The sequence below is a fragment of the Melospiza melodia genome, chromosome 7, assembly GCF_035770615.1.
Source record: "Melospiza melodia melodia isolate bMelMel2 chromosome 7, bMelMel2.pri, whole genome shotgun sequence".
NCBI classification, from domain to species: Eukaryota; Metazoa; Chordata; class Aves; order Passeriformes; family Passerellidae; genus Melospiza; species Melospiza melodia.
The window spans coordinates 17066818-17138906 of record NC_086200.1 but is presented as its reverse complement, the minus strand read 5'-3'; the positions used below and the strand labels follow the sequence as shown (position 1 = coordinate 17138906).

The 72089-nt window shown below is 48.3% G+C and overlaps 1 pseudogene; it reads right to left on the bottom strand.

Moving 5' to 3' along the window:
- Positions 1–41603: 41603 nt before the first annotated feature.
- Positions 41604–42428, bottom strand: LOC134420886 (olfactory receptor 14A16-like; annotated as a pseudogene).
- Positions 42429–72089: the final 29661 nt, after the last annotated feature.

The window sequence follows — 72089 nt, the reverse complement described above, 5'->3', positions numbered from 1 at the left end:
GCAGAAGCTGACTACCAGCCCACACAGACCTGAATGAGGCCCAGGTGGGCTTGCTGCACGCTGGTCCAAGGGAAAAGCTGGAACAAAGTCCCCTTGTATTGCAGATGGAGCCTGTGCTGGTGTCTCCAGGGCTGTCTGTGGTAAGACACGGCAATCCAGCCAGAAACTGTGGATATGAGAGTTCCAACAGCAACCTGCTTCTCCAGGGTGAGGGACGAGGCCAGCCCAAAAGCCTGGAAGGTGCTCTGGGCACTGGAGAAGGCCAGGCTGTCCTTGTGCAGGGATGGCCTTCAAAGGGGACCTCACACCTTGTGCTGCTGACCAAGGGCAGCTGGTGGCCTTCCACAAAATGCTTCTTTTGTCCAGCTCTTGGAATAGTTCCAGCCAGCAACAATTCCTGCTGCTCACACCAGCCCTTTCCAAGCAGGAGGAATTTCAGCAGCAGCCTGACAGCTTAGTGGCAGGAGAATAAAATACTCAGCTGAGTGTTATCAACTCTCTGTCATAAGCCACATCCTCAGCCCCTCATCTCCTCCAGCTGTCTCAGACGTGGAGGAAGCAGCAGGAAATCTCTGATCCTGGAAGGGAAAGCAGAAGGAGGAGAGGCAGTGGCTGGTCCCTGGGGCCTTGGGAGCAGTGAGAGCCATCCAAAACAGGAACTCTGCTGGGCTGTGGAGATAAGAGTGACCAACCAGCAATGCTCTGTGTCAGACTGGAGCCATCTGTGAAAGTGAGCATGGAAATCTGACCTTGCAAAACAGAGGAAAAGGTGTCCTTGGGTATTTGCCAAAGCTTGCAGGGGCTCTGAGCCACCTGGTCTAGTGGAAGGTGTCCCTGCCCATGGCAGAGGGGTTGGATCTAGATGGTCCTTAAGGCCCCTTCCAACTCAAGCCCTTCTGTGAGTCTGAATTACAAACCCACAATGACAAAGAGAACAGAGCAAACCTGGCCTCCACTGCATTATTGGAGGTTACTGCAGTCACTTGTGTCACCTGGAGACTAGTTTGGATCTGGAGACATTTTCATGGTCTCACAGTATTTCAGTGTGACTTTCCTGGTTCAGGGCCCCAAAAGATGCCAGAACAGATTATCTGCAAGCACCGAATTGGTTAAGCTGCCTGTGAACCTGATGGGAGAAGTGTATTCATGTTATTGCAGCGTTTACCCTGTACAGGTGATATTTGGTTTCCATTTTGAAGATGCAATGTTCTTGCACAATGCTTCTATATGCAGAAATACTGGCTTTAAATCCTAATTCCATCTTCACACAAGGATGTGTAATCCCTCAGAAATGTTTAACACGGAGCCATATTAGCTTTGGGCTGGGTGCTGTGGGTTGTTTAAAGATGAGTAATGGCAGCACTAACAAATACCCCTCTTGTTAATTTGGGTCTGCCCTTTATCAGCCCTGTTGCATAGAAATCACTTCTTTACAGCAGAGACTAAATGAAATTCCTTCATACAGATGAGAATCATGAAATTCAGGCTGATTAAAGGGGAAGTTTTCTGTTATTGTGAAAGGACAATTTAGATAACCTGTTTGCTGTTCATCCTGGAGGGGCTTTGCAGTTAAGAGTGAAAAGGAAAAAGACGTTTCTCTTTAGAAGTGTCTTGAAAGAGCTTTTTGTATTACCAGAAGCAGCCACATTGATAATGACCTCCACAATTAGAAATGCACAACAACCACTTAGGTGACTTAATCTGGCCATGACTTTTAGCTGCAATTCCAAAATCTCATCAAATATGTTGCTATCCTTTAAACAAGGAAGGAGAGCACAAATACCAACAATTCTCATCAGCCTTCTGAGTTGGAAAGACCATTTAATTTACGCTCCCTTAGCTGTCAGCCTAAACTCTGCTGTGCAAACCTTAGGTCTGTGTTGGACCTCATAAACGTCTTGAGCATCAACTTAGGTGAAACCCTGCTACAAAACCCTTCAGGCACCACACTGATTTAGAGTGGCAGGACTTCACTGTTCTAGCAGAGAATTTACTTTACTTGCTCCTGCAAGTCATTTCCAGAGTGGACGTGAAATCAGTGCCTTGCTATCTGGATGTGATAGGATTTTCCTCCTGTCCCAACAGACAACAGGGGAAAAGATTTGTTTGTATTATACCATTACATCTAAATCTTTGGTTTGAGAGCAAAAGGAAAATGCTCCTTTAAGAAGTTCTGCCTGGACTTTTTGGCATGAGGACAAACTGTGGTGTGCTGGCAGGAGCAGCACTGTCCCTGTGGGTGCAAACCCCCTGAAGGATGAACAGGCTGCTGTCACAGGGGCCACACCTGCAGCATGAAAACCCACCGTGCCATTACCTCAATGCAAACTAAACACAAGTGACACAGCTCTGCAGCCTCAGCAAGGACTTGCCTCTGCAGAGATGTTACTGACAAACTCAGCTCTTGTTTGCAAGGGCTGTTAGATTGTCACACAAATCAACCACCTCTCCCTCTCTTGTCCTTCTTGGCGTCCAGCTGCTGAGCTGCTGCTGAGAAAGAAGAGGCAGAGTCCTTCAAGGCAAACAGGGACTTTCCAATGGGCAGAAACTTCCTCCTTTCTTTTGTTTTCAGTGACAACAGAGGGGTTTGTCTTCAGTCCCTGTGTCAGCAGGGAAATTGTGCCTGCCCATCACACCTAGGATCTGAATAGCCTGGATTTTTATTGGTGTAAAACCCACAGTGACCTGACCTTCTGCAGGAATATGGAGAGAAGAGTCAAAAGCGATTCCTGGAATGTTGCAATAAGCAGATAGCGGTATTAAACATATATAGATAAAAAGGCATAAAAGCTCATAAAAGCTCATATGGAATTGATATAAACCTAATAAAAAGAAGCATTTTATTGTAATAAAGTGAGGGTTGCAGACCATAGTGTGAGAAATAGCTACTCGTCATAGTTTAGGAAGGTTTATTAAACCTTATCAAAAATACAACAGAAGACTGAATAAAGAAAAAAGGTTACAGCACCAGGAGCAAAAGATTTTCCTCGCCATGTGCTCAGCCCCCTCACAATGGAGACTTTCCCTTTTTAACCCTTTAACCCCTCCCAAAATTTTGTCCATCAACCCCTTCTTCGCTGTCCAGTGGTGGTGATCTCTTCCTCAAATCCTGATTGGGGGTCAAGTGTGGCCATAGTGACACGCCAGCCCTCCCAGATGTCCCAACCCCAGCTGTCCCTTGATAACCACGGGATGGGGTGCAGCATAACTATAAATCTATAAAACTTTTTTTAACTTATATACATGATATTTTTCTATTAATTGTGAGAGTCAATCATCCCATGACTCATCTATCACAACAGGAAAAGAAGTTTCTGGTGGGAGGAACACTGGTTTTAAAGGTAGGACCAACTCTTGAGGTTTGATTTGTTCCCTCTTTCAGATTACAAGGAAGTCATGGTGTTCCAGAGTAGAAGCTGGTCCCAAAAGTTTGAGAACAGGGTGTGATAAGATCACCAGGGTATTTTATCCGTATCTAGGAAGAAGCCCTGCAGAGCTTCTCTTTAGATTTGACTGAAAGTAGAAGTCCTGTTTTTACCAAGAATTTTGATCTCTTTGTGTTTTGGAGAAAGAAAAAGAAAACCCCAAACCACCTGAAGTTTACATTGAGGTGAGGTGTATCACAGACGGATGAGGGCTCACCAAGGCAAGAGACCCTCCTGTAATTTAAACTGTTCTTTCAATAATACCAATAATTTCTCAGTACATGTTGATTTAAGCAGGCACCAGATTCTCTCTTCTTGTTCTGGCCTTTCACATATCACTAAGGGAAGGTGAGGCTGTGTCATTGTCATTCGGATTTTTAATTCTTCAGAAGTCAAAACTGAATTCAAGTCAAGTTCATTAAACTGCAATTTACATATATGATGAATAGGTATGATTCGTGCTGATAAAATTTGAAACAGCAATCAATATTGATACAGTAATTGATATTTGAGAATAATAAAATAGATAAAAGTTGTAATGCCAAAGAAGAGAGGGAGAGGAGGGGCTCCACCCCCCCTCCCCCCCTTCCCAGCAGATGTTGTCAACGACCACAGGAAAGAAGCTGAAGATACAGTTGCTAAAAATGAGTAAAAACCTGGTTGGGTCACAGAAAGTGCTAACTATAAGGGATTTATTGCCTTGATATGTAGATGCAGTGATACGTTAGTCTTGGCTTACATTGTACTGGCTTGGTGCGCATGTGTAACCCAAAGGTGAATTGAAGGACAATGAAGAAGACTACAGGGCCTTCATCAGTGACGACCCCCAAAGACTTGTGCGACCACCAAACCGAGTGGTGGCGCATGTGTGGTAAAGGTGGTAATGAAGACGGAGATAGAGATATGACGAACCAAAAATGGGAGGAGATGGTATTGACACATGGCATATAAGGGGTGATTTTCACTTGGCAAGCTCGTACGTGATGTTGCAAGGGTCCCAGAACTCTGCCCTCTGTACCCCGTGGTTATCTTCTGCTTATGCACTATTATTAGAACCAAATTATCCCTCTTTTTAATCAAATTATATTGCATCCAATTTTTTTTTTTATTTTAACTATTCAATTAAAATTGTTACTACTTTTAATATTGTTTGGCTTTTTTTATGATGGGATAATTGGGCAAACATAACAATTTTGGTGCCGACATCCGTGACTCTCTCAACTCCAGGGAGGTCGATAGTTTCTGGGAAGGAGCTCCCCACCAGAATTTTAAGTGGTCCCAAGGCTAGACCACTCTCCCTTGGGAAAAGAGAGGTTTTATTACAATAACGCATAAGCAAATTAGTTTTTAAGAGCACGCAAGAGAGGCTCCCATCAGAGTGCCGGCTTATAGGAAAGAGAGTATCCATAGAAAACTGCTTTGTGAACGAAGACCCTCGTGAGAAAAGGAAGCTGTGAGTATCACGGGGTTTTGGGTCGGGGGGGCAGCTGTATGCATGTGTGAGTGTGTGTGGAGTGTCTGAGATGGGGGCAGGGCAGTGCCAGACCCCCGAAGTGAGCGGGACCTCCCAGTACCGTGTTTTCGTGCCCTCCGAGAGGACGCCAGCCGGGAAAGGAGGGAAGTGAAAAGTGACTGAGTAGGGACCCTGGGAGGGTTTGACCCAGGGGGAAGGAGGGGTTCCCTGGTCCAGGCACCTGTGGGAGGGTCCTTGAGCAGGAGGGATTGACTCATTAGGGAGACTGAGAAAGAGAGTGAATGAATAGGTTCAATTTCCTTGGAGGGGTTGGTAGCAGGCAATTTAGTATGTGATTAGATGGTGAGAGGACGGGGCTAATAGACTGAGAAAGAGGGAGTGTGGAACAGTTAGATTGCAGAGGGAGAGATAGGAGTGGAACAGGTAGATTGAAAAGGCAGTGTGACAGAGTAGTAAGTGAGGAAGTTAAGCCACGAGGTGAGTGTGGGAAACTAAGGCTCTCCTGGTACCGGGGATTTCTTAGTTTGCTGCTGCCAGAAATGGGTCAGGGAAAAAGTAAGTTCCTTGACCCAGGGGCTGCGGATTGTAGGAAAATTTGCAGAGGTTTGAGGTATCTGAGAACCGTGAGGGGGGTTCTCAGAGGGGGGAGCATTCCTCAGGACAGCTCACTGGGGATGATAATATAGTTTTGGGATGAACGGGAATCCAGAAGGGGAGAAAATCAAGAAATTCAGAGGACAGTGCCTAAGGGACATAATATAGGAAAAATTTTGAGTGAGCATCAGAAAAAAAAAAAAATATGAGTCGCCGGCAGAATGGTTAAAAAGATTAAAAAGAGACTTGCAATTCTATTCAGGTATAGATACTGATACTGCAGTAGAGCAGGTTCTGGTAAAAATTCAGTTTGTGATCAGATCTTGTTGTGACATCAGGAAGAAGCTGGAAAAATTAGAAGACTGGCAGGACAGGGGACTTCAAGTATTACTGAGAGAAGCACAAAGGGCATTTGTAAAGAGAAATGAGAAAAAGCAGAAAACAGATGCCAGAATTTTGGTTGTGGCAGTTCAAGAAATGCAGGCAGCTTTGAATACAGAAAAATCTGCAGGGAAAAACAAACGGCGAATGTCAGGATCTAATTTTAGGAACACAAGAGCTGTGCATTTTTCCCGCCACAAGAAAAGATACTTAAAAAATTCTTGTCCTACTTTAAAGGATGCGGGACCTACCTGTTTTTATTGTCATAAAAAGGGGCACCTGCAAAAAAATTGCAGAAAGAAACGGCAAGATGAGAAAACTTCTCAGGAGAATCAGAGAGGGCAAGAGTTTTTTGTTTAATGAAGAGGACCGAAATACAACCAGAAGAGGCCTTGATAATAAAACTAAAAGTAGGTCCTCAGAGCCAAGAAGTTATATTTTTAGTCAATACAGGAGTTTCTCAGTCGACAGTGACAAAATGGCGCTGGGAACACAGGGTTTATATGGGGGATAAAAGGGTCTTATATGCAGCAACCCAGGACCAACAGGGGAAAGGCAGGTGAGAACATCTTGGGGGAGTACATATAAGGAAAAAAAGAAGTTCGTGATACCAAGAAACCCTGTTGAATCCCCAAAGGCCTGCAAAAGCCTTTGGGCAAGATCATTGCATTTAGAGGAGTGTCTCACTTTAATTCATTATCTTTGCCCTTAGGTATTGCGGTTCCAGTGGTAGGCCCCTGGACCTCCACAAAACTACTACTTCCTGAGACTTCATTGCTGGGTGAGGAGCTCAGTTGTGCTGAAAGCAGAGGCCTGTCCTGGCAGCTGTCACCCGAGTGGGGCCCAGGGCCAGTGACCGCTGCCAGCAGCAGGAATGCAGGCATGGCGAGGATGCCCTGGCTTGGCTTTTGTCTCTTGAACAAGGCAGGCTCAGGGCAGTGCAGAGCAGGCTGGGAAGCAGAGGCGGAAGCCTTTGGAGGCTGAGAGCCTTAAAGATCAGCCCCTGCAGCAGCCCAGATGCAGGTGGCCCAGTTGTCAAGCCTGTGGGGGCCTTCAGAGCGTGCAGGTGGAATTTGCATTGCTGTGGCCTGCTGGCATCTCTGGGCCCAGGAGTGCCTGTGGCTGCAGCAGGAAGGGTGGCTGAAGGTTTGCTGCCTGCTTAGGTGGCATGGCTGCAGGGGCCAGTGCTGTGAGAGCCCCTTGTGTGAGAGCTGGTGAGAGCTGAGCTCTTGGGGACAGCGCTGTGCCCCAGGCCAGGAAGAGCAGCAGTGCCCAGTGCCAGGAGTGGTGTCAGTGGGAGCCCCTGTGCACAGGGACCCCCAGCCCCGGGGTGGCTGTGCCAGCAACCCCAGGGACCTCCAGCCCTGCGAACCCGGATCAAGAGGAACCCACAAGTGTGCAAACGCTGCCTGCGCCCAAAAGAATGGCAAAAAGTAGAGATGTTTTAAAAAGAAACAGTATTTATTTGCTGAAGATAAGCAAAAGCTCGGATTTACAGAACATGTTTCATTATAACAATCCTTATAACAACAACAACAATGTACAGAACATATTTACATGGGATCTGATGGACTACGAATCTTCAAAACATATTTACAGAAAACTTCTAACGTACTGAACGTATTTACAAGCAACTTCCAAACTTTGAAACGTATTTACAAAGGCATCGGATCTGTGCCATCGTCTGCATCAGTCCTGGAAGAAAGGAAGCAGCAGAGCTGGACTCAACTGCCAGCACTGGGCCCAGCAGGGCTGGGAGCTGGGCCCCAGGGGCTGGGACGGGGCTGGCAGGGCTGGCGTGGCCCCAGGCAAGTGCAGGGCAGGCCGGGACTGGTGCTTCTGCCACCACAATCCAGGCCCCCTGTGGGCACCGTGTCCCTGAGCGGGGCCATCCAGCCCAGCCCCAGCCTGGCGTCAGGGGACCCAGTGTGTCTGTGGGCAGGGCGTGGGAAGCATCTGCCTGTCTTACCTGTGGGGCTCCATCTTCATCCAAGGACCATGGGCTCCTCCTCATCCTTCTCGTCCACTTCCATGTCCTGGATGTTATCCGCCTCATCAACCTCCATGTCTTCGATGTTGTCCCCCTCCTCTACTTCCATCTCCTCAACAGGGTCTTCCTCATCTACCTCCATCATCTCTTCCCTCTCTAGCACCACGTCCACTTCCATCTCCTCCTCAGTGTCTCCTGCAGTCTGCAAGGGGCAGCGCAATTTCCCAGTGGGCTTCCTGTCCCACACCATCCATTCCACATGGCTGCAGCCTGCCCAAGCCGGGTGCCCCCTGCCTGGCATGGCACTGTACCTCCATGGGCACAGCAGAGCACATCCTGCTGGTATTGGCGCTCCAGAACAGGCAGCAGGAAAAGCCCAGGCAGCAGCAACACCTCAGCGCTGAGGGGCAGAACGCAGATCGAGTGGAAACTGACCCTTGGCAGCCAGTTAAGTGCCTGCTCTGCTCATTTCCAGGTCCTGGATGTTCCACCTGGAACCCTCTGGGAGTTGTGATGTCACAGAAAATTCAGGGCCGCTCTTCAGTGGGAGATGGAGATGGCAGAATGATCAAATCCTTTAATGGTTTGGCTTGGAAGGGACCCTAAAGATCATCGGGTTCCAAGCTGACCAACCTCCCAGCACACCTGGTTGCTGTGGCCCCTGTCCCTCTGGCCTTGGATGTTGCTGGGGATGGGGCATCCACAGCCTCTCTGCACTGGTCCCTCTGTCAGCAACAAGCATTCTGAGAGTAAAGAACTTCTTCCCATCATCAAATCTCTTCCAACTCTTGCAGTTTGATCCCATTCCTCCTTGTCCTGTCACTACAGTTCTTGACAAAGAGTCCTCTCCCACTTCCCTGTGGGTCAGGCTGTTCCTGCAGGGTCACACATGTGGCTGAACACGGAGACAGGAGAGAGAGAAGCCATGTACCCTCTCAGAGAAAATGGGGAACGTGACAAGAGAGATGAGAGTAGGAGGAAAAAGTAGAGACATGCAAGGCATTGGTTTGGGTGGGCTGTGGGATTCATGCCTTTTAATAGAGGCCAGGTTCCCTGGTGCACTCAGTTCTTGTGTTGCAGCCTGCCCACTGCCAACCTCTGTGAGGGACCTGCACTCCCAGAGCTGGGAGCACGCTTGCTTAAACTGCTGGTGAATGAGGCTCTAAAGGGATGTTTGTGTGGAACACCAAACACTGTGTATTGCGATGAAGAGGGTGCAGGGAGGGAGACAAAATGGGGCTGGGGACACAGAGTTTTAAATGGGGTGAGAAAGCAGGGAAGCATTGCAGTAAGCCAGGACCAATAGGGGACTAGAGAGGGGAGAACATTCTAGAGGGAGTACATATTAGGAAAATACAGCAGTTGAACTGGGTGATGCCAACAAAAGCTGCTGCATCACCATGGGCCTGCAAATGCCCATGGGTGTCACCATTGCATTCAGACCAGTGTCTCTTACCTTGGTCACTTTGCCCTGAGGTATTACAGTTCCAATCGTAGGCCCCTGGCCCTTCACACCTCCCTTCTTTTTGTTCTCCATAAAGAAGGCTCCTGCCACAGAGTTTTGCAGGCATTTAGCAAAAATGGATACAATAACCAACACAATGAAGACAATAAACAAAGCCCACAAAACAGCCTTAACTAGAGATGAAAGCCAGCCTTTCATCCCCCAGTGTTTGAAAAGTCCACTGAACCAGTCGTTGTTGCCTTCCATCTGGATCTTGTTTCCTTGATCTTTTAGCAGCTGGATGCTCTGATGTAGTGACTCCCTCTGTTACAGCAGGTTGAAAGAACACATGCCTTCAAATGCCTGACAGCCATGGCCATGGACAAGAAATCATGGCTTGTCTATGGAAGCACCCAGCTGAAGGCACATGGCTCAATGAGGAGCATCCAGATTCCTGCTGCAGCGACAACAAATGGCAGCATTCTCTAACTTGAGCTAATTTAGTATCTGGAGGCTTGGGTGGCCTAAAAGTGAACAGATAAAGAGAAGGTGAAACGCAAGTTCTGGTCCCACTAAACTTTCTCTTCTGTAAGCCAAGGGTGTGAACACAGCTTATCAGAAGGATCATATATCAATGCTAAAATATAGTTTTTACAAGCTTTAAGTCATACATCGTGGTCATGGTTTGAGAGGAAGTGAGTTTTTTGGGATGCTGTGGTCAAACCAATGGGTGCTGAGATTTGAATATTGGCACCTGGTGTGGCCACTGGGGACATGGATACGCCTCTGAGAACACAGGGGGTTAAAAGCAGAGAAGTCCCAGGGGAAGCTCTCTTGGGTTACAGGGGAAAAAAGCTGCTGGGCAGGGGAGGGGAAGCCATGCAGCCAGGTGAGGTAGGCGCGGCCCTGAGGATGGAAGCTGGAGAAAAACCAGGAGGAATCGTGCAGCCCACCCTCCATGAAAGAGAGAGCCAGCGTGTGCCTGTGACTGTGCTACCTTGAAACTTGATAACATGTGGCAGCAGCAAGGCCGAGAAGGAGAAGAAGAGGTGGGGCGGCAGTGAGAAGGTGTCCAGCCTCTGTGGGAGTTCTGGGTGGGCAGAGCCCGAGATTTAACCCTCATTTTGGACAATGAAAACTTTGCAAAACAGTAACCTTCCTAGAAGAGAGATAGAGATGAAACAGAGGAAGAAATGGGCAAGTGTGATGAAAGTTCCTGCAAGTGAAAGATGTCAGAAGAGCAGGGAAGAATCTTAGGTGAGAAGAGATGATGGAGTGGCCTTAGCTGGACTTTTCTTGTATAGCCCTGGACAGAACCATGTTTCCTGTGGCACAGAGACTGCATCCAGGGGGAGGCAATGGCTTAAAGCCAAGAGGGTTAAGTGATGAGACACCTCAGCCCCAGGGGGTGAAATTTGGGGGAGACAGGTGTCCTGAAAGTGAGCGATTGTGCTCTTTTTGGAATGGGACAAAGCATCCTTAAAAGGAAAACCCTAGAAGCAGCTCTGGTCTATGTGCAGTGGTGAGAGCACTGGACATGGAAGGAAGAGGTCATGATGGCAGATGTTCTCCAGGTGGTGCCACGAGTGACATGGAAACACGTGTGTGGGAATCCATAAAAATCAGAGAGTTTTAGGAAGGTTGTAAAAAGGACAGGCCGCAGAAACAGCAAGAACTGTGAAGTGCTAAAGCAGCAGAAAAAGATATATAAGCTGTAGCGAAGACAATAGGGCTGTGTAATGTCCCTTCTAAGTTGCAACAAGTTTATTTAGTATATATCTAGAAGGTTATGCTTATGAATACAGCTTTATTCGTTGTCTCTTATAAACGAGCCATTGTGTTGGAGAATTGGCTGCTATTGTTTTAACCAAAGCTACGAGTGTTTAAGATGATTAGATAGAACTACTGTCAGTATGCTTTTACTCTGTGTAATTGGCTGAGACGCATTTATGTTATGTTGTAACATTAAGTTTCTTTGGCCTGCTGCCTGGTCAGCGAGCTGTACGCATCTTTCCATTGTCATAACCATCTAATGAAACTAATGCTAAAAACATAAAAAGCTCTAGGCGCTGATCAAAGCAGCCCCATCCTGTTCGCGTCTGTATATAAATTGGCAGCGTACCAAACACGAGGTTTTGACAGTGTTTCCTGGGAAAGCCTATGGCACAAGAAGGACTCCTCTCCTCTTGATGAACAGAGAATTGATTATCTAAAGGGTCATGATGGACCGAGAGTTGGTGATCTGAGGGATGGATGTATTGGAAATTTGGTGGGGGGAGGAGGAAATGTTTTTGGAAGGTTTTCATTTTCCCTGTGTCTTTCTTTTTACTTGTAGTGTCGTTAATAAAGTTTTCTTTTCTTTATTTCTAAGTGGGGGCCTGCTTTGCTTATTTCTGGTCACATCTCGCAGCAGAAACCAGGGAGAGTGTATTTTCATGGGGGCACTGGCTTTGTGCCAATGTCAAACCATGACATATATATAATAAAAAAATAAATCAAGCCTTCTGAAATATGGAGTCAAATCCTTGTCTCTTCCCACATGGAAAGACCCCTTTGACCATCGTCACATGTGCCCTGGCTGGCTGCAGGCTGGGCACATATCCTGCCCTCCTGCTCTGTTCCAAAGGCAACAGGAATGGGCACCTCTGGGCACCACTCTGAGCACGGCCAGCACGGCCTGGGCACTGCAGGTGACTGGCACAACGGCACAGGAGCCTTCAGCTGACAGGTGGTTTCTGCTTTCTCTCCTTGCAGCCGGGCTCTGCGGGTGCTGAGGCTGCTCTGGGCTCTGCCAGGGCTCTGCTGGAGCTCAGCACCGGGCCGGAATCAGCCAAAGAAGAAATGGTGTGACCTGCTGCGCAGACTTGCTTGAGCATTTTGGCAGCACATCTCAAGTTTGCAGAGTGTACATCTCCAAGGGAAAACAAGACAACCCTCAAAAAATAAACTTGTTCAATAACTTCTGAAATGAAATCAATCTGGGATGACCCCAAATGACATTTCTCAGTTTGCTCAAGCCGTAGCTAAGCCCTTCTCCAAACAGTTCTCTCCCCCACCACCTGCCTTTTACTTCCTAACTGCTCCCTCTTTTCCCCCAGTGAGTTCTCAGCCCATTGCAGTCTCCATCACACTTGATGCCCCTCACCACGAGGAAGAGGAAGCCCCAGGCTTAGGGACTCATCCTGTCACTGGCTGAGGAGCAGAAATGTCTCAGAATTCCAGTGGGATTTTAGTGTCATTCAGAGCTGCTCTCCAGCCCTCAGCTCTCCTTGCTGCTGAGCTCCCACTGCCTTTTCCTCATCCTTGCAGCAGGATGAGCTCTGCAAATCCCCTTGAGCCTCCCCACCCTTCCCAGCCCACACACCCCCCCAGTTAAGCTGCAGCTGAACCTTCTCAGTCTCCTGTGGCACACCAGTCTAGTGCCCTGTGCAGGGAGCCCCAACCCCAGAGCACAGTACACAACAATGCAGTCCGGGCTGGAACAGCTGCCCTGCAGCCCTGGCTTGGCTGTTTGTGGCAAGGCAATGCCCCCTGTTACCAGCTGTCCCTGCAGGATGGCCCCAGGGCAGAGCCCAGCCAGGCTCCCACTGCAGCCCCTGGAGCTTGGGGCAGACAGTGCTCCCAGGGCTGAGGTTCCTGAGGAGCACCCGGAGCTGTGCCTTGCACTCTGTTGCTGTGTGTCACAGTGGAGGGTGGCTCGGGCTGTGTGAATGTACCAGCCCTGATTTGACTGCCAGGGGCCTCGCCCAGGCACATCTCTCCCAGGGCTGCAGCATTTCACTGGCCGGAATCTGACAAGGCATAGAGATCAGAGCAATGAAATAATCCAGACTGTGTTTTTCAAAGGCCCTTTAGAAGGAAGGGCTTGAGAATAAACGCTCCCTGTTTGCCACGTGAACATCAGGGTGAGCTGCAGGGCCTGAGTGCTCTCGGGGCCAGGCACAGCCCTGGGGGTGGCAGTGCCAGGGCTGCAGCAGGTACAGGCCATGGGCACTGCTGGGGCAGCACTGACGCCTCAGCCCAGGCCCTGGGGGCTCCAGGCTCCTTGCCCAGGCTCTCTCAAGAACACGCCAATGCTCAGCACAGAAAACCCCCGTGAGCAGCCCCAGGCTGGCCGAGGGCAGGCTGGGGGCAAACAGCATGGCTGCGACTCTGCAAGGGCCCTGGGGGAAAAGGGAAGGAGCAGCAGAGCAGGGGCTGATCCATCCCCAGTGCACTGGACAGCCCAGGGCAGCGTCCCAGAGCGTCCTGATGGAGCTGCCAACAACATCCCCCCTCTGCAGCCCTGGCCTCTCCCCCAGCTCACACAGGTGCCCCATCCTTGCACGCACAGACACGGTAGCACTGGCTCAGCTGCCCCTGTTTGCATTGCACACAGCAGGGGGAGCACCCCCATGCTGTTGGTGTGGGGACATGAACCTCAGGGAGCACAAATGCCATCAGCCCCTGGGGCCAGCAAGGGCTGGGGGACACCAGGGAAACCACTCAGCTTTGTCCTGGCCTCTGCAGTCAGCCAGAAAATTTGTTCCCATCAGCTGGGAGTTTCCTGTGCCACTGCAGACGCTGTTGCTCAGAGCCAGGGCTGCCTGGCAGCCACCACCAAACTGCCATGAGCATTTCCCTGCGTTCACCTTTGCTTTCTTTCCTCTTTCCTGATCCAGATTTCTTCCTATTGCCCAACCCTGCTCCCTCCCCTGCAAACAGCCCATCCCTGTTTGCCCTTTCCTCTCTGGCCCCACTCCCCATTGCAGTTCCTGACTTGGCCCCATGGGAATGTCCCTTGGGCAGCAGGATCATCCTACAAGTGCTGCAGGAATTGTCTGCAGGCTCCTGCAGTGCCTGGTGGTGCTCCCTTGCAGAAGGCACCTCAGGCCAGGGGGGCACATCTGGGCTGCTGTGTCTGGCTCTGGGACTCCCTGTTCTGGGCAGTGAGGAGAAGCTGCAGAGGCTGTGCAGGACTGACAGGATGGGCTTTGGGGGGAGGCAGGAGAAGCTGAGGGACGTGGGCTGCTGGAGCTTCTGAAGAGGAGGCCCAGGGCTCCTCCTGCAACTGCTCCAAGGGTGGTTCCAGAGAGTCAAAGAATCAGCAAGGTTGGAAAAGACCTTGGAGATCATCAAGTCCAAACTGTGCCTTGACTCTGCCTTGTCTCCCTGAGCCTCCTCTTCTCCAGGATAAACAACCGCAGTTCCCTCAGACACTCATCACAGGACTTTTATTCCAGACCCCTCCCCACCTTTGTTGCCCTTCTCTGGACATGCTCCAGCCCCTCCATGGCCTTCCTAAATTGGGGGCCCAGAACTGGACACAGCACTCAAGGTGTGGCCTCACCAGTGCTGAGTGCAGGAGAAGAATCACTGCCCTGCTCCTGCTGGCCACACCATTCCTGATCCAGGCCAGGAGCCATTGGCCTTCTTGCCCACCTGGGCACATAGCTGGCTCATGTCCAGCCTGCTGTCCATCTGTGCCCCCAGGTGCCTTTCTGCCTGGCTGCTGTCCCGCCACTCTGTCCCCAGCCTGTAGCACTACAGGGGTTGTTGTGGCCAAAGTGCAGGACCTGGCACTTGGACTTGTTCAACCTCACATTGTTGGATTTGGGCCCTGGATCCAGCCTGTCCAGGTCCCTCTGCAGAGCCCTCCTACCCTCCAGCAGATCCACACTCACACCCAGCTTGGTGCCATCTGCAAATTTGCTGATGCTGGACTCAGTCCCCTCATGCAGATCATCAGTGCAGATATTGAAATCCACGCTGGCTGGCTCTGATCCCTCAGCCATCCTGTGGGTGCCCTGATGGCACTCAAGTTGATCTGTTCCATAACCTTGCCAGGCACCCAGGGCAGGTTGACAGGCCTGGAGTTCCCCAGCTCCTCCTTCCAGCCCTTCTTGGGGATGGGCTGACACTGCTGCCTCCAGTCCTCTGGGACCTCCCTGCTGAGCCAGCACTGGTGGTAAATGATGGAGAGCAGCTTGGGGAGCTCATCCACCAGTTCCCTCATCCCTCTGGGATGGATCCCATCTGCTCCCAGAGACACCTGTGAGCATCTGAGTGGCTCAGCAGGTCCCCAGCTTCTTCCTCCTGGATTCCAGGAGGCTGTTCTGCTCCCTGTGCCCATCCACCAGCTCAGGAGAACACTTGTCCTGAGGATGACCTGTCTTATTCTTGAAAAATGAGGCAAAGAAGGGGTTAGGTACCTCAGCATTTCCCTCATATTTTGTAACCCTATCTCCCCCAATAATGAATACAGATTGTCCTTGTACCTCTATTTGCCATTAATGTATTTATAGAAACCTTTTTCTTATCCCTCACAGAAGTGGCCTGGTTAAGTCTTAAGCTTTCACTTCTCTAATTTTCTTTCTGCATCACCTAACAACATCCTTAAACATTTCCTGAGTTACTTGCCTCTCTGTCCGAAGGTGATGCACCTTATTTTTTCCCCAAGTTCCTGCAAAAGGCCCATCACATACAGAACGGCACCTGTTGGCTAAAGTACACCTCAGAGCAGGAAAATACAAGAGTCTATAAATTAAAACAGGGAAAGCAAGCAAGGAAAGTAAAAGAAGAGGCTGGGAAGGCTAACAAAAACTGGGACCCCCTTGATCACTTACTTCCTCCTACCCTTGCAGTACCTCAAATCCTTCCTCCAATTCCTCTTTCTGTGGAGCCAATTCCTCCTCCTCTCCCAGCTGTCATTCCTTTACCACCTCCTCACCCAGTTATACCTCCACCACCTTCCCCTCAGCCCTCTCCTTACTCTCTTTACCCTTCACTACTGTCCCCTTACCTCTACCATCTCATGCACCCCTTATTCACCAGCAAGTTCCTGCTCTGCCTCCCCCACAACAAATGAGAAGCCAAACAACATCTCAGAATCTCATGCCCAAGAGTGAAGTTAACCAGTCAGCCTCCTCAGCTGATGTTGTAACACCCAGTCCAAAGAGGCTGAAGTGGGAAAATTGTTCCCTCTCAGAGAAGTTCCCATGTGCAGGGTGGCCAGTGAGATTGGATTTGTAAACGCTCACTTGACTGTGGCCGAAGTTAGAAACTTTAAGAAAGAATTGTGAAATTTAGTGGAAGACTTAGTAGGAATAGCAAATCAACTTGATCCATTTTTAGGCCCTAATATTTATACATGGGGAGAATTGAACTCCATCTTTAACATCCTATTTTCCCCAGAAGAGATTCGATTAATAAGAACTGAAGGAATGAAAATTTGGGAGTGAGAAAACCAGCTTGGGCCCCCAGGTGACTAAACAATGCCTTTAGTGGAGCCTGACTGGGACCCTAATCAAGAAGAAGGGAGAAGGAATATGAGAGATTACAGGTCCCTGATGACCTGAGGGATAAAAGAATCAGTCCCTAGAGGGAGTAATACCAGGTTAGCGTTTGACGGCACCCAGGAAAAAGACAAGACCCCGGCACCATGACTTAATAGGCTAAAGCAAAACTTCCAGATTTACTCTGATGTTGACCCAGACAGCCCAGAAGGCCAATCTCGGGTTCCGTGTGGTCAGGGATGACCCTGAGAATCCTTTTTTCCCAGCCTGGTGTTTCAAAGAAGGAGTCTGAATTCTTTGGCTTTGGTTTCCAAGGTTGTTTATTGTTTCTTATTTTTAACATTTTTTCTCTGGCCTGCCAGAGGTCAGACAGAGGCACACTCCCTGCTCCCAGGCTTGTGTCTACGTTTTATACTATGAACTATGTGTACTTTATTTATCATTATTTTCCAATACCTAAAGCCACACAGCAGGGGACTTTCAGTATTAATCAAAACAAATGCACCATTTATTGAGTGCCCACAGCAAATGCAATAGAAGGATTAGAAAGAATATGAAGGACAGAGAGAGAAAAGGAAGGGGGGAATAGCTACCAACAGAGAGATGAAATCCTCGTGGTCGTGCCAAGAGATCCATCTGGTCACGCTGGGGAGAGTCTCAAAGTCTTTGGTTAACTCAGGGCTCTTTTATAATCTACCGCCAGGAGGGGAGCAGGATGGCACATGGAGGGCACAGTGGAGAATAAATCCATTGGGAGCAGGTACAGACAGCCCAGTTCTGAACAGCACAAACCGGTGCCAGCAGTGAGCGGGGCCCGTTGTTTCAGGACTGGTTCCTATGGGAAACATCCCGCTTCCCATGGCAGACATCCAGCTCCAGTCAGGCCAGCACCCCTGGGTTAGAATTTGAAGGGTCTCAGTCTCAGTCCTTGGGGAGGGCTTCAATCTCTGTCCTTGACTGTGGTTGTGAGGCAAATGAGGGATCTTTGGACCGTGTCTTACAGAATGACATCCCAAAGCATAAAAAATTTCTGCATTTTCCTGTAAAAAAAATTAATGAATGAATAAATGATAATTATTAGTTCTAATTTATTTACAATAGTATTATTCTATATTTGTATGACCAAATTTTAATATTTGTATTTTAAAATCTATGCATTATTAGGAAGCAAAAAATTTATTGGCCATTGGTTTTAAGTACACAATTCCCTTCATTAATTCATAGACCAGGGTGGCTTTGGTTTCTCCTGCTTTATGCTAATTAGTCCTATTTTAAATCCTTTTGGAATCTTTTTTTATCATTTTCAGAGGGTAAAAGGGGCCACTGTGGGGTCCCTGGAGACATTTCTGGGGCATATTTGGGGCAATTTTGGGTCTGGGGAAGGAATTCAGAGGGAACCTTGAGAGTCTGGAGGGCCCTTGGCGGAGCTGGGTTGGGCATTTCGAGGGGCACTCAGGGATTCTGAGGGGTCAGTTCGGGGTCCGGGGCAGCACCTGGGGGTCCTGGGGTGCCCTTGGCAGTCAGGGAGGGGAATTTGGGGCCCTTCAGGGTCCGGGAGGGCCCTTGTGGGGCTCGAACGGGGCTCCCTGGGGCGCAGGGGGTGATGGGAGTTGTAAGCGCGGGCATCATACGGTTTAACGGGGCCGCGGAGCATCAGGGGAGTTCGAAACGCAGCTGCAATGGCTCTCGGTGGGGCGCGGGGCATGACGGGAGATGAAGTCCCGGCTAGAATAGCGCTGGATGTGCGCCGAGGAGCATGCTGGGAGCTGTAGTCCCGGAAGTGGTTCGAACACCATGTTTGGGGGTCCGGGAAGGCTCTTGGGGGACGGTTTTGCGTCCGAGCCGCGACTTGAGGCCCTGGCAGGGAACGCAAACGGTTCGGGAGCCCTTGGGAGGAGGTCTGGGACCTCTGACCAGGCTCTTTAGGGTGCGGGGCACGGCAGGAGTTTCAGGCGCGGGACTGTGGTCTGAGGGGCTCTGGGGCCGCGGGGGAGGAAAGATGAATTCCCAGAAGTGGCTGTACCGGGCATCTGTGGGGTTGGGAGCACTCAGAGGATCCGGGGACGCTGTGGGAGATCCCGAATGGGCGCTGAGGGAACACTTGAGGGATCTTGGAGGGTCTGGGGGACACTTATGGGACAGATGCGGGCGGATGCCCGTGTTCTGTGGAGTGCAGGGCATGACGGGAGTTGTAGTCCTGGCTTCAATTGGGCTGTATTCGGCCGCGGGGCATGATGGGAGATATAGGCAAAAAATGTGGTGCCCATTTAGGCACCGCCCCCAGACCCAAATCCGAGGTGCTGATTAGCTGCAACTGGTGATAGGCGGGAGCCTCGGCAAATGGGATGCGTTGTAGGTGGGAACAGCCAAATCACCCTCCTCCAGTCCCTGCCACTACAGCCAATTCATTCCCAGTACAGACCAGTATAACTCCAGTAAAGTCCATTTCATCCCAAGTAGAACCCAGTTCAATGCCAATGTCCCTCCAGTCCCTCCCAGTGCAGCCCAGTCCGTCCCAATACACCTGAATTCATTCCCAGTCGTTCCCAGTTCCTCCCAGTGTCATCCACATGATGCCCCGGTGTCCCCAGTATTCTCTGCAATCATCCCAGTATCCCCAGTGAGTCCCAGTCACCCCCAGTGTCACTCCCAGTATGTCAAGTGTTTCCCACAGCGTTCCCAATGTTCCCCAGTATGTCCCAGTCCTTCCCAGTGTTTCCCACAGCGTTCCCAGTGTTCCCCAGTATGTCCCAGTCCTCCCCAGTGTTTCCAAGTACAGTTTCATTTCTCACAGTGGCCGTAGCAGCCAAATCCAGCAGTGGGGTCAGTGCAGTGCCCATGGCCACAGCCCCTTGCAGGGGCCCAGTGCAGCTTGGGCTGATGATCCACCCTCACAGCTGGCCCAGGGCAGCTCTGCAGTGGCTTTGGTGGCACCTGGGGCTGGCACACACCTGAGCAGTGTTTCTGTTTGCACTGGGGAAATCAGCAGTTTGAGATTCCTGCAAAAAGTACAAAAAGTGAAAACCCCACTTAGGTTGGGTGCAACCAGCTCTGCAAGCACAGCAGGGCCCATGGGAGTGAGGACAGACAGGATGGGGCTGGGCAATGTGGAGCAAGTTGTCCACATGGGGACAGAGCTCCAGGCACAGCTTCTGTGAGCAGGCCAGAGCTGCTGAGGAGAGACCCTGGGTCAATATCAATCACAGAATGCTGCAATCACCTCTGCTCTAAAGTGAAATAAAATAAAATACATCCTTTAAAATAGAAAAGTGTATTTCTTACAAGTTTTTTGAAGTCTTTCTGCATAATTGGACCAGGAAAACTTTAATGACCCTCTCAGGACTTTGATGTTGTTTACATCAAACTCAGTCCCTGAGAGTGTCTTCAAAAAACTTCTCAACAACTCAAAAATAAATTGAAACTCTGAAGTTTCTTGAAGTTTTAATTGTTCTACTGAGACACACGAGTGAGAAAGTGTCCCCAGGTTCCAGTCAGAGCAGAACACTGGAGGCAGTGATGGCAGCTGGGCACAAACAAGGCAAAGGTGTCTCTGGTGCTGAGCAAAGCTGGATGTGTTTCAGGAATGCAAAGGGCCAAGGCCTGAGCCCCAGCCCCTGGCCAGGCAGATCCTGTCCCTCCCTCCTTGCTCCGGGCTCTTCCCGGGATGGGCACTGGCATGTGGGGATGTGCAATGCCAAGGGCAGGAGCATGGGGCGGCCCCTGCCAGGCTGCTGAGCAGGGACAAGGAGGCCATGAGGCCCCAGGCCTGCAAGGGTCACTTGTCTCCTGCTCCTGCCTCAGGCCCAGGCCCAGCAGCCATGGCCAAAGTGCTGCCCAAGTTGGCTCTGGCAGGGCTGTCTTGCAGCTGCTGCCCATCCCTGTGCCCTGTGCAGCCCAGGCTGTCCCACGGTGTCCCTGCCCTGCGTCTCTGTCCCTGCAGGCTGTCGGCATACCCCGGCTGGCCCACCTGGCTGGGCCCTTCCTTTGCTGACAGCTCTGCCTCCTGCCTGCCTCTGCCTGCCCACACAAAGCCTGGGACTGACCCAGACTCCTTCTCGGGGACGTGCTGCACCACAGCCCTGGCCTGGGAGGGAAATTCTTTTCTCTTGGTTCCCATTCTGGGTCTTCACAGCTGCACTTGGTGGCATTATTGATATCTCAGGTTCATTTCCACTATGAAGAAGAGGTCTAATATATTTGAATCCACCTTTCTCGTCCTCACAGGCTATTCTTGTTCTGCCCTCAGTCTCCACTGAACCCAGGACTTCCAGCTCCCATACAGTGATCATGTTCTTGGGGCCTCCAAATCCCATCCTGGGAGATCTCTGGGCCTGCTCAAAGGTTTTCAGCCTTGGAGATGTGATTTAAGTCCAGGAATGTCTGAGTACATTTTTGCCAAAAGCTTGTACTGGGAAATATAATACAGAATAATACACTCTGTCTTTGACTGAGGGCAGATTTAGATTTTCTGTAAGGATGAAATATTTTGTGATGACGGTGTCAGGACACTGGCACATGTTGCCCTTGGAATAGAAACCCCATCCCTGGATGTGTTTAAGGTCAGGTGCTTTGTACAACCTGAACGAGTGAAGGTGTTCCTGGGTAATGGGAGATGAGTTTTACTAGAGGCTCTTTTAGGTCTCTTCTAACTCAAACCATTTTACAATTCTTTGATTCTTATATCCCAACTGCTTCTCCGCAGGGCTGCAAGTACCTATGCACACCATGCCAGCATTTTAATTTGGCCTAATTCCCAACATTTCCTTAAAAAGGAAAGAATTGCCATATCAGGGACAAGAATTGCCGTGTTTATGGAGGAACCATTGAAAGCCCAAAAAGTAAAGAAACTGAAAACAACATCTCAGTGTGAAATATTCACCAAGCGGGACAACGGCAGAGACTCTAATGATGACCACCCAGCTGAGGATGGGAGTTTCTGCCTTAGGGTCTGAGTATCAGGATGGAAAGTCACTCCCAGGAGGAATCCCTGTGCATTTCCCTCTGCCATGGCTCTGCCCTTCCTGATCCAGCAGCTGTGAAGCAGCAGAGATGGGGCAGTGCAGGGACAGGGCTGGCTCTGACAGGGCTGTTGTGGTTTAGGAATGGTGCTCTCCAATTTACTACTCCCACTACAAAGACCACGTGTCTCCCCAGATTTATATTCCCGCCATTGTCCCTCACAGAGGCTTTACCTGCCTGGCCCTGCTTGATCTCAGCCCACGTTTCACAGTCAGGGATAACCTGGAGATGGTGTCCATGGTTAAATCCACCCCTCGCTCGCGAGCCCATCTGAAGGTTGCATCTCTTCCCTGATAACTTAAGGTGTCCAGAAATAACTCACCCTTGTGTGGCCAGTCCAGACTCCCCTGAGACACTTTAATCCTGGCAACCCCATCCTCCTGTCCGTTGTTGTCATGCTCTTCGGTGCCCGACTCTTGGGCACGTGAGCATCCACAGGAGGGACTTGCACAGCCAACTTCTCCCCCAGACAGAGATGTCATGCCCCAGTCCAGCAGCTGTAGAGAGTTAGGGATATGCGTGCAGAAGAAATCGGGCTGTACGGTCAGTCAGGACATCCTCCCCCCTACAGTCAGACCTTTGCTTTGTACCTGTGCTCGGAGGATTCCGACACCGACTCGGGCTTTAACAAAAAGGGAGCAGTGGCATACAAGGTCACTAGCTGCAGCGCTCCTGCGTGGGTTGAGGGGATAACAGAGAAAGATCGAACCCCACTTACAGACTGGCGGAAAATAAAAATGGCTTGCGCGGAGTGGGCTCTGTCTGCAAAACTGGTGTTCCCGGTCCGTGTTGGGGGGGCAGGCGGAAACCAAAGAACCTACTCCCTGGTAAACCCGAAAGTCGTGCAGGCAATTGTTAAAGCAGTTGCAGACAGGGGGATTAATTCTGCCCGTTTCTGACCTGCACCGTGCTCTGGGCAGCTTCCTCCAGGAAAGCAGCAAGCACAGCCAGGTAAGTGGATGGGCAGGGCGGCTCAGCTGCTCCCGGGGGCAGCTCGAAGGGCAGCCTCTACCCCTTCCACTCCGTGTCCCCCCAGGCCAGTGCCTTCGACAAGCAGCTGCCAGAGGAGGCCGTCCTGCCCTGCCTGCTGGAGGTGCTCCCCAGCTGGTGGCATGAGGCGGGCCTGCCGCCGGAGCACGCCGGGGGCCGCCTGTTCAGCACTGACATCGCCAACCAGTCCTACCTGCTCATGAGCGGCTGGGAGCCGCGGGCAGCCACAACCGCCCCCACCCCGCCATAAACTCCTGTTCCTCCGGAACTCGCCTGGTCCCTCCTGCACCACCAAGCCCCGGATCGCCCCGCCCCAGCAAGAACGCCCCGCCCTGGTCCCGCCCCCAGTCCCGCCCCCTCACTGCATGCGTGGAGTGCCCTGCCCCGTCCCGCGGCTCAGCCAATCGTGTTGCGTCGCGCGGCTGTCGTCAGGCAGTGTGCGGCCGTTGGGTGTGAAATGGCCAAGTGGGGCGCCGTCCGCCCGCTGTTTAAAATGCTGCGGGGCGGGCGAGCAGCAGCGCCGCCGCGGAGGTGAACGTGCCACAGGGCCAGAGATGTGGCCTTGAGGTGCAGTCCCGAGCGGGGAGGCTGTGGTGAGGCGGGCAGGGGAAGGGAGAATGTCGCTTATTGGAGGGAGCCCCAAAGAGTGGCTGGAAGGGATGCTGGCTGATCAAGGACCCCCCAGGAGTGGAGGGAGGGCGTATCGGCTGATGGGGTGTCCCAAGGAGAGGTTGGGGAGAGTTGGAGTGTCCACTGGCGGGGAGGAGCGGCCAGAGCACTTGCACAGGCCGGTGGTGGGGAGGCCGGCGGGGCCTGTCGGAGTAGGCTCAGCCTGGCTAGTGGGTATGGCTAACGCCACCCTCCTGCAGGACCATGGCGCAGGTCCTGTTCAAGGCAGACCTGCATGGGCTGCTGAAGCTGGACACGCTGATCCCAAACGCGCCGCCTGCGCGATGGCAGCACAAGGTCAAGGAGAGCAGCCCCGTCAGCGTGTCGCCCATGAAGCTGGCCAATCGCTCCCACAGCTCCAGCAAGACGCCGTCCAAGATACCCGGTGAGCGCCGGCCACCAGCGGCAGAGGTTGAGTGCGGGAGCCTCGCCCAGGCTGCCTGTCCGTAGCCATGGGGCTCTGGGCTCCCTGCCACACTGCCCTACCGGCTGCTGCTCAGGCAAGAGGAGGTGGGCTGTGCTCCTGACAGCCACCCACCTCCTTGCCAGCATGAGGGGCAGAGCTCTGAGCACTGGGGCTGGCGAGCTGCTGTTCGCCCAGCTGAGCCTTGCTAGCACAGCTGTATGCTAGGATGAGTGTGGGCAGGACTGTCAGCTGACAGCTTTACATCTTGTGAGCGTTTCTGTATCTTCCCCTTATCTCTGGACTCTGGAATTGTTGCACTAGACCCAAGGAGTTGCGCCACACAGTCCCCAACCAACTTGGTGGCAGGGAGGAAAATATAAGTTAGTTGTGACTGGGTGGCATGAGACCTCAGAGTCCTACTTGTCTGGTGGGTGTGATGTGGAAGGGTGTTGGGTTTGCTCCCGTGAAAGCTCTAATACAGGCTGTTAAATAGCTGTAAGACAATATTTTCATATGTGAATGCAGGTAAATCTGGATCCAAAATTCAAAGCCACCCCACAAAGGCTGCGGGGTATCGCAACATTCCCAACTGCAGCACTATGCAGATGGAGATGGCAAATTTCCTCCCAACCAAAGAGAATGACCCTGCTGAGGATTCCCCTACCAAGAAGGTGAGCATGTTGCTAAGTTACAATTACTTCAACAACTGCTACTCCTTCCTGCCCCTTTACAGAGCAGTAAACTATAGGTTTTATCAAGTGGGCAGACGGGACTGACAAGTCCCAGCCATCACTACTTGCAGCTCTGGGCTTCAGGAGCCTAGGATGAGATTGAAGCTGTAGAGACTGCCATGCACTCTAAGCCTATGCTGCTTGTGGTAGCAAAATTTAGCTTTTGACTAATGAGGCTTTAAAATGTAGCAGGCAACAAAAATACAAAGCTGTGAGCCTATGGAAAGTGAAACTGCTGGTGGTGGATATTCTAGGACAATGTCTCCACAGGGAACACTTCTGGAATGTTTTACACTGTGTTCTGAAATCTGTTTATGAAGCATTTGTGGGGAGAGTAAGGGATATGCGTGCGGAAGAAATCGGGCTGTACGGTCAGTCAGGAGATATCCCCCCCTGCAGTCAGACCTTTGCTCCGTACCTGGCCGCACTCAGCCAGACGCAAGCAGAAGGAAATGACACTGACTGCCTAAGCTATAAAAACCCTTGTGACCCCTCAATAACCGCCATTTGTGGTCCACCACGTTGGTGTCAGGAGCATATGGTCCGAGTGACCCTGAGGTTAGGGCCACCGTGCCGGACTAAGAACCAGGTCGCCACACCTTGAGAAGGCAATATCTGGTGCCAAAAATCCGGGATACGATCACCGCCCGGGGTTCGGGGATCGCCTGGACGAGGGACTGGCGGCTGCACAGCTGGCCTAGTGCAGCCGGGGGAACGCCCCCAGACCAGCGAGGAGCATGGACGCTATCGCGAAGGTCGTAAGTCAGATCCACACACAGTGGGGTATCGAGTGTAAGCTTAAGGATTTATTTCTCGCAGTGCCGAGACTGATAAAGCTAGGGGCTATAGAAAGCCCGGTAGAAATTCTCCATCTGGAGATATGGGATAATTGCACGAAGGCTCTGGCCAAGGAGACCATGTCCTCAGGCTCAGGGAAAACCCTCAAATCGTGGGGCAGAGTTATCCAGGCTCTGCAAAAAGCTCGGCAAGAGCAAGAAACCTGGAAAGCCACGCAAACTTGTTTATTAGCCACACTGCAGTTGGGGGTAGGGACAGCGACGCAAACCCCGCGGAGGACTTTTACCTGGTCGGGCGCGCGGAGGCGCAAACACCGGAAGTCCCTCAGTGACCGGACTCACCATCGGGGGGTTGGCGGGGGGGGGGGAGCGTGCACGGACGTTTTGGCAGGAGCTAGCAGAGGAGGTGCGGAATGCTGCTATAATATCGGACCCTGAAGCGGTTGATAAAAAAGCACGTCACCAGGGTTGGAAGGATGACACGGGGGGTGGAAATGCAGAAGGCTTGCTGAACTGCGCAAGCATGGGCGAGCGGGGAGGAGGGGCGGCCCCCGAGAAGAGACTTAAGACCAATCAAACCGCTCAATTCAAATTAGGTCCTTATAGGGCAAGGACGTCCCCCAGCAGGAGGCGAGGGGAGCCCAGGGGGAGGGAACGGCCTGACCCCCGCAAGAAGGGGTGGGGTTGGAGCCCGAGAAAATGGCTGAGCAGCCTGGAAATGACCGGCCAGTCGACTTACGGCTCGAACTCTGACTCGAGCTGGGACAAGCTCGAAAGGTGCTCAGAGGATTCCGACACTGACTCGGGCTTTAAAAAAAAGGGAGCAGCAGCATAGAAGGTCACTAGCTGCAGCGCTTCAGCATGGGTTAAGGGGAAAGATCGAACCCCACTTACAGACTGGCGGAAAATAAAAATGGCTTGCGCGGAGTAGGCTCCATCTGCCACACTGGTTTTCCCAGTCCGTGTGGGAGGGGCAGGCGGAAATCAAAGAACCTACTCCCTGGTAAACCCGAAAGACATACAGGCTATTATTAAAGCGATTGCAGACAGGGGGATTAATTCTGCCATGGTTTCCACACTCATTGACAGCGTTTTTGGAGGCGATGATATGCTTCCCTTTGATATCAAACAGACTTGCAGGCTGATTTTCGATGGGGCGGGGATGATCGTTTTTAAACAGGAATGGGAGGACAATTGTGTAAAGCAGCTAGCCTTAGTAACAGGGGCAGACCATCCACTGCACAGCTCCAGCATAGAGAGGCTAGAGGGCACAGACCCCACTATAATCACCCCCCAGGTGCAGGCTGAGGGCCTGCGGGCCCATGAGGTTATGACAACAACCCGTGCTGCTCGAGAAGCCATCCGTGTTGCTTCCAAAGTAATAGCCAGACCATTGCCATGGTTCACTATAAAGCAGAGTGAGAGTGAGAGCTTCACTCAGTTTGTGGACCGCCTTCAGCATTAGATTCCTTTGCATTACCCTCAGAGGCAAAGGGTCCTGTGCTAGCAGACTGCCTACGCCAGCAATGCAACTCAGCCACCAAGGACATTTTAAGATCACTGCCACCTGGGTCCAGTGTTGCTGCCATGATCAGACATGTTGCAAAGGAAGAACACCTAGCTCCCATCCAAGCAGCAGTTCACACTGCAATAACCAGTGTGATGGCATGCTTTAAGTGTGTCCAGGTAGGCCACGTGGCAGTAAACTGCCCCCAGTCAGGACGCCCACCAGCAGCTGCTCCACCACGCCACGGAAAACTTAGGGGACCATGCTGGGCATGTGGAAGCAAGGGGCATTTAGCTAAGGAATGCAGATCCAAGCCTCAGGGAAAAGGGAAGGGGAGGGGGCAGCTGGGCCATACCCAGCCTCCTCCCACCTGGAACATGAAGCGGCCCAGCTACAGCAACCCTCAATGGGGCACCGGGCTTCCTTGCCCACTACCCCCTCCAGAAATTACCAACTTCGTCACCCAACCAATGGCTCAATCAAACCCATCTGCACCTCAGGAATACCAAGAACAGCTCCCTGGGGGCGAGGCCCCTGGGTGGCTTTGGCCATGAAAGCATGGGAACGAGACCCATGGGTGGCCTTCGCCGCAAAGGTGGGCAAGCACCCACTGATCGTGTGGGCAGTGTGTCGTCTCCACAACAGTTCCGACGACTCGGCCATCTGCCTTCCCTTTTGGGTGGACACAGGATCAGATGTCGCCGTCATCCCAGACATACACTGGCCTCTACCATGGAAGCTAGAAGAAGCCTCCATGGTGGGCGGAGTTGGAGGGCTGTCCCGAGCCCACAAAAGCACCCAACCAGTAGCAATAACCCTCTGCACCGAGAGAGGACCAGGAAGAACTATCACCCTCACTACATATGTTATGTCGGATTGCCCACCCTTGTTGGGGAGGGATGCCCTAGCCCTGCTGGACGTTAGGGTGACTGTCGACGGAAGGGAACCAGGACATCATTTTGATCATCACAGGCTCAATTTTATTGATCAGTACGGCGGGTTAAATACAGTTAATAATGAGCTTCATACATATTGCAAAAGTTGAGCTCAGGATTGGTCAGCTTGCATATCAGCACCTACGCCTACTTCTACATTCCTATGGTTCTACTTTTGATACTTTCTACATATTCTTAGGATGTATTCAGGACTAATCTCAACTCCCTATCCTCATGTTGCAGCAAGGTCGCTGCTGACTCTTCCTTTTAGCTTGCTGACTGCTGACTTTTCTCCTTCAGTTTAACCAGTGGCATTATATCAGTGTGGCCTTTCTCAGCTAACCAATTATTAATAATGCTCTCCACATTTCCCCCGTTTTCTTCTTGTGCAAGGAGATTAGTTTGCCATGTTTTTGCTATTGTACGGCTGACCATGTTTTGGATACAGTTAAAGATACAAGGCAAAATAAGCAAAAACAGTAAAATTACACCCAGCAATCCTATAGCATAGATCACAAGGTTCCTCAGCCACGGTCCGAGTCCCAGGCCTTTAAGCCATTCGTCAATTCCTAAACCGTCTTCTTCCTTAAGTTTGTGAAGTCCCTGTTGTAATTCTTTTATCTTAGTGTGAATGGACACCGAATGATCAGACAGATTCATGCAACACATTCCCTCGAACTCTTCACATCCATGCCCTTGTGCTAAGAGCAAAAAATCTACAGCAGCTCTATTTTGCAAAACAGCATGGTTAACACTTTGCACATCTGCAGTTAGCATGTCTAGAATTTGTGATGTCTTGTTCAGCTCATTCTTTGCCCAGCATCCTAATTGTTTTGCTAAATTCATGGCTTTATTGGCAGATCCTCCTGGTAAGATAGTTGAAACCACCACCTGTTTGAATGTGCCCCAAAATCGTGGATCTCCTATCTTGCTGCAGTCTAAGTCATGTATGCTACGTTTTCTCCTGTTTGAATTTTGACTCAGCTGCATTAGCAAGGACACATTAGGATGAAACAATGACAATTTTCCCAAAAAACAGGGTCCACCCTGTGGTTTAGCTGGTATACCATTCCATGCCCTGTCTCCACAAATCAAAAATATTCCTGTGGGTAATTTCATTGGTGCTGTGATATTTGTGCCGTTACATTGACTGTAATGCTGTGGAGAGAATTCACTCACATTCAGGGATGAATCTAGGGTGGCCCATGTTTCTTTAGGTTGGTTTAAATTCTGAGCACCCGAAAGTTTTAAGCTAAACCATCCACCAGCTGTAGTGTTAGATATGCTGGCATTTGTACTTCCAAAAAGAACCAATTCTTCAGGAGGAGAATGCAAAGAGGTGTTAAGTGATTGGATTAGTAAGCATTGACGATAGCCATCACTCTGACCTGCAGTATACCCTTGTTGTACTGGCAATGTGATGTTTGACATGTTAGACATACATAAGGTTTGATTGTTTATCAAACTGCAAAATTCTCCCGGAGACCACACCGGAAGTCCCACCAGGCATGTTCGAAATGGGTTAGTGACTCCTCCAAGACTAAGACAAAGTGATGATTGGTTAGTTTGATTAGCAAGTGTTACCCATAAATTTTCCCTTGGTTGACTAAAGTGTGTTACTCCTACTGCTTCACTTGCTACAGCATTGAGCAGTATTACAAAAACAAACCTCATTTTTCTTTCTGCTTGCTTTGCTTCTCCTTTTCTTCCTTCTGCTTACGTTGTTTTTTCTTTCTTCGCTGTCTTTTCCCTGATTTGCTAGATTGTCTATTGTAAGGCTGAGTCAATTCTTGAATATACTGATCTAATTCTAAATCAGCATCCTTGCTCACAAATATAGCACGAGGTAAGTTTGAAGGCAAATCAGCTTTGCAGCGAGCTGCTATGATGCATGAGGCTTTAGTAATTTCAAATATTCTAAGGTTTTCCTGTAACTTCCACCTAAGATATGCTATAACCACTTGTTCTGCACTCTCAAAGAGCTGTAATCCTGTCCGTCCTGGCAGGCCAGTACTTTGTTCAAGAGCTCTAACCCAGATATGATTTCGAATCCACTTTCCAAAACAAGATGTACACCATAAATATCCCAATGACTTCTGTGAATACCAATAAACCTGATTACAATCTGCACAATGCAAGGCTACCCATGCATAGCATTTATCTTTATCCTTTTTGCAAACATAACAAGGAAGCGAATGTAAGTAAGGACCAGTATAAAATTGTGTATCTTCAACCCAAAGCAACCAATTCAATGGTGGTGATTGCAAAGCCTCTTCAGCCTTTTTACTATATGAGGCTAACAGCTCAAGGTCTTTCTTTAACACAAGGTATATCTTATTTCGTAATCGTAGTTCTTGTTCGTTATCCTCCTCAACAACTATATCCTCCCGAGGGTCCCACAACAGTAAAATTGTTCTAATCATAGAAAATTAATTAGCAATCACTGATACCCCTATTCAAATGAGACCGTTCCCTTTTTTTTTTGCCTTCTTTTTCTTATCTGTCTTCAATCTTGCTGCTCCTAATTTCACTGGTCCTGCCACTTTCAAACTTAATTTTTTCAACTTATCAATGCAGCAATCTAATGCTCTATCAGGGTCCCCTTGGAAGGGTCCTACAACTGAATGCTGTGTTAAAGGCACTAATTTCCTACACCTTATAGAAACTATACGTGATTTACTTTGAACCTTAATTCTATTTACAATACATTGTATTTCCCATCGATAATAAGCAAGAACCTTCTGTTCAGGAGACTCATAAAGATTTAAAGCTATATATGCGTTTTGCCCCGTTTGTCTCCTTAATTCATCTTGCCAGCTTTTACCCCACGTGTGCTCGTGTTCACAAGTATGACACCACAAATCCCGTAATAATGATTGTTCTATCCAAAAAGTTCTTTTACAACCCCCACAACGTAGAGCTATCCAGGCAGCACAATGTGGATTGTGACAGTCAAGGCAATGTAGTTTCGCTGGATCTGTTAAGTGAAAAGTTGATAATGAGTCAATGAAACCAATCAACTCCTGGGCCGTCCGGTAGTGACGTGTCAGTGCTCTGTCCACCGCTTCCGAGTACCCCTTCAATTGTAACAGTAGTGGTTGTAGGACTAGAAGCAGTTTCTTCCCCAGTCGCTCCTTGTCCTCCTCCGTAAGGCGATCCACCAGAGGCTTTGCAGGTTTTTCCCATAATCCTGAACTTGGGTTCTTATAATCACAGAATATGCTGCCTTTCTTTCTCGTAAAGCCTTCCTTAACTGTATCAGTAACTCATACAATCGTTTATTATTCACTTCCTTAATTGCTGCTTCCTCTATTTGTTTGACTACTCCTGCAACATACATAGAGTCTGTGACCACATTTAAAGGCTCCTGTAAGTTGGACACTGCCCATACTACTGCTAACAATTCCAAAGTTTGTAAGCTATCTGCAGGGTCTGCTGTGAGGAGTTGATGCTTCCATTGTCCTTTTTCTTGCCAGGTAACAGCAGCACGCCTTGATTTCTTTCCTGCATCTGTAAAAACTGTAATAGCTCCTTCTATGGGGTTTTCTTCTCTTAAAGGTCGAGTAATCCAGTTCCATTCTGTCATCCATTGCAAAACTCTAGGCACTAATTTACTAGTCTCTACTTTAGCAGGTGACATCAATAATGCTTCTTGTAAATTCTTTGAATTTATCAAATACCAGTCCAAGGTTTCTTTTTCCATAGGCAATCTAATAGTAGCAGGTTCTCTACCATCCACTTCAAGAATTCTGAGACACCCCTTCTTGATTAATGCAGCTAATTGTTCAATTTTTGAAAATATTGTTTTCTTATGCTGTAGTGGTGGTGACAACCATTCCAAAACCCGTATCTCCCCCGTTTTCTTTTGCAACTGAGAGAGAGCACCAAGCAAGTGGCAAGGGCTATTCCAAATAGTAAGGTCAATGGGGTGGTCGAGTTGTCGACGAGACACATACCCTTGCTGTACACAGTTACTAATTTGCTGCAAGGCAAGATGATGCTCCTTTGTCAGGTGTACAGGAGTAGTAGGGTCCACACCTTTTAACAAAGGTCGTAGGGCTTCTAATAAGTGATCTGGTATTCCCACAATAGGCTTCAGCCACTGTAAGTCTCCCAGCAACTTCTGTGCATCATGTAGAGTTTTAATGTCCAATTGTAATTCCAATTTTTGTGGTATCACTATTTGATCTGTCAAAGTCTATCCCAAATATTTCCAGGGCTTTGTAGTCTGAATTTTCTCTGCAGCAATAACAAGTGAATATGCAGCAAGAGTATTTTTAATGGTGTTAATCTGTAAAGAGGAGAATGGCTGTTGCTGTGCAAACAAAATATCGTCCATGTAATGATATATTATAGTTGCTGGCCATTTACGACGTAGTGGCTGTAATGCTGCATCAACATAAAGCTGACATAGGAGAGTTGCGCATGCCCTGCGGAAGAGATGTCCATTCAAATCTTTTATCTGGTTCCCCACGATTTATTGCTGGTAAAGTAAAAGCAAATCTCTTCATGTCATCAGGATGCAGGCCAATAGTGAAAAAACAATCCTTTAGGTCAATAATTAAAAGTGGCCAGTGTTCTGGAATCATAGCTGGATTTGGAAGACCAGGCTGTAAGGCCCCCATTGGTTCCATTTGGTCATTTACAGCCCTCAAATCATGTATCAAACGATATTTCCCTGATTTCTTTTTGATTACAAAAATAGGTGTATTCCAAGGGCTTGTGGACAGTCTTAGGTGCCCTTTTGTATATTGTTCCTGTACCAATTCATGGGCATGCATAATCAGGGTGCTGATTAGTCAACACCACTCCCAATTGTGTTAAAATGTCCCTTCCAATTAAACAGGAAACTGTAGGAGGCAGTTGAACAATTGAAAACACAGCAGATATTTGTTGATTCTCAATGCACACAGACAAAGACGGCGACCTGCTTGCCAATGTAAATCCTCCTACTCCTGTGAACATGTTTGATGAAGGAAATAGAGGCCAATGTTGTGGCCAGGCTTCTGGAGAAATGATGCTAGTATCTGCTCCTGTATCCAATAATCCATAAAGGGTTATGCTTTGATGCCCATAGGTAATTTCAACTTTTTGTTTTGGTCTGTTTTGTAAATCCACAGTTAAAAGTGTAACACCGGTAGAGCCAAAACCTTTTTCATCCCGTGCTTGCCCAGTAAATGATTGTATTCCCGATGTCATTTGTGACAGTGGTACCAATTGTGCAATGCGTTGTCCTTTTGTAATTTTAATCGGAGGATAAAGGGTGTAAGCCATAATTTGTATTTCCCCGGTAAAGTCCGCATCGATAACACCAGGCAAAACAAATAATCCCAACATAGTTATAGAGGAACGTCCCAGCAATAATGCTCCACATGTTTGTCCATTTAGTATAAGAGGACCCTTTATTCCAGTGGGTATCCTCTCAGGCCGGTTTGTCATTAGTGTGACGTCTACTGCTGCTGATAAGTCCAAGCCGAGGCTCCGTGTTGTTGCGGGTTGCAGACAGGAGGTAGCAGCGATGTCATGGCAGTAACTTGTGTCTGTCCCTCATTGCCGCATCGGTAACACTTGATGAATGGTCTCGAGCCTCTTTTCGTGACTGCCAGTGAGCCTCTTCGGAGAGGAGCAAGAGCAGCTAACACCTGATTTTGAGTAGACTATGCTTTTGCAACCCTAATCCTAATTCCTTTAAGGCTTCTGCTATAAATGCCTGTGAAGCTGTTGGCATTAATGCCATTCACTCTAATGCTTCCTCAATAGTCCAATTTGCCCCTAAAGTAGCTAACACTCTTTGGGTTGCTGGATTGCTATTTTGCAAAGCACACCTGCTTCAATAGCACCCTGCAACACCAGCCCGATCTATAGCAGTAGCTGTTCTATCGATAAAATTTCCAAATGATTCTTCCCTTCCTTGCTTAATACCCATATAAGCCGGTAACCCTCCTGGCTCTTTAACCATATCTATTGCAGCACGCACTAACCACATAGACTCTGTAAGTTTATCTGCTCCCGATATCATCTGTGCCTCTGTACGTAAATATGCCCCTAAGCCCATCAGCTCCTCTACTGTCACCCCATGTAATGGGTCTCCCTGGGCTCGTTGTACAGCAACCGATTCATTTACCAACGCGTGCCAATGGGCATTAAATAATAACTGCTGATGCTGAGTAAATATCAACCGAACTATTCCTCTTAAATCATTAGGACATAAAACCTGAGTATTAAAAAGATAATCTAACATTTGCTTAACAGGTTCACTTTTTACTCCAAACTGACTAACCGTAGAACGTAGCTGAGTTAACAGCTTCCAATCTAAGGGAGTATATTCTGCTAGATTATGCGTAAGGTTCCCCTGTGCATCATACTGTGGTGTGTATGTAACTGGACATGCAAGACTAGAAGCTATTTCCACCGCCTCACCATCCCCCATTTGCATTACTTCCTTTGCCAAAGCAGCCCAAGCTTCCCTCCTCTGTTTAGCCATCTCCCCCCATGGATCACGGTGTGCCCCTGGGATGGGATCTGGCCCTTTAAGGGTGCTATGCTGCTGGCGCTTCGGTGCAGACACCGAGGTTTCGCGCGGGGGGGGCAGTGAAGCAGGGGCTGGCTCGTGCGGGGGAAGCGGGAGCCCCCCCTCCCCCGCTGGAGCTGACAGTGAAACCGGAGCCGGCTCATTGAGGGGTAGCGGCGGAGGCAAGGCTGGCGGCGGAGGCGAAGCTGGCTTGCCCCTACTCCCACCATCCAACCCGCCTGAAGCTGGTGGCGGAGGCAAAGCTGGTTTGCTCTTACCCCCACCATCCGACTCGCCCTCCCCCTCTGACAGGAAAGGTGCAGACGGTTCCACTGCGCCTATAGAGAAATCCTCCACACCACTTTGCTGGGGACTCTTAGGCATAAGTACTTTAGTTACAGAGGGTGCCAGGGGATCATCTTCACGACCATACCCTATATTCCTCTTATGAGCTTCTGTTGCCCTTTCTGCTGCCTTTCTCTCAGAGACCTGCTGAAGTAACGTGTTATACACCACCCGCCATAACTTCCCGAATTTCTTTGCTGACTTATCATCGTCTAGTACTGTATCCCACAATATTTCCCCAAACTTTCTCCACTCTGATAACTCATGAACTGTATGAGGATTAGAAAAGATACCCTTAGCATGGCCATAAGCTAATAACCCTGGTAACTCCTTTTTTAAATCTATCCCTTTTATCCCACGCCGCTCTAAATAGGCGGTAAATAAATCATATGCCGCTTGCCTATCCATACCTATTAATCAGCGCGCGCTGTTGCAGCTCTCCAGGCTCCTGCGACACGTATTGGCTTAAGTCACCGTTGTGAACCTTAAGGGTGCTTCAAATTCCGGCACCGTCCCGGCTGCTGGGACCCAAACCCAACTTCCGGACCGTGGCGTAATCCCTTTTTCTTTTAATCCGAGAAAAAGGGCAGAGATTCGGTTATGCCCGCATTCTCCACCATTTGTCGACGGAAGGGAACCAGGACATCATTTTGATCATCACAGGCTCAATTTTATTGATCAGTACGGCGGGTTAAATACAGTTAATAATGAGCTTCATACATATTGCAAAAGTTGAGCTCAGGATTGGTCAGCTTGCATATCAGCACCTACGCCTACTTCTACATTCCTATGGTTCTACTTTTGATACTTTCTACATATTCTTAGGATGTATTCAGGACTAATCTCAACTCCCTATCCTCATGTTGCAGCAAGGTCGCTGCTGACTCTTCCTTTTAGCTTGCTGACTGCTGACTTTTCTCCTTCAGTTTAACCAGTGGCATTATATCAGTGTGGCCTTTCTCAGCTAACCAATTATTAATAATGCTCTCCACAGGTGACAAATTTATTCTAAGGGCCTCTGTCACATACCCGCCATTGCCCATCAAGCTAACTTGGAAATCAGTCGATCCGGTGTGGATCGAGCAGTGGCCCTTGTCAACGCCTCAAATGACTGCTCTCCTTGAGCTAGTTGGCCGTGAGTTACACAAGAATCATATAGAACCCTCCACGAGCCCATGGAACACCCCGATCTTTGTAATACCTAAACGGTCTGTGAAGGCTTTCGTCTACTGCACGACCTGTGGGAAGTGAACAAGAGAATGCAGCCTATGGGCCCTGTACAAACTTTGCTGCCCATGAACTCAATGATACCGAGAGGGCAACCCTGTGCAGTGCTCGACATCAAAGACTGCTTCTTTTCTATTCCCCTGCACGAAGACGACAAGGAGCGGTTCGCCTTTTCCATTGTCTTTCTGAACAGCCAGCGGCCCAACCTACGCTGGAGAATGTTACCCCAAGGAATGGTCAACTCTCCTACCATCTGCCAGATCACAGTAGACCGAGCGCTAGCACCAGTCCGGCAGAGCAATCCGACTGTGACCATCATGCAGTACATGGACGACATCCTGATCGCCGCGCCATCAACGAGACAAGTAGATCAGCTGGTATCAATAATCTCTGAGACCTTAAAGACAAATGGCTTCAAGATAGCGAGTACGAAAATAAAAAAGGGACCGTGTGTTACCTTCCTAGGAGTGGGAATCACAAGCTCCTACATAACTCCTCCCTAGATGAAAATCCGCTGAGACATCAAGACGCTCCACGAGGTGCAGCAGCTGGTAGGGTCCTTACAGTGGCTCCGCAACATCGTCCTGATTCCTCCCGAGGTCATGGCCCCTCTAAATGACCTCTTGAAAGGGAAGAACCCATGGGAGCAGAAAACCCTGACACTGGAAGCAGTAAGCTCGCTCAACTTCATCGAATGCCAGATGTCAGTGAGCATGCTCACCAGATGGCACTCAAGTGCACCAGTTGATCTGTATGTCCACTTTACAAAAAAGGGGGGAGTGGGAGCCTTAGCCCAAGGACCCCCCGAGAAAGCCCAACTGATACTCTGGGTTGTCTTGGGGAAGCCGTCACGTGCCTTTTCCCCGGAAGTCAAGTGCCTCAGCAGCCTCATCATGAAAGGCAGGAAACTCGCCCTAAGACATCTGGGCATCGAATCTTCCAAGATATACTTGCCCTTCCGCAAACAGCTCTCCGCACAGTCAACAACAATATCTGAATATCCAGCCATGGCCCTTGCAGGCTTTGGAGGAGAGATTAGCTACGCGGCAAAACCCCCTTGGACTCGGCTGCTCACGGTCATCAACATCGACCTCCCACCAAAAGTAATCAACCGGCCGCAGGCAGGACAAACCATCTTCACAGATACATCATCGCAGACCTCCACCGCGGCAGCAGTATGGCAGTCAGGAGAACAGTGGCAATGTGTCAAGACAACCGACCCCATGCTTTCGGCCCAACAGCTTGAAGCAGCAGCCGTAGTCCTAGCATGCGGACTGTTCCCAGAAGAACACCTTAACATTGTGACTGACTCCATATTTGTGGCCAAGCTCTGCCTAGCCATGTCCGGACCAGGTGTGTCAGTGTCCACAGTGGCAACGATGCTGGAGGAAGCACTCTATTCACGGAAAGGCACCATATCAGTCATCCACGTCAACAGCCATGACCCGATCAAAGGATTCTAACAAATTGGCAATGACAAGGCTGACGCCGCCACAAGAGGTGTATGGACACTGAAAGAAGCTTGTCAGTTGCACAAATCCCTTCACATCGGAGCTAAAGCACTTGCGAAAAAGTGCGGGATTTCTACCGCGGATGCAAAGCACGTTGTCGCCACGTGCCCCCACTGCCAGAAGTCACTGCTGTGGTCAAGTGGCGTCAACCCCAGAGGCCTCAAAGCCTCAGAAATATGGCAAAAAGACTTTACACAATGCCAGCTGTTGAGACCCTGAGCGTGGCTTGCAGTTAGCGTATATGCGTATAGCGGTATGATCGTGGCCACACAGCATCTCAAGACCGATTCCAAAGTGACCATCCAACATTGGCTAACAGCCATGGCATGGCTTGGAGCTCCAAAACAAATCAAAACAGACAACGGCTCAAACTTCATCTCAAAGACGGTCCAAGCATTCATCTTGAAATGGAACATCGCCTTGGTACATGGCATCCCATACAACAGCACCAGACAAGCCATCATCGAAAGAGCAAACCAGACTCTGAAAACTAAACTGGAAGTACTAGCAAAGACAGAAGGCTTCACCAATGCCATTCCCCCAGGGGACCAGGCGCTCATACTAGCAACTGCACTGCTAGCGTTAAATCAATTCCCTAGGGGGATGAAACAAACAGTCCTACCCAGAGACACTGGGCCACACGAGCATTAGAGAAAGGCCCACGGGATGAGCATTAGAGAAAGGCCCACGGGTTGTGATCAAAAATGAACTAGGGGAGTGGGAACAAGGTTGGAGACTAGTGCTTACGGGGCGCAGGTATGCAGCCGTTAAAAAAGATGGGGACATTAAATGGTGTCCACTCAAATCTTTTAAACCAGACCTTCAAAGTGAAACTCATGAGAATTGTGAGACTTTGTTTGCAGGACTGGATCATCGGATGCCCCCGCAACCCATATGCTCCACTACCAGGAAAGAGAGAGAGACCACCGAGCAACCTGTCATCACCTGAGAAGCTCAACACAGCTGGTTCGAGTCATGGTTCAACGGGTCCCCATGGCTCACCACCCTGATTTCTACCCTAATAGGCCCACTCACTATAATCTTACTAACCCTAATCTTCGGGCCTTGCATATTAAACAAACTGGTGCTATTCGTTAAAAAGCATTTAGAAATGGTTAACATTATGTTTGTCAAGCGCCGACAATTACTTTAAGGTGTGCCAGTTACTAACACACTTAAAATTTTATACTAATTTTAATAACACATGAAATTTTGTAGCCTCTACATTTTATATCTTTATACGACTTTTATTAATCATGAGGAAGGGGTGAAATGTGGAGAGCTAGGAATATGCGTGCGGAAGAAATCAGGCTGTACAGTCAGTCAGGACATCACCCCCCGCTGCAGTCAGACCTTTGCTCCGTACCTGGCCGCACCCAGCCGGACGTGAGCAGAAGGAAATGACACTGACTGCCCAAGCTATAAAAACCCTTGTGACCTCTCAATAAACGCCATTTGCGGTCCACCACGTTGGTGTCAGAAGCATATGGACCAAGTGACCCTAGGGTTTTGGCCACCGTGCCAGGCTACGAACCAGGTCGCCATGCCTTGAAAAGGCAACAGTCTTCCACTAAATTTCACAATTCTTTCTTAAGGTTTCTAACTTTGGACGCAGTCAACGGAGCATTTACAAGTCAAATCTCACTGGCCACCCTGCCCATGGGAACTTCTCTGAGGGGGGACAATTTTTCCACTTTACCCACTTTGGACCGGGTGTTATAACATCAGCTGTGGAGGCTGACTGGTTAACTTCACTCTTGGGCATGAGATTCTGAGATGTTGTTTGGCTTCTCATTTGTTGTGGGGGAGGCAGAGCAGGAACTTGCTGGCGAATAAGGGGTACATGAAATGGTTGAGGTAAGGGGGCAGAAGTGCGGGGTAAAGAGAGTAAGGAGAGGGCTGAGGGGAAGGTGGTGAAGGTATAACTGGGTTAGGAGGTGGTAAAGGAATGACAGCTGAGAGAGGAGGAGGAATTGGGTCCACAGCAAGAGGAACTGGAGGAAGGATTTGAGGTACTGCAAGGGTAGGAAGAAGTAAATGATCAAGGGGGTCCCAGTTTTTGTTAGCCTTCCCAGCCTCTTCTTCTTTTACTTTTCTAACTTGCTCTCCCTCTTTTAATTTATAGACTCTTGTATTTTCCTGCTCTGAGGTGTACTTTAGCCAACAGGTGCCGTTCTGTATGTGATGGGCCTTTTGCAGGAACTTGGGGAAAAACAGAAGGTGCATCACCTTCGGACAGAGAGGTAGCTATCTGAGGATATGTTTCAGGATGTTGTTAGCTCATGCAGAACAAAAATTAGAGAGGTGAAAACTTAAGACTTAACCAGTCCTCGTCTGTGAAGGAAAATAAAAATGTTTCTATGAATATATTAATGGCACAAGGAAGTACAAGGACAATCTCCATTCATTATTAGGGGAGATGTGGTGACCAAATATGAGGGAAAGGCTGAGGTACTTAACCCCTTCTTTGCCTCAGTTTTCAAGAATAAGTCAAGTTGTCCTCAAGAAAAGTGCTCTTCTGAGCTGGTGGATGGGCACAGGGAGAAGAACAGCCCCCTGTAATCCAGGAGGAAGCAGATGGGGACCTGCTGAGCCACACAGATGCACACAGGTGTCTCTGGGAGCAGATGGGATTCATTCCAGGGGGATGAGGGAACTGGTGGATGAGCTCCCCAAGTTGCTCTCCATCATTTATCATCAGTGCTGGCTCAGCAGGGAGGTCCCAGAGGACTGGCGAAGCCAATGTGAGCCCAACCCCAAGAAAGGCTGGAAGGAGGAGCTGGGGAACTCCAGGCCTGTCAGCCTGACCTGGGTGCCTGGCACGTTATGGAACAGATCACCTTGAGTGCCATCACAGCACACCCACATGATGGCCAAGGGCGGGACATTGGTGAGGCAGAAAGGGACCTGGGGACACTGATGGACAGCAGGCTGGACTTGAGCCAGCTGTGTGCCCAGGTGGGCAAGAAGGCAAATGGCTCCTGGCCTGGATCAGGAATGGAGTGACCAGCAGGAGCAGGGCAGTGATTCTTCCCCTGTGCTCAGCCCTGATGAGGCCACACCTCGAGTGCTGTGTCCAGTTCTGGGCCCCCAATTTAGGAAGGCCATGGAGGGGCTGGAGCGTGTCCAGAGAAAGGCAGCAAGGCTGCCAAGGGTTCTGGAAAACAAGTCCTGTGAGGAGCGGCTGAGGGAGCTGGGGTTGTTTATCCTGGAGAAGAAGAGGCTCAGGGAGACAAGTTGGTGTCAGGACACAGGTTGGATTTGATGATCTCCAAGGTCTTTTCCAACCTTGCTGCTTCTGGCACACTGTGAAACCACCCATGGAGCAGTTGCAACAGCGTCTGCAGTGGGAAAGAAAACTCCCAGCTGATGGGAACAAACTTTCTGGCTGACTGCATTGGCCGTGACAAACCTGAGTTGTTTCCCTGGTGTCCCCCAGCCCTTGCTGTCCCCAGGGGCTGATGGCATTTGTGCTCCCTGAGGTTCATGTCCCCACACCAACAGCATGGGGGTGCTCCCCCTGCTCTGTGCAATGCAAACAGGGGCTGCTGAGCCAGTGCTGCCGTGTCTGTGCCTGCAAGGATTGGTCACCTGTGTGAGCTGGGGGAGAGGCCAGGGCTGCAGAGGGGGGATGTTGTTGGCAGCTCCATCAGGACGCTCTGGGATGCTGCCCTGGGCTGTGCAGCACACTGGGGATGGATCAGTCCCTGCTGCTCTGCTGCTCCTTCCCTTTTTCCCCAGGGCCCTTGCAGAGCCCCAGCCATGCTGTTTGCCCCCAGCCTGCCCTCGGCCAGCCTGGGGCTGCTCACGGGGCTTTTCTGTGCTGAGCATTGGCCTGGGTGTGTTCTTGAGAGAGCCTGAGCAAGGAGCCTGGAGCCCCCAGGCCCTGGGCTGAGGTGTCAATGCTGCCCCAGCAGTGCCCATGACCTGTCCCTGCTGCAGCCCCGGCACTGCCACCCCCAGGGCTGTGCCCGGCCCCGAGAGCACTCAGGCCCTGCAGTAACACCAGCGCCACCAGGGCTGCAGGGCAGGGCCACGGCAGCAGCCCTGGCAACACCAAGTTCTGCTGCTGGGCACAACTGCTGGGCCAGCCCTGATCTTTTTCCAGCTCTGCACACAGACATTGCTGCTGCAGCTCCAGAGAACGCAACAAAAGGGGCATCTCTGGTGAAAATTCTGTTGGCAGATCCTTTAGCTCCTTTAATGTCACCAAGACTTTAGCTCTGCATTGGTACAGTTTGTGAGCCACAGCAAATATGGAGGGAAAATAAATGAAATGAGGCACAACCAATGGCATTTCTTTATGGACATTATTAAAAAAATGAAACAAAGGAAAGAAGAGAACATAGCAACCACCAAACCAACAAGAACTATCAAGGATGACTTTTACTACACGTGACTTCAAGAAATTTGCAACCAGTTAAATGTTCTTGAAACCATCCAGTCATCAGTCTCCCCATTGCAGCCTTGAGCTCCTTGTTCCTCAGGCTGTAGATGAGGGGGTTCAGGGCTGGAGGCACCACTGAGTACAGAACTGATAGGGCGAGATCCAAGGATGGGGAGGAGATGGAAGGGGGTTTCAGGTAGGCAAAAAATGAGGTGCTGAGAAACAGGGAGACCACCACCAGGTGAGGGAGGCAGGTGGAAAAGGCTTTGTGCTGTCCCTGCTCAGAGGGGATCCTCAGCACAACCCTGAAGATCTGCACATAGGAAAAAACAATGAACACAAAACAACCAAAACCTAAGGATGCACCAACCACAATGAGCCCAAGTTCCCTGAGGTAGTATTTGGAGCAAGAGAGCTTGAGGATGTATGGGATTTCACAGAAGAACTGGTCCAGCGCATTGCCATGGCACAGGGGCAGGGAAAATGTATTGGCTGTTTGCATGAGAGCATAGAGAAAGCCACAGGCCCAGGCAGCTGCTGCCATGTGGGCACAAGTTCTGCTGCCCAGGAGGGTCCTGTAGTGCAGGGGTTTGCAGATGGACACGTAGCGGTCCTAGCACATGACGGTCAGAAGGGAAAATTCTGTTGCAAGGAAGAAGATAAAGAAAAACACCTGTGCAGCACATCCCATGTAGGAAATGACCCTGGTGTGCCAGAGGGAATTGTGCATGGCTTTGGGGACAGTGGTGCAGATGGAGCCCAGGTCGCTGAGGGCCAGGTTGAGCAGGAAGAAGAACATGGGTGTGTGCAGGTGGTGGCCGCAGGCTACGGCGCTGATGATGAGGCCATTGCCCAGGAGGGCAGCCAGGGAGATGCCCAGCAAGAGGCAGAAGTGCAGGAGTTGCTGTTGCCGCGTGTCTGCCAATGCCAGCAGGAGGAAGTGCCTGATGGAGCTGCTGTTGGACATTTGCTGTCTCTGGACATTGGAACCTTTTGAAGAAGGAATTGCAGTGATAATTGAGGGGAGATTTCTCACAGAAAAAGCAAAGCCGTTTCTCATAGACCCATTCGTGCCACTAAACACCTCCCCCTGTCCATGTCTCAGAGACCTTCCTTCAGCTCTGTTGCTGGAGCCCTGATTGCTGCTGGCCAATGTTGTGTGAGGAGATGGACCTTGGCCTGCAGGACAGTTGGGAGTCAGCCCTGAACCCCAGCCAGTGCAGGGGAACAGTGAGGGCAGGGGCTAGTCCCGGTGTTGGGACTTGGATAAAGAATGTTCAGCTAAATCAGAGGAGCTGCCTGGGTGAAGGGATGGGGATAACAGAAGGCAGAACGAGGAATTCTGCTGCACCTGGGGAGAACAGATTCTCCAGGGAGGCAGGAGGATTGTCTGAGGCTTAGTGCAGACTGAGGAGAGCTGCTCTGTCCCTCTCCCCTGTTCCAGCTGCCCTGCACTTGCACCTGTCTGAAATCCACTCTTGTGTTACCCTGGACAGCCAGGAGACACAGCTGAGAGCAGAGGGATCCTTGACACACAGAGTGGCTCCTGCCTTTCCCAGAGTCAGGAGAGTGGGCTCATTGCCAGCCTCCCAGGCTGCCCTGCCCAGAGCTGCCCGGGCACAGGGAGCTGGGACACTCCATTGCTGTGCTCAGCCTGCACAGCAGGAGCCCAAGGGCTGGGCCTGGCCCTGAAGCTGTAACTGCCATTGCAGAGAGCCCCTCAACAATGCCAGCAGCACCTGCGAAAGGCAAGGAGAGAGAAAGAGCCGGGCCTGAGGAAAAGCCTTTCCCTACCCAGACCTGCCCAGCCCCTGCCAGGCAGCAGCAGGGCAGGACAGTGGCCCTCAGGCCCTGGTCAGCAGGGAATGGGCACATGGCCGCAGAGATGCCCTTCATCTCTGGGGCTGCTCTACCGGCCCAGGAGGGACTGAGGGCCCCAAGCCTCTGGGCTGAGGGCTGTGCTGGCTGCGAGGGGACACAAGAGCTGTGCTGCTCAGGGCAGTGTCTGTCCTGCAGGGCAGGCCCAGCAGGTGCCACATCTGCCCTGCAGCAGGACTTCCCTCAGCACTGCCTCCCTCCCTCCCTGCCCACAGCTCTGCTGCTGGAGCTATCCCAGCCCCAGCTGCTCCTGTGATCCCGGGCTCCTTCCCTGCCAGAGCTGCCAGAGCCCAGCCCAGCCCCTGGGCCAGCTCTGCCCTGCAGCTGCTTGGCCCTGCAGGGATTAAAGAACAGCCTCCCCAGCCTGGGCACCATGGAAGGGTGATGCTGCATGGATCTGGAGGCTGGGCAGGTGCAGGCACTTGCTGAGGTGCCCAGAAATCCTCAGGGTGATGGTTTAAGTGTCTCAACCCCTGCTCTACCCGGCACAGCTGAGTTTCTATTTCCCCTAGCTGAGCCAGGGAAAAGTTGGAGCACACATTCAGGAAAGCAGAGACCCAAGCAGGAAACTCCTGTCCTGAATGATCTCATGAAAATTCTCCTCAGAAATGAGCTGGGTCACGGGCTGGAGCTCTGAGCAGCCCTGGCTGCAGCCTCAGCTTCACCCCCTGCAGACGTCCCTGGCAGCAGGAGCCATCCTGCCCTGTCCCTCTGACCGTGCCCATGGCAGCCCCGCTCTGCAGTACATACTCCCCCAAAGCAGAAAGAGCAGCAGAGCCATACTTACAGTCACATCAGTCCTGTCCTGGGTCAGCTTCAGGAGATCCCTCCAGGAGCACAGGGGACATTGCCCTGCACCCACACACTCACCATGCACAGGGCTGTGAAGATCTTTCCCCAAGTGTAGTCTCAGCTCAGTGTCTTCCCAATCCTGATTGCTTTCAGCCTGTCTCTGCCTGGCTCCTGTCCCCTCAGTGCCTGCAGGAAAGAGCCCTCAGCCCTGCTGGGCTGGGAGAGGAGCTGGTCCTGGGAAGAGCTGTTCCCTTAAACCTCAGCAGCACAGACCCAGCACAAGGACTATAATGAGCCTCTTGGGGATTTGGTGTTGTTTACATCAGACTCAGTCCCTGAGAGCATCTTCAGAAAACTTCTCAAGAATGCAAAATTAAATTTAGACTCCAAAGTTTCTTCAAGTTTTAATGGGTCCCACTGAAGGACACAACTCAGAAAGTGTCCCCAGGTCCCAGTTAGAGCAGAACACTGGAGGCAGTGATGGCAGCTGGGCACAAACAAGGCAAAGGTGTCTCTGGTGCTGAGCAAAGCTGGATGTGTTTCAGGAATGCCAAGGGCCAGGCAGATCCTGTCCCTCCCTCCTTGCTCAGGGCTCTTCCCGGGATGGGCACTGGCATGTGGGGATGTGCAATGCCAAGGGCAGGAGCATGGGGCGGCCCCTGCCAGGCTGCTGAGCAGGGACAAGGAGGCAATGAGGCCCCAGCCCTGCAAGGGTCACTTGTCTCCTGCTCCTGCCTCAGGTCCAGGCCCAGCAGCCATGGCCAAAGTGCTGCCCAAGTTGGCTCTGGCAGGGCTGTCTTGCAGCTGCTGCCCATCCCTGTGCCCTGTGCAGCCCAGGCTGTCCCACGGTGTCCCTGCCCTGCGCCTCTGTCCCTGCAGGCTGTCGGCATCCCCCGGCTGGCCCACCTGGCTGGGCCCTTCCTTTGCTGACAGCTCTGCCTCCTGCCTGCCTCTGACTTCTCACACAAAGCCTTGGGCTGACCCAGACTCCTTCTGGGAGATGTGTTGCACCACAGCCCTGCCCGGGGAGGGAAATTTCTGTCTCCTCATGTTCAGTCTGGGCCCCTTCTGCATTTGTGGTATAATTTCTCTGTCTGGCTCTTTCCCACTGTGGATAAAAACTCCTCCATTTCTGAATCCACCTTTCCAGCCCTTCCAGGTCTCTACTGTTCTGTCCTCAATCTCTTCACAACTGTGCCCTGTGCCCTCAGCCTCCACATATTGGTTATGCTCTTGATGCCTGCAAACCCCAGCCTGGGAGATCTCTGGGCTCTCTACAAGGTGTTTTCAGATGAAAACATTCTGTTCATAGTCTAAGAATATCAGCAGAGGCCAAGGCGGGGCAGAGCTGTCTGTACTGGCAGCTTTTTTCTGGGAGTAATCCTGGGATAGATGGATTTTTTTTCAGCCAAATTCAAATTTCTGCCATGGCCCCTGGACAAGAAGGATGGTTCTTTTTCATAGGAAGGAAAGCATAGAGCCCTGTTGCTTCGAGGTACATGAGATGTGATCACCAGAGGCCAAGGCCAGCCAGAGCTGGTAGTTTTTTTTCTGGGTACCTTTCCCTTGCATACAGGGCATTTTTTAGGGTGGAGTACCAATGTTGTCCATGGGTGTCTGAAAAGAGAGACAGTTCTTCCCATAGAAAGGAAAGCATGGAACCCTAGTGTTTCATGGGGAGATAAGAGGCAGCCCTTGACATTCCAAGATCTGCCAGACCTGTCAGGTCCCCCTTGGAAGACCAAATCAGCCAAATGTGTTCCATATTCCTCTCATTCCATGGGCCCCACAATGTCCCAGTGGTCCCTTGATTCTATGAGTCCCTGAGGTGTCACAGTGGCCCCTTGGTTACACAAGGCCCTGAAGGGTCCTAATGGTGTCCATGGATCCACGAGGCCCCACAGAGCCGTGGTGGTCTCTTGGTTCCATGAAGCCCCAAAGTGTCACAGTGGTCTCCATGCTTCCACCAGGTCCTCACAGTGTCCCAGTGGTGTCCATAGGAAGGAAACAACCCCCAGTGTTCCAGGGACAGATGAGCGGCAGCCATCAGAGGCCAAGAGCAGCCAGATTAGACAGTGCTGGCAGATTTTGTCTGGGAGCAATCTCTGGATATAGGAAATTTTAGAGGGAGAATACCAGTTTTGGACATGGATGCATGGGGAAGAAGGACGGTTCTTATCCATAGGAAGGAAAGCACAGAACACTGGTGTTTCAGGACCAGAAGAAAGGCGGCCATCAGAGGCCAAGGCCAGCCAAACCTCTCTGTCCTGGCAGCTTCTGTCTGAAAGCAGCCCTTGGATATAGGGAATTTTGCAGGTGGAATCCCAATTTTGGCCATTTCTGCATATATCTATGATATCTAGGATGTTTTTTTCCACAGGAAGGAAAGCACAGAGGCCAAGTGTTTCAGGGGCTGAAGCAGAGAGAGAAGGCTCCTGAGAGGCCAAGCTAGCCAGACCTGTTTGTCCTGGCAGCTTTCATCATGGAGGAATCCTTGGATATAGGGAATTCTGGAGGAGGATTCCCCACTTTGGCCAAGGGTACTTGATCAAAATGGATGGGTTTTCCCATAGGAAAGAAAAGTGTGAAGTCCAGCTTTCTTGGAAGAACACAAGAGGTGACTACCCATGGGCAAGAGAGCCCAATCTGTCTTTCCTGACACCTTTCATCTGGGGAAATCCTTGGATGTAGGGAATTTTGGAGGTGGAATCTCAGTTTTGGCTGTGGGCACCAGGACAGGAAGAAGAGTTCTTTTCATTAGGAAGGAAAGCACAGAGCCTCAGTGTTTCAAAGGCAGATGAGAGACAGCTCTTTGGAAACCAAGGCCAGCCAGAGCTGTCTCTCCTGGCAGCTTTTGTCTGGGAGAAATCCCTGGATATAGGGAATTCTGGAGGTGGATTCCCAACTTTGCCCATGGGTGCCTGGATGTGAAAGGTGCTTTTTTGCCATAAGAAAGAAAAGCACATGGTTCCAGTGTTCCAAAGGCAGATAACAGGTGGCCCCTGGGTGGCCAAGCCAGCCAGATCTGTCTGTCCTGGCAGATTTCATCTGGGAACAATCTTTGCGTATATGGAAATCTGGAGGACGAATCCTGATTTTGGCCATGGACACCTGGAGAAGGACAGTTCTGTCCACAGGAAGGAGAGCCCAGAGCCCCAGTGCTCCAGGGGCCGATGAGCAGCAGCCCTCGACATGCCAGGGTCAGCTGGACCTGTCAGGTGGCCCCCAGGTGTCCCAGCCAGCCAGGTCTTGATGCCTTGAGAGACTGCCTAGAACAGAGGCTGGGTAGTGTTACAGGAATAAAGTAGGGATTTATTAAAAGGCCTTCAAAGATACATCCGGGGCAGTACAAGACCCCGGCTGAGGGTACACCCAAGATGGACAATGGGTCACACATTTTCACATTTTTATAGGTTTAGGTCCATTTACATATTTGGGTTAATTGTCTAATTACAGCTTCAGGTTGTGAAGTCCCATCCTCCCAAGTCTGCTCTCCTCAATTTGCTGTTTGCACTTTTTGGGCCTGAAGCTGCCACAGTGTCCTTGGCTATCCTCGGTTACTAGGTTTCCTACTCCAGTTTTGGAGAAATATTTCAAAGAGCTTCTAAAAAAATGCACTCCTATTTTAAAGGATGTATTTTGGTACTGCTCTCTGTGGAGCAGAGACAATTGCAGCATTCTGTGATTGATATTGACCCAGGGTCTCTCCTCAGGAGCTCCAGCCTGATCACAGAAGCTGTGCCTTGAGCTCTGACCCCGTGTGGACAACCTTGTTCCACATTGCCCAGCCCCATCCTGTCTGTCCTCACTCCCCTGGGACCTGCTGCGCTTGGAAAGCTGGCTGCACTCAGCCTAAGAGGGGTTTTCCCTTTGTGTATTTTTTGAAGCAATCTAAAACTCCTGAGTTTCCCCAATGAAAACAGACACACTGCTCAGGGGTGTGCCAAGACCAGGCTGTCAACAATAACATTTCCCTCACCCAAGGCAGAACTGTGCAGGAAATGTTCTAGACCTTTGCACTCCATGGTTCCATGAGGCCTTGCTTTGTGGCAATGGACTTTTGATTCCGCGAGGTTCGGTACTCAACAGTGGTATCCTTAGTTCCAAGTGTCACCATGGCCCTTTGGTTCCACAGGGCCCTGCTGTGTCACAATGGGCTCCATGATTCCATGATTAATGCAAAAGCTTTGCATAAACAACAAGCAACACCATGGTCTCCTTGGATCCGCATTGTTGCAATGAACAATGGGTTCCATGAGATCCCAAACTGTCACAATGGATATTTGGCTCCATGTGGCCCCTCTGTGTCACAAAGGACCCGTGGTTCCATCAGGCCCCACAGTGTCACAGGGGTTTCCTTGGTTCCATCTGCCCCAAAATGTCACAGGGTTTTCTCTTTTCCTGCAGCAACCAGCAGCAAACTCCAGTGCCAGTGTCAAATGTCTGGCAAGAACGAACAAGGGGGAACATATGGAGTGATGGATTTTGCCTTCCCAGGTCACAGTGATGTGGGATGGGGCACTGCTGTCCTGGAGATTGATGAACACCAGCCTGCCCACTGGAGCAGGGTAAGAGACAGCCTCTGTCTGTGGAACTGCAACAGCAGAGAGGTCAGGAGAAGGCTGGGTTTTAAGGACTCTCACCAGCACAGGAAAGGTCAACCTAGGACATTTTCTTGGAAGCTGACATTTTAGAGCATTCTTTTATACAGACATGGACCACCAAATACCAAGGTAAACAGTTTTGGCTTTCTCTGGGCCCTGAGACCAGCTGGAATCTTTTCAGCAGTCTGTGCTGTTCCATCCCTTGCTTAGGCCGAGGATGTTGGGTCTTCTCTTCACAGGCAGGCTCTAAAGGCAGAACAAAACCAAACAGCGGTGTAAGGCGCAGCACAAAGGAAGCACTGGGCTGATCAACACCTACCTTGCAGTGACATTTCCCGCGTGCTCCTCAGCACCCCAGGCTGCAAACAAGCCCCTCTCGGGGCGAGCACACGAGCCACACCCAGCACTGAGCACCAGCCCGAGCCCAGGAGGGCCTTGAAGGAGGCGAGGGCGAGCTCCGGTGTCGACGGAAGGGAACCAGGACATCAATTTGATCATCACAGGCTCAATTTTATTGATCAGTACGGCGGGTTAAATACAGTTAATAATGAGCTTCATACATATTGCAAAAGTTGAGCTCAGGATTGGTCAGTTACATATCAGCACCTACGCCTACTTCTACATTCCTATGGTTCTACTTTTGATACTTTCTACATATTCTCAGGATATATTCAGGACTAATCTCTACTCCCTATCCTCATGTTGCAGCAAGGTCACTGCTGACCTTTCCTTTCAGCTTGCTGACTGCTGACTTTCTTCCTTCAGCTTAACCAGTGGCATTATATCAGTATGGCCTTTCTCAGCTAACCAATTATGAATAAATCTCTCCACATTTCCCCCGTTTTCTTCTTGAGCAAGGAGATTAGTTTGCCATGTTTTTGCTATTGTACGGCTGACCATGTTTTGAATACAGTTAAAGATACAAGGCAAAATAAGCAAAAACAGTAAAATTACACCCAGCAGTCCTATAGCATAGATTACAAGGTTCCTCAGCCACGGTCCAAGTCCTAAGCCTTTAAGCCATTTGTCAATTCCTAAACCGTCTTCTTTCTTAAGTTTGTGAAGTCCCTGTTGCAGTTCTTTTATCTTAGTGTGAATGGACACTGAATGATCAGACAGATTCATGCAACACATTCCCTCGAACTCTTCACATCCATGCCCTTGTGCCAAGAGCAAAAAATCTACAGCAGCTGTATTTTGCAAAACAGCATGGTTAACACTTTGCACATCTGCAGTTAACATGTCTAGAATTTGTGATGTCTTGTTCAGCTCATCCCTTGCCCAGCATCCTAATTGTTTTGCTAAATTCATGGCTTTATTGGCAGATCCTCCTGGCAAGATAGTTGAAACCACCACCTGTTTGAATGTGCCCCAAAACCATGGATCTCCTATCTTGCTGCAGTCTAAGTCATGTATGCTACGTTTTCTCCTGTTTGAATTTTGACTCAGCTGCATTAGCAAGGACACATTAGGGTGAAACAGTGACAATTTTCCCAAAAAACAGGGTCCACCCTGTGGTTTAGCTGGTATACCATTCCACGCCCTGTCTCCACAAATCAAGAATATTCCTGTGGGTAATTTCATTGGTGCTGTGATATTTGTGCCGTTACATTGACTGTAATGCTGTGGAGAGAATTAACTCACATTCAGGGATGAATCTAGGGTAGCCCATGTTTCTTTAGGTTGGTTTAAATTCTGAGCACCCGAAAGTTTGAAGCTAAACCATCTGCTAGCTGTAGTGTTAGATATACTGGCATTTGTACTTCCAAAAAAAGATCCAGTTCTTCAGGAGGAGAATGCAAAGAGGTGTTAAGTGATTGGATTAGTAAGCATTGACGATAGCCATCACTCTGACCTGCAGTATACCCTTGTTGCACCGGCAATGTGATGTTTGACATGTTAGACATACATAAGGTTTGATTGTTTATCAAACTACAAAATTCTCCAGGAGACCACACTGGAAGTCCCACCAGGCATGTTTGAAATGGGTTAGTGACTCCTCCAAGACTAAGACAAAGTGATGATTGGTTAGTTTGATTAGCAAGTGTCACCCATAAATTTTCCCTTGGTTGACTAAAGTGTGTTATTCCTACTGCTTCACTTGCTACAGCATGGAGCAGTAAAACAAGAACAAACCTCATTTTTCTTTCTGCTTGCTTTGCTTCTCCCTTGCTTCCTTCTGCTTGCTTTGTTTTTCCTTTCTTCGCTGTCTTTTCCCTGGTTTGCTAGATTGTCTATTGTAAGGCTGAGTCAATTTTTGAATATACTGATCTAATTCTAAATCAGCATCCTTGCTCACAAGTATAGCATGAGATTAGTTTGTAGGCAAATCAGCTTTACAGCGAGCTGCTATGATGCGTGAGGCTTTATTAATTTCAAATATTCTAAGGTTTTCCTGCAACTTCCACCTAAGATATGCTATAACCACTTGTTCTGCACTCTCAAAAAGCTGTAATCCTGTCCATCCTGGCAGGCCAGTACTTTGTTCAAGAGCTCTAACCCAGATAAAATTTCGAATCCACTTTCCAGAACAAGGTGCACACCATAAATAATCTACTGACCTCTGTGAATACCAATAAACCTGATTACAATCTGCACAATGCAAAGCTACCCATGCATAGCATTTATCTTTATCCTTTTTGCAAACATAACAAGGAAGCGAATGTAAGTAAGGACCAGTATAAAATTCTGTTTCTTCAACCCAATGCAACCAATTCAATGGTGGTGATCGCAAAGCCTCTTCAGCTTTTTTACTATATGAGGCTAATAGTTCAAGCTCTTTCTTTAATACAAGGCGTATCTTATTTCGTAATCGTAGTTCTTGTTCGTTATCCTCCTCAACAACTATATCCTCCTGAGGGTCCCACAAATGTAAAAGTGTTCTAATCATAGAAAATTATTTAGCAATCACTGATATCCTTATTCAAATGAGACCGTTCCCTTTTTGCCTTCTTTTTCTTATCTGTCTTCAATCTTACTGCTCCTGATTTTACTGGTCCTGCCACTTGGAAACTCAATTTTTGCAACTTGTCAATGCAGCAATCTAATGCTCTATCAGGATCCCCTTTGAAGGGTCCTACAATTGAATGCTGTGTTAAAGGCACTAATTTCCTACACCTTATAGAAACTATACGTGATTTACTATGAACCTTAATTCTATTCACAATACATTGTACCTCCCATCGATAATAAGCAAGAATTTTCTGTTCAGGAGACTCATAAAGATTTAAAGCTATATATGCGTTTTGCCCTGTTTGTCTCCTTAATTCATCTTGCCAGCTTTTTCCCCACGTGTGCTCGTGTTCACAAGTATGACACCACAAATCCCGTAATAATGATTGTTCTATCCAAAAAGTTCTTTCACAACCCCCACAACGTAGAGCTATCCAGGCAGCACAATGTGGATTGTGACAGTCAAGGCAATGTAGTTTCACTGGATTTGTTAAGCGAAAAGTTGATAATGAGTCAATGAAACCAATCAACTCCCGGGCTGTCCGATAGTGACGTGTCAGTGCTCTGTCCACCGCTTCCGAGTACCCCTTCAATTGTAACAGTAGTGGTTGTAGGACTAGAAGCAGTTTCTTCCCCAGTCGCTCCCTGTCCTCCTCCGTAAGGCGATCCACCAGAGGCTGCATCAAAAACAGGTTTAGTCCACTTAGCAGGCACCCACAAAGGCCCTGTAGGTGAGGAAACACAAAGATACCCCTGACCCCAATATACTTTTGCAGGTTTTTCCCATAATCCTGTACTTGGGTTCTTATACTTAACCCAGACCTCTGTTTCCTTAGTATTTTTCCTGACCTGACCTTGGATGATGTTTCATTGCAGGAGGGGTATCATCTTCCCCAAAAATGCATAAATGGTTAATCACATACAAAACCTTAGCCAAACATGCTTGTGGATCTGCCAAATCTCGATGTTTTTCAATATACTGCTTAAGGGTACCGTTTGCTCTTTCCACTATTGCTTGTCCAGTAGGAGAGTGTGGAATACCTGTCACGTGCTTAACAGACCACTGTTTCAAAAATTTCCCAACCCTAGCACTTACATAAGCTGGACCATTATCGGTTTTGATACTCTTTGGAACTCCCATAACAGCGAAACAACTTAACAGGTGTGGGATAACATGTATAGCTTTCTGTCCTGCCTGAGCCGTAGCCCATATGTAATGACTATATGTATCTATGGTGACGTGCACATGCTTGACTTTACCAAATCTAGCTATGTGTGTAACATCCATTTGCCATTTCTCATTTATTTCTAAACCTCGAGGATTAACCCCGATGCCTAGACCTATTCCACCATTATGATAACTACATGTTGCACATGCTCTGACAATGGCCTTGGCTTCTGACAAACTCAGCTCAAAGTGTTTTGCTAAACGTCTTGCATTTTGATGATATCTACTATGTGCTTCTCTGGCCAATGTGTGCTTGTCAATAGGACAAGAATTATCAATGGGTAGGGTAACCTATTTATATGCACGTTCATTCCCTTCTCCTAAACCTTCAGACCACTTATGACTCCTAATATGAATCACAGAATATGCTGCATTTCTTTCTCATAAAGCCTTCCTTAACTGTATCAGTAACTCATACAATCGTTTATTATTCACTTCCTTAATTGCTGCTTCCTCTATTCGTTTGACTACACCTGCAACATACATAGAGTCTGTGACCACATTTAAAGGCTCCTGTAAGTTGGACACCGCCCATACTAATGCTAACAATTCCAGAGTTTGTAAGCTATCCCTGTGTGTATTGTTCCTTTACCAATTCATGGGCATGCATAAGACTTTCCCCTTTTAATGGCCATTGCTTAACCATCACCGGTGTATCCGTTTTCCAGGTGAGTGGAATGGGGAAAGTCCAAGCAATGGCAATTACCCCAAAGGGTGCTGATTAGTTAACACCACTCCCAATTGTGTTAAAATGTCCCTTCCAATTAAGCAGGAAACTGTAGGAGGCAATTGAACAATTGAAAACACAGCAGATAGTTGTTGATTCTCAATGCACACAGACAAAGACGGCGATCTGCTTGCCAATGTAAATCCTCCCACTCCTGTCAGCATGTTTGATGATGGGAATAGGGGCCAATGTTGTGGCCACGCTTCTGGAGAAATGATGCTAGTATCTGCTCCTGTATCCAATAATCCATAAAGGGTTATGCTTTGATGCCCATAGGTAATTTCAACCTTTTGCTTTGGTCTATTTTGTAAATCCACAGTCAAAAGTGTAACACCAGTAGAGCCAAAACCTTTTTCATTCCGTGTTTGCCCAGTAAGTGATTGTATTCCTGATGTCATTTGTGACAGTGGTACCAATTGTGCAATGCGTTGTCCTTTTGTAATTTTAATCGGAGGATAAAGGGTGTAAACCATGATTTGTATTTCCCCTGTAAAGTCCGCATCAATAACACCAGGCAAAACAAATAATCCCAACATTGTTATAGAGGAACGTCCCAGCAATAATGCTCCACATGTTTGTCCATTTAATATAAGAGGACCCTTTACTCCAGTGGGTATCCTCTCAGGCTTGTTCGTCATTAGTGTGACGTCTACTGCTGCTGATAAGTCCAAACCGAGGCTCCCTGTTGTTGCGGGTTGCAGACAGGAGGTAGCAACGATGTTACGGCAGCAGCTGGTGTCTCCAATGTCACGGCGGCAACTTGTGTCTGTCCCTCATTGCCGCATCGGTAACACTTGATGAATGGTTTTGAACCTCCTTGTGTGAATGCCAGTGAGCCGCTTCGGAGAGGAGCAAGAGCAGCTAACACCTGATTCTGAGTGGACTCTGCTTGCTTTTGCAACCCTAATCCTAATTCCTTTAAGGCTTCTGCTATAAATGCCTGTGAAGCTGTTGGCATTAATGCCATTTGCTCTAATGCTTCCTCAATAGTCCAATTTGCCCCTAAAGTAGCTAACACTCTTTGGGTTGCTGGATTGCTATTTTGCAAGGCACACTGCTTCAATAGTGCCCCCTTCATGTAGTCTGCAACACCTGCACGATCTATAGCAGTAGCTGCTCTATCAATAAAATTTCCAAATGATTCTTCCCTTCCTTGCTTAATACCCATATAAGCCGGTAACCCTCCTGGCTCTTTAACCATGTCTATTGCAGCACGCACTAACCTCATAGATTCTCTAAGTTTATCTGCTCCCGATATCATCTGTGCCTCTGTACGCAAATATGCCCCTAAGCCAATCAGCTCCTCTAGTGTCACTCCATGTAATGGGTCTCCCTGGGCTCGTTGTACAGCAACCGACTCATTAACCAAAGCTTGCCAATGTGCGTTAAACAATAACTGCTGATGCTGAGTGAATATCAACCGAACTATTCCTCTTAAATCATTCGGACATAAAACCTGAGTATTAAAAAGATAATCTAACATTTGCCTAACAGGTTCACATTTTACTCCAAACTGACTAACTGTAGAACGTAGCTGAGTTAACAGCTTCCAATCTAAGGGAGTATATTCTGCTATATTATGCGTAAGGTTCCCCTGTGCATCATACTGTGGTGTGTATGTAACTGGACATGCAAGACTAGAAGCTATTTCCACCGCTTCACCATCCCCCATTTGCATTACTTCTTTTGCCAAAGCAGTCCAAGCTTCCCTCCTCTGTTTAGCCATCTCCCCCCATGGATCACGGTGTGCCCCTGGGATGGGATCTGACTCTTTAAGGGTGCTATGCTGCTGGCGCTTCGGTGCAGACACCAAGTTTTCGCACGGGGGGTGCGGTGAAGCAGAGGCTGGCTCGCGCGGGGGAAGCAACCCCCCCGCTGGACCTGACAGTGAAACTGGAGCCGGCTCAAGCGAAGCCGGTTCGCGCGGGGAAATCCGCCCCCCCGCTGGAGCCGGCTCGCACGGGGGAGGTGGCCCCCCTGCCGAAGCTATAACCGGAGCTGGCTCACTGAGGGGAAGTGGCAGAGGCAAAGCTGGCAGCAAAGGCGAAGCTGGCTTGCTCCCACCCCCACCATCCGACCCGCCTGAAGCTGGTGGTGGAGGCAAAGCTGGTTCGCTCTTACCCCCACCATCAGACTCGCCCTCCCCCTCTGACAGGAAAGGTGCAGACGGTTCCACTGTACCTATAGGAAAATCCTCCACACCACTTTGCTGGGGACTCTTAGGCATAAGTACCTTAGTTACAGAAGGTGCCAGGGGATCATCCTCACGACCATACCCTATATTCCTCTTATGAGCTTCTGTCGCCCTTTCTGCTGCCTTTCTCTCAGAGACCTGCTGAAGTAACGTGTTATACACCACCCGCCATAACTTTCCTAATTTCTTTGCTGACTTATCATCGTCTAACACTGTATCCCACAGTATTTCCCCAAACTTCTTCCACTCTGCTAGCTCATGAACTGTATGAGGGTTAGAAAAGATACCCTTAGCATGGCCATAGGCTAATAACCCTGGTAACTCCTTTTTTAAATCTATCCCTTTTATCCCTCGCCGCTCTAAATACGCGGCGAATAAATCATATGCCGCTTGCCTATCCATACCTATTAATCAGCGCGCGCTGTTGCAGCTCTCCAGGCTCCGGCGGACACGTATTGGCTTAAGTCACCGTTGTGAACCTCAAGGGTGCTTCAAATTCCGGCACCGTCCCGGCTGCAAAGACCCAAACCCAACTTCCTCGACTGTGGCGTAATCCCCTTTTTCTTTTAATCCGAGAAAAAAGGGCATAGATTCGGTTTTGCCCGCACTCCGGGACGGGCTCCAAAGGGGCCTCGGGGCTGGGGGCGATGGCGCCGAGCACCCTACCCGTGTCCCCCACGGCCCTGCGGCACCACGGGGCCAGAGCCCGGTGCCAGGGCTCGGTCCCTGCTGCCGCAAAGGCGCTGCTCAGGGCTCCCCGCCCGCCAGGGCTGGGCCTGGGGGCTGAGGGGCGGCCGCCACCAACTGCGGCGCCTTGTCCAGGCTGGGGAAAGGCTTGGGGCCGGGGTAGCGGCGGCGGGGTCGCTCCTCCGCCCGGGGCGTTTGCGCTTCAGCCGCAGCAGCACTGGCTGTTATGAACAAGTTAATAAGTTAATGCAATTATAGCTGTTAATATTAATCTGAAATTGTAATAAGTTGTGTTAATTAAATCGTTGTTAAATATGAAGCCTTTAAGTTACCCCCACTGTTAATCCCCTTACCTTACTGGAACCCTTGTTGCATATGTTGGGTACTGCCTCTGCCACTCCCCAAAATGGTGTCAGGTAACATCCCTGGGAAAATATGCAAACTAGAACAGTCAAGAAAATCCAATGAAAGACCCTAAAAACAACAAGCTGGCCGAAGACTTAGGAAACTAAGCAATCGGTCCTACTAGGGAAAAGTTCTCCTACTCCACCAGCAAGGTTTTATATGTCAGTGTGACCTGACTGGAACTGGGTCAGAATGGGCACCCAGATGACTAGCCGAAAAGCAACTTCCTAGACACGCCCATGAGGATGGAAGCCCCTGATCTGCTGCGGAGCAAAACTGTCTGCCTCCTCCTCTGCATCGCCAAAGGGAGCAGCGGTGGAGTGCGTGACCCCTCATGCCCCCACCCAAAATGGTCATTCAATAAAGGCATCCAAAAGGAGCAGGTTCTCCTTGCCCATTTATTTCAGTTGGGAGCTCATCCGGGACAGCCACACCTGAAGAGGACACCAGGAATGGGATGGCAAACTGCCCTGGACCTCCAGGACAGCTGGTACCTGGACCAAAGAGATCAGCCTGGGATCAGCAACGCCAAGGAGCGCTGGAGGAGTAAGTAACCCCGGTGTCAGGCATAGGAGGGGTGTGAATGGTGTGTGAGTGAGACGAGGGGCAGCAGTTCGGACCCTCAAACCAGTGAGGGCCCCCCAGTACCAGGGTTCTGGACCCTCATGAGGGGGTTGGCCGGGAACGGGGGGAAGCGAGGGGAGCTGCTGAGTGAGGCGTCTCCTGGGGATAGTGAGGGCCCCCCCCGGGCATGCAGGGGATAGCCAGGTGTGAGTGGCATGTGTCAGGGCTGGGTCTCCTTTGGTAAGACCATTGCAGTCTATGTAGGTCTGGGCGTGTGCAGTACCGAGACATGGAGTGGGTCACACATGGTGCCCCCAGGCACTGCTGGTGCCAAGCGCCCATGAGGGTCCTCACTGCCCAGGACTGGGCTGGACGTACCGCAGGTGGTGCTGCCGTGATCTCAGGGAGGAGATCGTGAACCCACAGCTCAAGACCACCGGGGTGGGGAGTCTTTAGGTTAAGGCAAGGACAGGTACCACACATTCTTGCACACATCCCTTTTGCCTAGGCTATTCCACTGGGGAGGGATAGCCAAGCCAGATGGTGGATGGCAAAGGGGTCGTGCTCCTCTTGGGTTGATCCCAGTTTCTGGGAAGGGATCAAGGGTAACCCCACGGAGTCTCCTTGAACCTTCCTACATCCATTCAAAAAAGTGAGGAAGGCGGATACGGTATTAGAACAGAACAGTCTAGCCTGGGGTTTGGACTCATGATCAGGCCTGGTGGGTGGCTAGACAAGGGAAGGTCCTGGTGCCCAGGGAGGGGATTCTAATACTGGGGACCCTGGTGTGCATCATAAAGGGTAGAGATGAGGTGCAGGGGTACACTGGGAGGATCGGATCACTAGGATAGGCCCTAAGGTCCAAGGCAGAGCTTGGAACTGAAAAGGTGTGAGTGTAGTGAGTTTACTTGGGTAAAAGAGAGTGAGTGAGTGAACTCTGTCCTTTCCCCCAATAAAATTTACTCCTTAGTAGGAGAGTGGAAGTGTGAGAGTGATCAAGAAGGGTTTAAGTTAAATTAAGAAGGGGGAGAAGGCTTGGGTTAAAGTTATATATATTTAGTTGAGCTGAGAAACACTTTATTTACTTGTAGATTTGTGTTGTGTCTCAGACATCTTTTAATTCAAAATCCTTTTTTAGGATTTTTCTTCCTGAGAAGCTGAGAGGCTTCGGGAGCAAAATGTAAACAATGGTTGTCTGCTGCTGTGGAATGCAAGAGGTGCATCTGTGATTGGCCCATCTTGGATGTTTATAATTAATGGCCAATCCCTGCCCTGTTAGCTTGGCCTCTCTGTCTGAGACACAAACTTTTATTATTCATTCCTTTCTGTTCTTAGCTTAGCTAGCTTTCTGAGATGAAACTTTTCCTTCTATTCTTTTTAGTATAGTACAGTTTTAATGTGATATATATCATAAAATAATAAATCAAGCCTTCTGAACATGGAGTCAACATTCTCATCTCTTCCCTCACCTGAAAACCCCTGTGAACACTATTGAAGTGAAGGGGAGACGGCCATCCTTTAATGCATCGAACTCCGATTTATTGATCGATCAGTCACTTTAAATAACAGTGTTAATTAACTTAATGCATATTCCAAAATCCAGGTTCACGATAGGCTAACAGAGAAAACTCTAACCACTCCTTTTGTTTTACAATACCTATAATTGTTTATTAAAAACAAAACCAGTGTTCCCATTGTGATATGAAAGGTTCCCAAAACTTCCATATCTGTTCCCAGGGTGCCATCTTTTCCCAGAGAGGGTGTTACGCTTGTTATGGGAAGACTGTCTGAGAACCTTATTGTTTATAAAGTGATACATGAGAGAGTCTAATTGTTTATAGTAATCAGCCTGGGAACTGCTTTTGGAACTGCTTCGCAACTACCTTTTACTGTTCTCTCAACTGTATGCCTTCATGGCCTTTTTCTTTTAGCCATGCTTGAACTAAACTCTCCACAGAACACCATCACAGTGTTGCTCGTCTGTAGGTTTCCATTTGTGATTTTAGTTTACTCATTTAAGGATGGGTCAGTGTGTAAGGAGGAAGCCCCCTTAAAGGAAAAAGGAAGGCAAAAAGTATTCCCTTAGACAGTCTGCTTGGGCGGTTATTAGACAACTGGGATTCTCAAGAATCCACTAAAACCTTTGACCAAGTTAAAATGATTTATTATTGTACTGAAATTTGACCAAAGTTGAAATTACAAGGGAAGTGGCCTTGGTATGTGTAGGAAAGAAATTCTGTGCTGTCCTTGTGAGCTAGCAAGGGCCTCCTGAAGATAAGGAGAAGCCCCGTATCTCTCCTGAAGGAAGACCAAGGTTGTTACCATGGAGACAGGATGAAGGAGAGAAAGTTAAGTGATATGGACTCTGGCTGGCTCACAGAGTGATGTGGTTCCCTGATCACCTACTGGGAACTTTGTTTCTCTCTTATGACCAATGGGCCCTGAATGTGTATGTTGGATGGGTGTAAATATCTTGAAGAAGTAAAAGTAATGTTGCTCTAATAAATCTCTCTCTTGCACCCTTCTGATGGAGTCGTGTATTTTTGCGCTGTGTCATGCTCTATAACGACATCTGGTGGCCCCCGCTGTGATTGCAACTGGACTGTAAAAAGAAAAAAAAAGTCAAAGGGTACCCTAAAAAAATGAGTGAAGGCAGCAGGGAAGCTGTGGAGGTCTGGACCTAATTCAGATGTCTGATTTGAGGTGAGCAATTGGGAAAAGAATGGGAAATTATTTATCAAATGAGGAAAAGACTTTTGTCCATGTGGAAATGTTACTGAAAAGAAAATATGTTCAAACTTCTGATTATGGCCTTTGTAGCTTACTGACATGGTGTAAATCAGAGGACTTTGAAGCTGATGCCAACACTGCCTTCAGTGTCAGGACATGGAAAAAGGTTGGGAAGAGACTATGGAAAGTGATATCTAAGGGGGATAAGACGGTTGTTGATTTGGACACTACCTGGAGGCTGTTGTATGAGGCACTGAAGGAATGGAAAACAGAACAAGATAGAGGGGAGGAATTGGAGGAGCAGGAATTACATCAAGAAACTGGAGTAGAGGAACAGGAAAAAGATGAGGATGAGCCTGTCGATGTATCTCCCCCTGAGGAGCCTGCTGCAGTTGCTGTGGAGTTTCCCCCAGGGTTTGCTATCGTGAGAATCAAATGGCAGGCTAAGACTGTTCCTTGGTATTCATCTCCAAAAGACTTTTTGAAACCTGTGTATACTTCACCTGCTGAGCAGTTAGCTGAACTGAGTGCTAAACCAAAGTATCTTACACCTGCACAGCAATTAGCCAAAATGAAGTCACAGAAGAAGCAAAGTGTAAAACAGGCTGGGTCATTGGTCCTTCTGTCTCTCCCTGGGCCATTTGCTCCCCCCTCACCCTCCCATGGTTCGTCTGCTCCCCCCTCACCCGCCTGCAGATCGGCTGCTCCTCCCTTACCCATCCCTTTGTTGGCTGCTGCCCCCTCTCCCGCTTTCCCTTGAGTCGTCCACTCCTCCTCTGCCCCCCTTTGAGTCATCTGCCTCCTCTCCATGTTCCCTTAAACCATCCACCCCTCCTCTGCCCCCCTTTGAATCATCTGCCTCCTCTCCATGTTCCCTTAAACCATCCACCCCTCCTCTGTCCCCCTTCAAGTCTTCTGCCTCCACTCCACCCCCAGTTGAGCCATCCCCCTCCCTCCTGAACTAGTTGAACAAAACCAATTATTAATATTGTGTCCCTTTGTCTAGTGATAGTTCTGACAATGAACTGCCAGTTATAAGTACACCTAAAAAGATGCAGGAATCTGCTTCTGTTAGAGCTTGGAGCAGATCCAGGCCTGCTGTTTCTTGGACTCTGCCTCCCTGACAGGTGGCTGTGACTCCTCGACACCCTTTCAATTTTGGGAGCATGTGAGAATGAAAGCAGCTGAAGTGGGAGACTGGAATTTGTTAGAGAAAATAGGTCTGCCTAAAAGGATGGAGATGGCTGCTGCTGCTTCTGGTGGGCCTGTGGCTTTTCCTCTTTTCAAAGCTGTTCCTAATTCAGGAAAACAAGATAGCCATCAGGTTTTTGCATGGAGGGTTGTGCAGGATCTCCAGTCAAAAGTAGATCAGTATGGTGTTAACTCTTCGCAGGTGATGCAAGTGATTCGTGTTCTAAATGCTGATGTACTTGCACCTTAGGATATTGTTCACCTTGTTACAATTCTGTTTCAGCCAGTGCAGTATGGTGTGTTTCAAGCTACCTGGAAGCAAATGGCTGAAAGAGTAGCATTGGACAATATACAGTTACCTCAGCACAATCCACGTCACGCTGTGGGAGCTGATGACTTACTGGACAATGGACCATTCTCTAACCTGGATTTGCAGGCAAGAAGGGACTCCCTGGCTCTGGCACAGGCCCAGCAGCTAGATATGAGTGTCACCATGATATTTTCTAAAAAATCCTCTTTGCCCAGGATTTTCTCCTGGGAAGCTGAGAAGCCTCAGAGAGGAATGAAAACAATAATTATCTGATTGCTGCTCCTTTGTTTTCTGCTTTGGAATGTGACTTGAACATTGTTTACCAACAGGCGAATGTTTGATTTGTTCCATGTGAATTGTTTTAATTTAATGATCAATCATGGTCCAGCTGTGTCGAGGCTCTGAGGACTCGTGGGGTTTTATCATCATTCTTTTCTAGCCTTCTGATGTATCCTTTCTCTATAGTTTAGTATAGTTTTAGTATATAATTTCTTTTAATAAAATATAATATCATAAAATAATAAATCAGCCTTCTAAGAACATGGAGTCAAATTTTCATCTCTCACCTTGTCCTGGGGACCTCACAAACACCACACATGAGTGCTTTACTCAAAACAATGGAAATGGCAGCTCCTAAACCAAGATATATTACCATCCAGCAAGGGGTGAAGGAACCTTTTCTGCAGTTTGTGGGGAGGCCTGCTGCAGGCCTTGAGAAGCAAGTAGATGATGATGAGTTGAGGTAAATTTTATGCACTCAGCCTGGGACAAAGCAAATGAAGATTGCAGATGAATTATTTATTCTTTACAGGGAGATCCCCCACTGTCAGATATTGTAGTTGCTTGCTCAAAGGTTGGTTCAGTTGAACATAAAATGGCTTCTCTGGCAACAGTCATGAAGTCCTCACCCAGATGTTCTGCTTGTGAAGAATCAGGGCATGTGAAGACCCACTGCCCTCAAACTGCTGGACGATGTGTACACTCTAGGGTAATTTTGGCCAGTAAAGTGCGTTGTCATCATTGTGGTAACTTTGGCCATATTGCTAAATTTTGTAAGTTAAGATCTTTTTCAGGTGGTCAACACATGCAGGGAAACTGGAAAAGGAACACGAAGGGGCACGTGGAGACACAAATACCCCAATGACAATCACAAGCCCTGCCAGCACTGCAAAGATCTCCATTTGTGACCGATACACTGGGGCCACAAGAGGCTCAGCAGGGATTGATATACCAGTAGCTGAAACAGTGACTATTTTGACAGGAGGTGTATGTGAATTGCCTCTTGATGGCCATATGGTGGAGGTTTGAGTGCTTTTCTAATGGGAAGATCTAGTAGCACTATTCAAGGTATTAATGTGCATTCAGGTCCTATTGATTCTGATTATGCAGGACAAATTCAGGCTATGGTGTCTGTTGTTATTCTAAAAGGCACTTGTATTGCTCAACTTGTTCCTTTTATGAGTTGTTGGGAAGGATGAAAGTTTGACAAGAAAGTCTCACAGATATGTATGTTTGGCAGAAAGATTTTTGAATGTAGAATCTGGAGAAGAATAGAAATAAAAGCAAGTTTTGATATGGAAGAATAGAATTGCTGAGACAGTCTTACTGGATAACCAAGGAGGCAAAGGGTATGTTAGTTAGAAGGGTTTTTTATGACTTAGAGCAAAGGATAAACCTACCTCAAACTAGAAGATGTTTTTACCAAGCAGAAAGATAGCACAGGCAAAGAAGTCAGCAGATGTTGCAAGTAGAAAAAAGGTCTCTGAATTTTCCACTGCAAGAAAACTGAAAAACAACTTCTAGCTTAAACTGTAATGTACTAACTTTTAGTGATTGGAGAACAGTAACTTGAATACAGTAATTATAGTAATTATGATAGGCTATAGATAAAAGTTAAGATATAGATTTGTTCTACTGTATTAAGACATTCAGTAAACAAAAGTATATAATGCATTTGTAACCTAAACAAAAGGTCTCCAGGCCTGCCAGCAGCTGGAGCTGACAGCTGTAGGCACAGCTCTGTCGCCCATGACCCTGGACTGCTGTAACATCTTAGATGTAATAAACTGCATTTTGGAGAGCTACCTGGAGTCCCGCATCCCTCATTCAGGCTCTTACTATGAGTTTTGTTCCAACTATAGTGGACCGGAGTTGTGGCACTGGAGGTTTTGGATTTACAGGACCACGTCAGGTTAGGTTCTTTGGACTCAAAAGGTGACCAATGAGCATCCAGAAATACAAGGTTTGGTCACTGCTAAGGGATGTCATCCAGAAACTACAGCAGTATCAGGTTTACTTGACACAGGATCAGATATAACTATAATTTCACAGTTTATTTGGCTTCCAACATGGCCCCTCACTCAATCAACCTTTGGAGCTGTTGGGTTAGGTGGGTCAACTGCTGCTGCTTTATCTGGTATTGCGATCACTGTAACATATCCAGAAGGCCAACAAGCTAACATCAGACCTTATGTTACTAATGCTGAATGTAATTTATGGCGATGTGACTGCTTAACCCAGGGGGGTTTAAAATTGCCACAGATTTTTAGTGGGAGCCACTGGGATGCAGGGCTTTAAATGTCCGGTTTTGTCCTTGGCATGGCTGACAGATAAGCCTGTCTGGATTGAGCAGTGGCCCCTGCCTACTGAAAAGATTCTTGCCCTGCAAGGCTTAGTGGCAGAAAAAATTGCAAGCTGGACATATTGAAAAATCATTTAGCCCATGGAATACACCAGTGTTTGTAATAAAAAAGAAATTGGGTAAGTGGAGACTTCTGCACAATTTGTGGCGGATAAACACTGTGATGGCCACAATGGGTGTTTTACAATCAGATCTTCCAACACCTACAATAATTCCACAGGGATGGGAAATAATTATCATTGATTTGAAAGATTGCTTTTTTACAGTTCCACTGGCTGATCAGGATAAGGAAAAATTCACCTTTACTATGCCTTCTTTAAATCATGAGGAACTGGGCCAAAGTTTTTGGTTTTGCCTCAAAGAATGAGAAATTCTCCAAGTATTTGTCAATGTTTTGTGGCACAGGCTTTATCTAAGGTCTGACAGCAATTTAGCAATTGTTATTGCTATCATTATATGGATGATATCTTGTTGGCATCTGAAAATAAATGTGCTGTGAAAAATTTAGGAGCCTTTAGTTTGGTTATCGCCCCGGAGAAAGTCCAAAGACAGATGCCTTGGAAATGTTTGGGGTTGATAATCACCAATACACAAATTGTGCCTCAGCCTGTAAAACTGGACATTGAAATTAAAACCACTGCTGACATACAGAAATTGGTTGGTGTAATAGGTTGGCTTAGACAATACTTGGGGATAGCTAATCATCAACTGCAACCTTTGTATGACCTATTGTCAGGGATTACTTCCTCTACCGATGAGAGACATTTCACCACTGCAGCATAAAAGGCTGTAAAAGAAGTTGAATTGGCCTTGATATCTAAATTTGTTACCAGAATAGATGTTTTAGTTGGTATGCAATTATTTATTCTGAGAGATGATGAAATACCACGCAGATTGTTATGTCAATGGAATGATAAATGGGAAGACTAATTGCATATTTTGGAATGGATATTTTTATCTTTCACGTCTCAAAAAACAGCTCCAGGTCTGTATGAGCTTTTTGCAGACATCATTATCAAAGGTCGCAGACGCTGCCATGAAATCTTAGGCTGTGATCCTGTAACTATTGTCATACCCGTACAACAATGGTATTTTGAGTGGTGTTTTCAAAACAATTGTGAGCTGCAATCCGCTTTATCTTCCTTTACAGGTCAAATAGCATATCATTTACCTTCTCATCCTATTTTGAATTTCACTAAGAGGATTCCCTTTCAGGGGAAAATACTTTGTTCTTCTGTGCCAGTGAAAAGTGTGACAGCTTTTACAGATAGATCAGGGAAAACTGGAAAAGCTGCTGTTGCCTGGAAGAAGGATGACTGCTGGGAATATGAAGTAATGGTTCAACAGGAGTCTCCTCAGTTAATTGGACTTTGTGCCATACTTTTGGCCTTTACCTTATTTCCTAGTTCCATAAATATAGTTGCTGATTCTGTTTATGTTGCTAATTTAGTGAAACAGTTGGATCAAGTTGTGTTGCGTAATGTAAAGGAGAAACCAGTATTTGTTATGTTGCTGAAATTGTGGACTGTTATTTGTAATTGAAAGCATTCTTATTTTATTATGCATATTCATAGCCATACATCGCTACCTGGATTCTTTGTGGAAGGTAATGCCTATGTGGATTCCCTCATGGCTGCCTCAGCAGTAAAAACGGTTCCTAATGTATTACAGCAAGCTGTTCTATCTCACCAATTTTTTTCATAAAAGGGCTCAGGCAATACAGCAGCAATTTAAATTAGCACACATCAAAGCAAAGTCAATTATTTATTCTTGCCCTGATGGTTATATGTTTCATGTTTCACAGTATTACGGCACTAATTCTAGAGGCTTACTCCCTTTGCAAGAATGGCAAACAGATGTTACAGAAATGCCTGAATTTGTCCATTTAAAGTATGTTCATGTTACAATTGACACCTTTTCTCATGCTATGGTTGCCTCGGTGTTGGCAGGTGAAACAGCTCAGGATGTCATTCATCACTTTTGCCACACCTTTTCCATTTTAGGTGCTCCATCACATGTAAAGATTGATAACGGCCTGGTGTATGTTTCAAAGAAATTGCAAGTGTTTTTTCGTGCTTGGGGTGTTAATAATTCCACTGGTATTCAACAGCCCAAGCAATTATTGAACGTGCTCATGGTGTATTGAAGCACTCAGTACAAAAACAAAAAGGGGAAATGCAGAGGGAGTCACCTCAAGTGAGATTAGACAAAGCCATCTATGTGTAAAACTTTTTGCGTCCTTTACTTGACTTAAAGTTGTCTCCTATATTTTATCATTTTTTGTCTTTGAATTCATAACAGCCAAACTTTCAGAAAGGTATTAAGGTATGGCTAAAAGATTTAATCACGGGAAAGTGGACTGGCCCAGTGGAATTAGTAACATGGGGAAGAGGATATGCATGTGTTTTAACAGAAAATGGCCCTAGTTGGGTCTCTGCCCGTTGTGTTAAACCTTATTTGGAGCACAAAGGAAAGGACAGGATGGGTGGTTCTACAGTGGAAGCAAAATGAGTAGGTAATTGCATTGGATATTAGGTAGATGGGAGCATGGGCCCTCAACGAATGTGTGGCAAAGATGGTATTTCAAGACAGAGTCAAGGGAGTTATAGGCTTACCCTGAAAACCCAAAATTTAAGTTAGTGGATGTTTTTAAGTTAGTTTTTCTTCTTTTCCTTGAATTCTCTTACAGAGAGGTTGGTAGTACTGAGAAATGTGTCTTGTACCATTTCCTTTTACAGGGCACAGACAGTCCCAAACATAGGGGAATTTGATGCACCTAAGGGAGAAATGTTGCCTTTGCAGAGGGGTTGAATTAGTAGCTAAACTCCACACCTTGAGCAACTAGGTTGGTTGCCCATTATGATAGCAGCAACCAGTTGTAAAGTTGAGTGGATGCTACTTGGTTCTAAGTGGTGTGTAGGCAGATGACTTGGTCTCTGATTCTGTGTGGGAGAAAGTTATTTGACTAGAGGTGAAGGTGTCATTCTGCTACAAATGTGTCATTTGGAAATTGAGAGGTCTGTAACGGTTTTTCAAAATCTAATTTTTATGTGCCTTGTCTATATATCAATGTTAAGATTGTGAGGGTGTGTGTTGTGGATTGGGTAGAAGTTGGTTACTTGTACGCGAATGAAGAATGGATCCTCTGTCTGCTTGGATTTTTGCACGGACCTTGCAGAAGTCCTTAGCAGTTGTGTTTGTGGGTCAAAAACAGAAAAGGGGGAATTATAGGAAAGACATATTTTTGCTGTTCTTGTGAGCCAGTGAAGGCTTCCTGAAGATAAGGAAAGCCCCATATCTCTCTCGAGGAAGGTACCAAAGCTATCACCATGAAAAGGTGAAGAAAGAGAGAAAGTTACAAGATATGGACTTTAGTTGGCTCACAGAGTGATGTGGCTCCTTTTCCCCTAATGAGAACTTTGTTTCTTTTTCATGACCAATGGGCAGTGTATGTGTTTGTTAAGTAAATGTAAATTATCTTGTAAAGCTATAAAGGCAACACATTGGTATAATAAATCTCTCTTATACAGCCTTCTAAACGGAGTCTTGGTGCTTGTGCTGTGTCGCGCTCTGTAGCGACACTTCATCTCCTCTTTAGGTCCTTGATCACAGCAGAGACATGAGCCTGCATGGGGCCATTGATCACACTCTCACAATTTCTAAGCTGCTTGGTGACAGAACCCACTGTCTCTGGGTTGTTATCAGCATTAATTGTTGCAATGCAGGTGGTGTATCGGGATGGCCCCAGATTTGCCAGACTCCACAGCATTTGCCCTGTGCACCTGACCTTCTGTGGGTCATTATCATGCTGTCCATCCCTCCCAAAGAGTACCTCCAATGCTGCCAATTCTCTCAGCTCTTGGATCCCTTCCTCGAGGGTCTTCCAGCACATTCTGTGGTGGTGCTACTGCATTCTCTCCCTGTGGACAAACCTCTCTCTGACACTCATTAAAAGTGGCTCCCAGAGGGAAAGGGACCCTTACTCCCTTACAAAAATCTAATTCCCACCTGAATCCAGGGTCAAGGGTCCCAAATTCCTTGCCTCACCACCATCCAGTTGCACGCCTGTACCCATAAGGTCCCAGACCCGGAGTAGCCAGGTTGTTTAAGCCTCAAGTCCCCATCATACAATGTCTTTGTGCAGATTAGAGAGACTTCTGTACATCAGGGACTCAACCATTGGCTTCCCTGTGGTTTTGAGGGCCCTCCATTCTTATCCTTATCTGGGTGCTCTGATTTCATCTTATTTCTCCTTGTATCTACAGGGTGGACTGCTGCTCGCTATGACTGCTGTTATGTTAATCTGGAACCTTATTACACTTACGACTGTCATAAAAATACCTTTCCCGGGATTTTTCTTCTTGCAAGTATGTCAAAGAAAACTGAAAACAATAATTATCTAATTTGCTTCTCCTGTGTTTTGCTGCCTTGGAATGTGTTTGGAGATTGTTTATCCAAAGATTGTTTGACTGGTTTCATGTGAATTATTTTTACTTAATGACCAATCCCCATCTAGCTGTGTTGAGACTCTGAAAGGAGTCACGAGCTTTCCATTATTATCTTTTAGCCTTCTGTATGTATCCTTTCTCTATACTTTAGTATAGTTTTAGTATAGCATAATATAATATAATATAATATAATATAATATAATATAATATAATATAATATAATATAATATAATATAATATTATATTATATTATATTATATTATATTATATTATATTATATTATATTATATTATATTATATTATAATTAATTAGCCTTCTACAAACATGAAGTCAGATTCATCATTGCCTCCCTTCATTGGGGGACCCCGAAAATACCACAGAACATTAATGGTTGTAACATCTGTGGGTTCCACTGCAGCACCATCAGACTTTCCCTCTTTGGGGCAGGGGGAGGGTTTCTCACCAGCTGGGGAAATGTGCTCCTTCAGCATCTGGCCCATCTCCTTCACCAGAGCCCCTACCCAGTCTGGGTGGTTCATTTCTGAGGTGGGCTGTGGGGCAGGGTCAGGCTCTTGGGCAGCAACATCCCTGGTCCCTGGGGCAGGTGTCAGCGTGGTTTTATCCAGGTTAATCTTCCCTTATCTCTGAATGCTAAATAGAACAGGCCTATCAGCAACACCAACCACTGTATGATATCATTAGCATTTACAGTGGATCTGAACCCTTCGAAAACTGGTGGGGCAGGCCCAAAGAGCTGGGTGAAGGGTTGGGAGAAAAGTTCCCCAGTGTCATTTCCTCACAGCAAGTACCATTATTAAAGTAAGCCCAAAACCACACAGGTAGTGTGCGATAGCTCTGAATCCACGTGCCTGCCTTCCAGCAGAAGTTAAAGATCCATTAATTCCTCACCTTATTGTGATCTCTGTTATGGAATAATTTGTGCCTGTGTGAAATATACATGAAATAAATTGTGCTTGTACAAAAAAATTCTTAAAGATTTAAAAACACAAGCTGCAGCCAGGGACAAGATTGCTTCACAAATTGAGAAATCACAGACAGCAGTGGAGAGAAAAAACTAATTAGCAAACAAAAAGATGTAGCTCTGTGCAGAGATGGGCCCTTTCCCAGGACAGTCCAGAGACACCCAAGTGATGAATACTCAGTAAGTATCTATGATCAAGATAGTCAGAGTCTTCAAGGGTGTGAATCCCAACGCCAGGTTCCCATAACTCGACGATCAGCATTCATCACTTCCCAGAAACAGTTCTGTCCAGCCCAGCACAGAGAAAAGGAAACTACATAAATATGTGAAGCAACAAGAAGAATAGGAGAAACTCTGCCCCAGGTGGAAAAAGCTGTATAAAACCAACCCGAAGAAGACAACATTTGTGAGCAGAGGGGATCCAAAGCGATAGAGTTTAGATCAGTGTTCACCCAGCACTGATCCCGGGCTCGAAGCTGTCCCTTTGATTGTGACTATTGGAGACCGAATCTTGGTTGCGAAATAAAAAAAAAAAAAATTTTATTGATTATTGATTGGCTTTATCATTTATTACCTATAACATTATTAAGCGATAAAACAAACTGGATTGCTGGGGAAAATGAAACAGGAAAGTCTTATAAATATGATTGCCTTTCAAAAGATTTTAAGGATATAGAAACTATAAGCAAGATTTAAATGAAAGCAAGCTTTGAGATACCTTAGTTACTGAACAACTGGAAAACAATTGTATGGCCAACTGAAGGTAACCCCCTTTTGATAAAACAATTCCCTCTGCTTACAGACAGCTCCAAAGGTCAGAGCAGACCCCACTAGCTTGGCAGAAGGAGTCCAAAGAGGAGTTTTTAGGGTTTAAAATGTAACACAGTATGGTGATGTAATGATTCTTATAGGCTGTATGTAAATGCTATAGGATTTGTATCTTGTACTAGACTGGTTAGTGAGAAATAGAATATTCAACACAGAAGATGATTTCTTATATTGTAATGAGAACCTTGCTCTCTCATCCTCTCTCTCTCTCTCTCTCTCTCTCATCTCTTTACCATGCTCTTGCCTTCTCTTTTTACCACTCTCTTTACTTACTTCTGTCAGGCCTGCTCCAGCTGCATCTGGCAGCTCCGAGCAGGGCCCAGCATCCACACCCTTTGCAATAAACTGCAAGTTCCACAGCCTGGCTTCAGAGATCTCTCCAGATCCCTTGGAAGGTGAGACCACCTGGAGATCAGAGGAGACCAGCTGGATCTCCAGGCACAGCTGATGATTGGCACAGCTGAATCTGTGGGAAGCTCCCATAGCTCCTTCCTTCTCCCTCCCTGTTGACAGCTTCCTCCCTCCAGCCCTCAGACCCTGCCTGTGGTAGTTGGTGTTTTACAGGTGTTTTAACATAAAAGTAAGATTTCCTATGTTAGAAAGTTATAATGGTTTCTCCCATGTACCCCAATGGTTTCTGCCATGTGCCCCATTTTGTTCCCCCTAGTGGTTCAGTCCTAAATTGTTTACCACAAAGTTTTCCCACCACTTGTCTGCCCATCAGTGTGTCAGTCTCCCTGCTCCTCCCCTCATTCCCTTATAAGCCTTGCCAATCTCACTTGTACTACCCCTTACTCTTGTCAGACTCTGTAGTCACTCCCCATGTATTCTCAGATGTTCTGTGTTAGTCAGCTATGTCTCGATGGCTGATTGCTTTGTGAGGCTTCTTCCCTCCCCTGAATGATCGTTATTGGAGTTGCTAAGTGATGTGTTCCTCCCCTAAGATCCCCTCATTGGGTGAGAGTTGTATCCACCCCTTGCACCATCCCCTCTTTAAAAATGCTATTTGGACGCATTTTCTTTGTGACTTGCACCTGACCCCTTTCAGGAATAAAGCCTCCTTGGAAACTCAGACAAAGTCTCCTTGGAAACTCGGACAAGTGATCCTGCCTTGTTTCCTTGGCCTCTGATTTCTCGTGCCATGCTCCTGCTGTGTTACCTACGCCATAGTGATTACCGCCACCCTAGACGGTCTCGGCAGAGATCAGGGCGCGGCCACTCTTGTGTGTGCCAAGGGTGTACCAGCTAGAGAAACTCCATCCTGTGGCTGCAGAGCGCTTCCACACCTGCCCATCCCCTTTCTTCCCTTC